The 72,089-nt window shown below is 38.1% G+C and overlaps 2 protein-coding genes across 4 annotated transcripts; one reads left to right on the top strand and one right to left on the bottom strand.

The window, feature by feature from the left end:
- Window positions 1-25,335: 25,335 nt before the first annotated feature.
- MOSPD2 (motile sperm domain containing 2) lies at window positions 25,336-57,520 on the bottom strand. Of its 2 annotated transcripts, none has more exons than XM_056488641.1 (15): window positions 57,409-57,520; window positions 57,129-57,195; window positions 48,061-48,216; window positions 47,215-47,301; window positions 45,743-45,897; window positions 43,275-43,335; window positions 42,061-42,099; window positions 40,987-41,111; window positions 36,518-36,688; window positions 34,228-34,340; window positions 30,783-30,879; window positions 29,938-30,034; window positions 29,165-29,294; window positions 27,899-28,001; window positions 25,336-27,383 (listed from the first exon to the last, which is right to left on the bottom strand). In XM_056488641.1, the coding sequence occupies exons 1-15, from the start codon at window positions 57,415-57,417 to the stop codon at window positions 27,237-27,239; spliced, it is 1,557 nt and encodes a 518-aa protein (XP_056344616.1). In that variant the 5' UTR covers window positions 57,418-57,520; the 3' UTR covers window positions 25,336-27,236. The 2 variants fall into 2 exon arrangements, with proteins under 2 accessions (XP_056344616.1, XP_056344624.1); XM_056488649.1 differs by having other exon boundaries at window positions 57,129-57,192.
- A 70-nt stretch (window positions 57,521-57,590) lies between these two features.
- On the top strand, window positions 57,591-71,609 carry FANCB (FA complementation group B). 2 transcript variants are annotated; one of them, XM_056488633.1, is made up of 9 exons: window positions 57,591-57,721; window positions 58,966-60,005; window positions 61,003-61,155; window positions 61,668-61,757; window positions 65,361-65,489; window positions 66,299-66,465; window positions 68,497-68,951; window positions 69,764-70,001; window positions 71,120-71,609. In XM_056488633.1, exons 2-9 carry the CDS (start codon window positions 59,073-59,075, stop codon window positions 71,538-71,540), a joined length of 2,586 nt encoding a protein of 861 aa, XP_056344608.1. In that variant the 5' UTR covers window positions 57,591-57,721; window positions 58,966-59,072; the 3' UTR covers window positions 71,541-71,609. The 2 variants fall into 2 exon arrangements, with proteins under 2 accessions (XP_056344608.1, XP_056344604.1); XM_056488629.1 differs by lacking the exon at window positions 57,591-57,721 and adding an exon at window positions 58,153-58,182.
- The last annotated feature ends 480 nt before the right edge of the window (window positions 71,610-72,089 follow it).

The raw sequence follows: 72,089 nt of genomic DNA, 5'->3' as shown, positions 1-72,089 counted from the left end.
GCACACACACAGAGTCATCCATCTCTCTGCCTTAGTTGATGTCCCAAGTTCAGGTGAAGTGCCCTGTGTCCCAGCAGCCCAAAGCCTGTAGACTGAACTGCTGGGTGTGGGATCTGAGCCTGCTTTGGTTAAGGATCACCTTGGTCATAGCATCACATGCCTCACAAATCCTGCAGAATCCCCACCAGGGTATTATGTGAGACATCATTGCTAATCCAGATTTGTTCTTAGGTAGTCACTTATTCCTTTTTACCTGCTCTGGACCTGGTGGCCACAGATGGTGACCTGGGCATGTGCACATACTTACATTAGGTGTGAAGGCCTTTGTTGTCACTAGGGACATGTCAGCTCTCCTAACTATGGTAGGTGTCTGCATCACCTCCAGTGAGGCTACAGCCTAAATCCTAGATACTGTACCACCTGCTGCTGCCAAGCCAGGAAACAATGAGACCTGAATTTGCATTTAGAGCACCCAGTGGTTCTTTTTACAGTCCTACAGAACTAGTAAGAACCAAAACCCTGTGCTGATGGTACTAGCACTGGCTGGGGCTCAGACAGGTGGAGGAGCCCAGCTCATTGCTGGGGTGGAATAGCTTCTGGCCTGTGAGCAGTGCAGGGACTCTGCACCACTGTTATGCCCAGAGTGAAGGCTGGGGTTAGGATGAGGATGATGGCCAGAAAAAGGTGGAAAAGTAACATTGGGGCTGGTCCCTGAATGGTCAGCAGGCCTACTACAAGATCTGCTGCCAGCAGAGTAAATGATGTGTTCAGCCTGGAGAAGGGGTTGGAGATAAGTCAGTGACACAGTGACATGTGTCAAAATTAGAGTGTAAGCTACCATGAAATGGTGACATAAATTTGTTGACCAACCATCAACAGTTTACTATGTTTGGAAGGGTTTATTTCCAGAAATATATTACTTACATTTATATGTCTGGTGAACTCATACAGTGTTCAGAGAGTGATTCAGTATGAGTTTAGATTAGTTTAGCATTAGGGGCAACACAGACAGAGAACTTATTGATAGATTTTGAAAGGCCTGCAGAGACAAGGTGATGTTGGGCAATGACAAATAAAAGTAACCTTTGGTTGATTCCAAGATGGGCTGTGGCTGAGACTGGAGCTGGGGCTGCATCACTGTCCCCATCCTGCTTTCAGGCAGTAAAAGCCTGAAGGAGGATATCATTAAATCACTCAGGTTTGTGAGAATGCCTGTCACTTGCTCTAATATTAAAGGCAGATTTGATTTGGGACCAGATTAGGCTCTAGGCTAGAGAAAATTTGAAGCTAGGTGTGCAGCTGCATTACCATGGAAAATGGAAGGTTGGTAAAGCTAGGATAAGGTGTGCTATGAGTGAATTAAATGGTGTTAACAAGAGTCACTGGAGTGTTAAAGAACAGGTCAGGAAAGGCGTTTAAGAGCACATGTAGTTATAAAAGGGCCGAGCCACCAGATTTGTCACTGGGTTTTCCAGTGACAGATGAAAAGAGCTTTGTGTTAGGTTGGTTTAATGAAAGGTCAGCCTTATATCTTTACATCTAAAGTTAGGACTAGAGGGAGAATTTTAATGGCAAAGACAGAGGATGCAGTGTTATATTTGATCTCTACATTGTCCATTAATGTGTCTAGGCTTAATAACATTTTATTGTTAAATTTTAAGTTGTTTGCCTTTTGTTTGCAAGGATTGCCAGACTCTGATGTTAGAGGAAAGGTTAGATTTAGCTTCAAAACAAAGGTTTAGACAGCAGAATTGCAGAATACAGTTTATAGCTTGCTCCCAAGAGAAGTGATCAACTGCAGTGAGATTCTTTTTGGGTGCACAACTTCACAGCCATTGCAGGATGTTGTTATGTTTTGAGAGAGCAAAGATAAAAGAGTGAGATTTGCTGCTGTTACCTGGCAAGGCAGATATTGACAAAAATGGCATCATCTTAGCACTGAAGATGGTCACTGGAATGTAATGGATAGGGCTGGTTTAGAGTGAAGACTTGCCAGAAGGTGTACTTTCAGCAGGGGAATTGTGAAATGCAAAGTTGGGTGCTAAATGTGGATGATGGTGAGATGAACAAACATCCAGGATCTGCTAGAGGCCACTGGGTCAAAATGAGAACCAGTTGCAGTAGGATCAACTGGGGTAGAAATACTTTTGAAGCTGTTGGATTCAGGATAGATAAATTTTGAAAGTTTTAATATTTGAAAAAATGTTAGGACTCAGTTTTATTGTTGTTAGGGGTTCCTAGAGCATTCACTGGGATACATTATATATAGGCTTATTACAAATGAGGTTAAAAAGCAAGGTGGTTTTGTGTCTGCTGACCCTCACACTGCACAAAGACTATAACCCCAAATAAAACCTCTCCTAAGACTAACCATGGGACCCTGTTAACTAACCTACTAAACCTCTTCCACCTCTATCCTCACTGGAGTATAAAGACTCATTATCCAGGGTGTCCAGACACCTATTGTAAGCCTTACAGTGTCAAGGATTTTGACAAGATCTCAGAGTCTGCAAGACCAGTTTGGTTTTTTTTTTTTCTGGTGGAATTCTGAAAGGTTGGTTGACCAATGATATCAGCTTTCCTCATTTTTTTCAGTACTGTTTCAAAGATTCTGAGCCTGGAGCCTTCAATGATTTATGGCTGTTTCTCACTTCAGTCCATGGAGGTTATAGCACTGCTTTTTTATGAGAACATTTGAAACTGCAATTACCAGGCCTGGGAAAAATGTCTTGACTTTTGTGGGATTTAGGTCAGTACTCAGGATAAAAGGACTTGAAGAACAATTTCCTTCATGACTCCTCACACTCTGGCAGCATAACAAATTGAATAGTGTTGGGCTTGAGGTTGCCAGCCAAACAGTAAAATTGCAAGATTTCAAAATGGAGAAAAGGGTTCAGTACAAAGGTGCTGAGCCAGATTAGGGTCTGTACCTGAAGGCTGATTAAGGGCATTCTTTGAGAAAGCAGTTCTGATTGTTCAACATTGTTCAGTCCATTTGGGCAGGCCAGGGGGTTAGCTTCCTGCAGCTCACAATAGAAACTTTATTTTAGGGTGAAACAGTTTTCAGATTCATTTTTAGAATTGGCTTTGTTTAAACAAAACACATCAATATTATTTTGTGACAAGGATGAACAGTATTTTGGTAACATGGCATGGACCATAATATTGGTTTTGCAGCTAGGTTCTGATAAAAATTGAGATATGCTACTCACCCATGATGGTGTCATGTCATACACTGCTCTGATGATCTAGGAGAACAAACTCTTGAACATTACCCCCACCCTAATTTGAGTCCAGTGGAACTGCAGGCCTGGGCTGATATAGCAATATATAAATATATATATAGCAATATACAATTTACTCTTCAGTTTTCTCTTGCCCTTATACCTTATTCCCTCCCCTTGTACAAAGTCTAAAAATGAGGCTAGGCTAATACCTCAATTTTCCTAATTTTAGTCCTAATCCCAAAGATGACTCAGTCACAAGATCCACTTATGCTGCAGAGCTGCCCATTGGCAATTCTTCCCCTCCAGCACCAAACTTCACTCTGGCTCCACAGGACCCTATACCAAATAGCTGTATGGTATAGTTGATATTAATACTAAACCCAGCCCTAAACACAAATTCAAACCTGACCCATGTCATATATATGATAGATTAATGTCTGCTGCACTGAGCACATCAGGGTTTCATGTCAAGTCTAGATTTTGACATGCACTCATTATTCCTCCTTATTCTCATTCCCCACTGGTGGTAGTATGGGATAGGCAGTCTAAACCAGATTATGTCCAAACCCTGAATATAGATGAACAGGAGTCCAGATCTGTAAAAAAAAAAAAAAAAAAAAAAAAAAGCAGCCATGGAGCTTTCCACCTTTCTTATCAATTAGAAGTCAGGTAAAGTCCTGGTCCCTGTTTAAGCTCCAATGATTTTTCAGTGGCTAATTGTCATGGAAACAGTATTTTCTTTCTGCCTTATAAAAGATTGGATACTGGACAGACACAGAGTCCAGCCTGTGAGGAGCAGCTCAGTAGCTAGCTGGATGCAAATGTGATATACAGTGTAGGAGTCCCAACATCCCATGTTAACTTTAGTGAAGGACAGGATGGGAAGAAAAAAGGTGAAGGAGAAGGAGAAACAGAAACCTTCAGAGTCCTACTGGTTCAACATTATTAGGATGTTTGAGCTCAGTTCTGTGTTTTGCTCATATCCAAAAATCATATCCAAAAATGTGAGTCGAAGCTACTGGGCATTTCCATAGTGCAGTGCTTGAACAAGGCTGGTCACATTATTTTGAAAACATTATTCTTTCTCCCAGGATGGAAAGGGGAGAACCTTTGAAAGAGAAGCTACATAGACCTTGCTGCACATCTTGCTCAGATATATTATTCCATGCACTGTTAGATAGTTGCAATTGATAACACAGCCTTTGCTGCACATGAATTAATATGAATTTTTGGAAGTGCAGAGGATGTGAAGAGAAAAAAACACATTAACTCACGTGAAGAGAAAAAAAACACATTAACTTGTGTCAAAGATGAGAGGATTTGGGGTCAGAATTGGTACAAAACCTAAGTTAGGTTTCCAAAAAAAACCTTTCCAAAAGGAATACATGAAATTTTCTATCCATCCTGTTTTGGTAGTAGCTGAGTCTTCTCTCTGTTGACTTCTTTGTGTTACACCATCCTGAAAATCCTTACTGCCTTCAGCATGTATAACCAACAGCAAAACTTCCATTTGCCCCAACATATAATTTGCATTGTAAAGTTCTATCTATAATTAACCCCTTAAGACCAAAGCAGGAATGGATTTGTGGGTCCTGTTGTAAGCATCCTGTTAGATAGTGCTGTCCTAGGCACAATATGCCCAAAAGTATGAATTCTATCCCATCTGCTGAAACAGGAGGGGCAGTGACCCTTATCTCTGTGGGAGATATCCTCTGCTAATGGGCCATCTGTTAAAACCAGATGAGGCAATGTTCTTTATCTTTCCCATGACCCATCATTCCTCCAGGATCATATCTTCTGTTAATGATGCATTCAGTCCCAGTGCATGACTGATAAAATTACATCATCCACTGTGAGATGCTCCACCCAGGGGGAGGAGCCAAGCCTTTCCTACCTAGATAAAACTGAGATTTGGAGCACCAAAGCAGCCCTTACCCACTGGTTTTCCAGAGGACAAGAGGTACCAGGATCACTGCCAGGATTTCTATAAGACCACTACTTCAACAAGACCACTTCATCTGGACTGCTGCCCCCACCCCAACTAGCAGGGTGTCAGGTTGTATTCTGACTCTGTCAATGGTTTTCTTTTGTACTATTGCATGTATTTTCTTTTTCTTTTTTTTTTCCCCCTATTAAATTGTATTTCTGACTTGGAGTCTCTCACTGGTTTTGCTTTCAAAACCATCACAAATGCCTAAGAAAGCCCTTTGCCTTTCAACAGAAGGGGAATCAGTTCAAGGATGCAGATGAAGGAAGTGCTGCTGCTCTTACCTAGCCTGGATGCTCATTTCCCAGGTGAATAAGAGGTTGAATCATTGTCCACATTGCCTGATGGCAGCTGGGTAACAGGCCTAGGGCCTGTATAATTTAGCAAATATTTCAATCTTCATCTTTTCACCCAATTTTTGCTGCACAGCTAATGTGGAGAATATTCAAGAAAAAGCTATTTAAGTACTCTCTCTTATATGCAATTTTTGAAAGCCCAGAGGGAGTCCCTGTGAATTGGAGGTACATGAATGGCTGGAGTGCATGGCAGCCTTGGGGTATTGAAAGAATATGTATGATACCAAGAGGGACTGCTTTTCTGTGTGTGTCAAATGGAACTCTCACTGCACCCTGCAAATGTAATACACAACAGAGACCTCTTCTCAATCCAGCTCACGTGCAGGAGGATTCCAGGTGGATATTTTCTTTCCCTTGAGAAGCTTTCCATTTTCTCTTTGCTTGCTAACTTTATGACATTGAAACAAAGGCTGTATTTTGTTCTGCACATCTCAGACAGGAAACAATACTGCTTGTGAGGAGTCAGAGAAAACCTCCCTGGAGGACAAAACAGGCTCCTCTCCTTTGTGGCCTTAGTGGCAGACTGTGTGCTAAGGGATGGTGAGGGGTCCTGCTGTTGTGGCTGCTGCTGCAGAGATAAGCTGTACCTGCACACAGCTCACCTGGCTCAGGGAAGGGTGTATCCTCAGGGGTACTGGGGGGCACCAGCAGTACACCCTGCCCTGCTCTGCTTCCTCAGAGAAACACAAACCATAGTGCCTTTTCCTACTGGTAATTTTAAGCTGTTGCACACCACCTCACTCCTGCATGGTGGGAAGCCAAATAATTCATTATACAGTTAATGTAAGTCTGACACTCATGGGAGAAACACTGTAATTAATTGGGAGTAATGTTTCTGTTATGCTACAGAGGAGAAATTAGGAATGTTTTGTCACTTAGTGTAAAGAATTATCAGAGGGCAGCTTATTACCATACTAACTACTGTCATTTAGTTATGAAGTCACCAACTGTCTGCAACATGATTTAGACTGTCCAGATGCCAAATACTGTTTTGAAATTTTTTAGATGAAGTTCTTCAAAAGTCCTGAGATGACATTATCATTGAGACTCTGTCAAATATAGCTTTCTCAAGATGACAAATTGTTTTAATGGCATTTTCTCCAAATAGGAGAACTGATCAGAGTTCAGTTTTATAAAAGGGATGCATACAGATATTGGGACAATTACTGTACACAAGCAGGCATTACCCACACCCTACTTTTTCTGGATTTACTGTTCCAAGGATAGTTAGGTGAAGACATGGATATTTCATCACATCCACAGAAGCTTTCACTCCCGTGTATTACTTTAGCTAGCTTTGAAATTAAGTTTATTGGTATGTACACTAATGCTGGCATTGCTGAAGGTGATGGTAACTGATGAGAAACAGCCCATCTCTGTAGTAAGTGAAGAGTAAATGTGGGGTCAACTCACCAGCTCGGCAAAATAGATAAAGGGAAAAATAAAGAGGAAGGAAAACAAGGAGCCACATGGCACTGTGCAGAGCTGAAGGTGGGAGCATTCATGTGTGCCCCCTGCTCTCCCCTGGGCCATCCCAGACTGCTTCAGCCACTGGAAAAGCTTCTATTGGTTTATAAGATTTATTTGTTGTTCTCCTGGTTATGCTGTTCCTCTCAGTCAAGGCTCTAATAATCAAACATCTTCTGATATAGGAAATATTAGAGAAGGCAGAAGCCTGTAAATGAATAAAGCCTTGCAGACAAGAGCAGTGGCACTCAGTCCTAATGTTTCCACTTAATCACCATGGTATCCTGTTGTGCCTAGTTATTGCAGTGTGTCAATAGATGTGCCAGGGAGAGCTCTAGCTGCTGCAAGCATGAGCATGCTCCTACACTTTTAAAAAACCTTTGTTCCATATGTTCTCTTTGTATTTTTAAAAGCCCATTTTTCCTCTCTCCTCACAAAATCCTGTGCAGGTAGAGACCCAGGAGGTCAGCTGCCTGTGACAAGACATAATTTCTCATGTCTGTCTTTAGCAACTTGTCCAAATTCACTACTCTGATTAGCAGTGCTTGAAATTGATATCCAGAAATACAAGGCAAAATTCAGCTGCCAAAACATGGGGGTTTCTGATTGACTCTTAATTCTTCACATGGACATGGGTGTCCCACAGGCCTTATGGCATACCCAGTAAATGGCACCAAATCCTGGATATCTTGGCTCATCTCCAAGGGCCAAATTCATCTCCATGTAGGCAATGGACTCTTACCAAGGGTTTGGTGTCCCTGGCTGGTGATACCAGAGCCATGAGCAGCAGATGCTGCTGGATCACTGCCCTTGCTGGGCAGCTTTGCCACTTGTGGAATGGCAAAAGTCCTGGTGTCCTTGGATGGCCTGTGCTTGCCTGGCTCCACAGCTGTGCCTTCCAAATGCTGCTTCCATGGCAGGCAGCTGTGCCACAGCCCCAGCTCCCTGTGCTTCCCCAGGAAGGGCACTGGAATGACAGGAGGTCTCACTGGGCTGCTCCATGGGCTGGGAGCTTTGTCATCTCTGCCCCAGTTACTCCAGAGAGCTTCAAAGACACTCCCTGCACATGTCTGTGTTGTACTTCATAGCACAATCAAAACCAAAGCATCATCACAATAATATATGTTAAAAAAACCCAAACAAACCAATTACCAATCATGTCGTTAAGAGTTGTGGTGGTTAAGAGTAAAGTTTAATATTTTTAGATCAATTCAATTAAAAGCAATGACAATATGAATACATAAATACAAAAAAAATTCTATTATCTTTCAGAGTATTAAATATGTCTTTATCCATGAATTTCCTTTCTAAAAGTTAGCTGTAATTCTTCCCAAGCCCAGTAGTTCATTTTGGCATGCATTTTCTATTGTTCTTTCCATGACTTGATGCCTGCACATTGAGGAAAATATCCAAACTTAACAAAATTTTTATGCCCCTGGTTGTGCTTATCAGATATTATTTCTGCTAGTCATGGAATATGTGTCTACCATTGCATGCTACCAAGGATCCTGTTGTCTTTGTCCAACAGGATCAAAGGGCTCACAGCACTTTTTAAAGTTAGTGCAGCATCTAATGGATCTCTCAGGAATATTAAGGAGCCAGGAATGGGTGAGACATTTGTCTCTCCATTCTCAAATTGGGCTCATGTGTGGATTTTTTAAGAGATCAGTATATAAAAATATTTTGCTTAGCATTTAGATGCATGAACATGTGATAAATAGTGCATGAGGTTTCCAATATTTGACATTAGAGAAGACATTGTTTTTTGTTATTACATATGAGTAATTGGCAAGTTAATTAATCTAGCCCAAAGTGTCACAGTTTGCTCCTTGCTCTTTCTCTGTCTCCTTTTCTTTATCCTCAGCATTCAGCAAAGTCACTTGAAGGTGTTTTCACTGAAGTCATGAAGGCTTTCCACAAGTTTTTGTGGAAAACATGGTTTTGTGATGACAAGGACCTGTAGTCAAGAAACATCAACATTATGTTGAGGAGTCATTGTTATTTATCATCTCTGCTGTAGACCTGGGGAAAGCAGCTCCTAAAAATGAGAGCAGTGTTGCTACAGAAATCAGTGACATATCCCACAGGGAGCAGCCCAGGAAAACTCTCCCTCTGATTCTGCTAATACAAATCAGCCTGACAATCAATGTCAAGGATGATTGTCAGCCATGAACTAAAGGAAAAAAAGGCTTCTTTGGAAAAAAAAAGAGATAATATCAACAATTCAGCTAAGGACAGTTATTTATAAGTCTAAGGTCAGACATTTGAGTATAAAATATTAGGAAATTCAGCTTTTATTGTTTGTATCAAATCCTTTTTTCTTTAGGGAGTAAACAAATTTTCACACATAGAGTTAAAACTGTGTTACAGCTAAAATGTGGGAAGTAGCAAAGTCTTTGTTTATATTACCCTGGGTTATTTGGTGTTCTTATTGCTAGTTATGTAATAAAATAATGAAGTGATATTGCTTTGTTTATGTTCAGTTGTCAAGGAGAAGGAACAATACTCTCTGAGCTATCCAACATGCCTCCCAGCCTTTTTGATTAAAAAAGACAATTGCTCAAAATTTGTGGAAGCACCTCACCACCTGTATTAGGAAATATATCTCTCTAAAAAATTCCATTATGAAACAATTTCCACTAAGAAACAGATTGTCTCTCTTTCCCACAGAGGCAGGGTGGCTGTAAGGAGCACAGGTTGCCACCTTGCTCTGCACCTTGTGCGCTGGTTCTGGTCCCAAAGGTTTTGACTTCCAGTGGTGATGCTGTTTATGGCTCATGAGCCAGGTCACTCCATAGCAGCAGAGATTAGCCTTTGTTATCTCCCAATAATATAAACATTAATATCTTTGTTTTGGACAACTGTTCCTGGGCTTGCAATACTGTCAATGATTTATTGTGACTTTCAGTAGAGATTCATCCAGGTGTAGGACAGCAAATCCCCAAGCAGCACATCACAAAAGGTAAAAAATTACAAAGAGGAAATTATGGCATTTTTTCACAGTGTAGCTCTAAACACAGGGAAAAGTTTTGAGCCTTGAGATTTAATTTCCATGACATTATTAGAAATCTAATGGCTGATGCTTGTATGTGTCTGCTTTTTCAGATTATGGGTTTGCCTTTTGGGCTGTCACTGCAGAAGACATTGAGCCAATTGTCTGTGTAAACCATGTGAGGCAAAGGCAGCCTGGTCTTCAGAAAAACGTGGTGACAGAGCTCTAGTCCAGGGACAATCTGCAAGTATGCATCTCCTCAAGACTGTTCCTGCCTCTCCCTTTGATCTGGGACAAGGGGTGTCATTTCTTTATTGCCAAGAGGGCAAAGCACATCCTGGGACACAGGAGCGCACCACGAACAGCCAGTTAAAAGAAGTGATCATCCCACTGTGGTCAGGGCTGGAGCAGCCTCACCTGGGTGCTGTGTGGAGCTCTGGCCCCACAATTTAAGAAGGATGTAAAGGAATTCAAATGGGTTCAGAGGAGGGCAGCAAAGATGTTTAAGAGGCTGGAAGGGATGTCCTGTGTGTCGTGGCTGAAGGCTTTGGGCATGTCTGGTTTGGAGAGAAGGATGCTGAGGGACAAACTGACTGCTCTCTACAGCTCCCCAAGAAGGGGAAGCAGAGAGGGAAGTGCTGTTCCCTTCTTCCTGGGATCCAGTGACAGGATGCATGGGAAGGGTTCAAAACTGCACCAGGAGAGGTTCAGACTGAATATTAGGAAGTGTTTCTTTACTGACAGGGTGGTCAAACACTGGGACAGGCTTCCTGGAGAGATGGTCAATGCTCCAGACCTGTCAATGCTTAAGAGGCACTTAGACAATGCCTTAAAAACATGCTTGCTGCTTTTGGATCACCCTGAAGAGGTCTTGCAGTTGGGTTAGATCATCCTTGTAGGTCCCTTCCAACTGAGTTTATTCTATTCTATTCTATTCTATTCTATTCTATTCTATTCTATTCTATTCTATTCTATTCTATTCTATTCTATTCTATTCTATTCTATTCTATTCTATTCCCCAAATTATCTGAGTTAGGTATTCGACCAAGCAGTTTGCAGCTTTTTTCACAACACAGTTTTTCTCCTACTTGATGAAAGAAAGCAGTGCTGATGTTAGAAGTGTTTAGTGTGCTTTTTTTTTTGGTGCCATCAAGTCAGTAAGCCTAGATTTCACCCAGTGTTTGAAACTGTATTATTGTACACAATACATAAGTACAAAATTTTGTACACAATATACAGAACATAATTTTGCAGAGTTCCTATATTTTAAGATTTTGTATTTATTTGGATCTTATACAATTTAGTAAGTCATAAAAATACTTTGCACAACTAACATTCTCACCTGTTTCAAGGTTAGAAAGACTTAATGCTGCTTTAGCCCCTACCACAGTCATCTGCACCTTCTCCATGCCAGCAGGACACTGAGTGGACTAGACTGGCATCCTCATAAAAGGTTGGGAGATCCACCTCAAGTAGTCACTGAAAATGGAATAAAGTTTTAAATTACCCTAGGTTTGTGAATCTAAAAATTACCAATGGCTAATATGCCTCAGCAGTTTGTAGAGCAGAGCCCAAAGCCCAGTCTTTTTCCTGGGAAAATTAGTGGAGTTGTGACAGTGCTTTTACCATCAAGCTGCTGGCAAAGACTTTGGAAATGTTTCTCCTCTTTTTTTTGTAACACACAGCTGGATATAACTACTCTTGGTATGACCAGGGAACTTTCCTTGGCATCCCAGGAATTTGGAGACCCTCCTTTGTAGATCTTGGCAACTTGAAATAAATCTTGAAATATTGACTGACTAGCCTTTACCATCTCTCCCAATATGTGTCCTAAAAGACAGGAGTTTTTACCAGGTTTCAATCAGTTAAAGTTCTGCACTTTTCAAAATGTTTCAGCACGATCTGCTGACAAAGGTGATTTCCGGGAAAAGTGGAATTCAGAGCACGGAGATGAAATGAGCTCAGTGAGGTCTCACAAGGAGTCACAGTGATAGATGCAGAGGTTTCTGATGTGCAGCCCTCTGCTCTGATCTCTTGATGACATTGCCTTCATCTTTCTTGACCCAATGTTGTTTTCAAAGTGTCCTGTGAGCTCCTTCTCTTCCAAAATTGAAAACTATTGTATCCTACAGAAATCAATAAAATCAAGACAGGAACCCAAGACAAAGCCTTACTGATATCCAGTCTCTTTTCTTTTTTTCACAAGGATGCTGTTATCTTATACCCAAGGAGTTTTCACTCAGTTTTTTTCTCAGTTATTTTAAAAATGGTGTGTAAAACCATCCTAACTATTTGTCTCAAAAATGCTGCCCCAGCCTCTAACAATGTCATTACTAGCAATATTGATTGCATGGCCTTTTTGGCAGCCCAGCCCTTATATCAATGGCAAAGGAAAACCCTGAATTTCTTTTCTCATCTTTCTCTAATCATACACATAATTATGCATGCATAAAATACCCAGGTATTTTCATTATTTCCACACATGTTGTTTGTAGGGTACCCAGAGTACTCTTTCCCCCCACATTTTGTGACCAGATGGGTTTATACACATCCATGTGATAACAAAAGTTTTTTTCTACAATCCCCTTTCTCATGCAGGCAACTGTTTTTCTCATATTATTCCTCTCTGATTTTGTATATGTTATCTGGTAATGTGCATCAAAACCAGCACTTTTAAGAGGCTGTGAGATGTCTGAAGTAGGAGTTATATGCATCAGGATATTAAATTTTTCACAGTTTTAGGGAAAAAAAAAAGAAAAAAAAAGAAAAAATAAAATTTGTGTTACATGATTTATATCAATTTGTTCCTATTTTAGCCATATTTTAGCCATATTTACTCTCTCTTTTTAGCTCTGTAATAGATTTTCTCTCTGATTTCTCTCTGAACATAGTGTGGACATTGAAGAAAGGCAATACACTATCAGATTCAGTTGTGTAATTACAAGTTACAGTTAGCCAGCCAATCCAAATACTGAAGGATCATTAAAACAATCATTTGGAGTATTTCAAACAAGCTCAAGTAAGCACCACAGTTGTGCCTTTATATTAAAAGTCACACTTTGAATATTTTTCTTATCCAAGAGAGACTTACCATATCTTTTTAATTAATTTGATTTGTCTGTCAGTGACAAATATTTCTGAACATGAATTCAAATACATTTTTCTTTCACTTGCTAACATCAGATTCTGCCACGTTGTGAGTACCAGCAAGGGAACAGCTGTCCTTGTCCCCACTGCATTTGCCACACTTGTCATTTTGCCTCTCTGTTTCCCCTTCACACACACACACACACACACACACACACACACACAGACACCCCTTTTCTATTTCTTTTCTTCTTTTCCCATCAACTCTGAGCCCAGTGGCTGCTTTTAGCACTGCTTTTAATGACTCCTTTGAAGTCTGACACTTCTATTATAAGAACCAAATCAGAACACCCCCTATTTCATTTTCACTATAAAAAATAGAGTATTAAATGCAGAGAAAATCACACTCAGATCCACATGGGACTGATTTTATTGAGGGTGGCTCTGTGGGATGTCTGTGAGTTTAGTGCTCCATCTCCTTCCCAGTCTGGGGGGCACAGGAGGCAGCTCTGGCCTTACCTGCTGCCTTCCTGAGGCTGCTGTGCTGTGTTTTGCTCACATTAATATTAAACATGTTTTCCAGTTGGACTTGTTCCATCCCAGGAGGCAGATCATTTGACTCCTTCCCCATCTCACACTTCTTCCCACATCCCAGCCTGCAGGGGAGCATCCTCCTTGGAGCAGTCAGGCTCCACACCTGGCTCATCCCTGGAGTCCAGCCTGTGGAGAGATGGCTGCACTCCAGCACCCTGTGGAGAGCAGCTCTTCAGCTGGCAGATTGTCTGTGTTCAGTTCAAATATTTGATGCTCAGAGTTTCCCAGTAAATCGTCTCTTTAGGGGGGAAATGAACAGCTGTAGTGATAATCCTGCAACTGCCTTATCCAGACAACACCAATGGGATTGCAAATGGAAAACAAAAGCAATGCAAAAAATATATTGAATGGCCACTAGTTTCACAAAAAATACTGTAAGACACAGCTTTTATTATTACTGCAAGCAAGAGGGAAACCCTTACTGAAGATTTTTAAAACATCAGCAAGTTGCTTCTGAAGCCAATCTCAGAAGCAAATCTGTCTAGAAAATATTAAAGATTGCCAGGAAGCAGAAAATATCTGACAAGGATGGCAGAGGCTATTCCCAAAGGCAACAAACTTTATGTTCCTGAAGTTCCAAGTGATAAAGAATCCACTGGAACAGTGAAATAACTTCCAAGTGTCAGAGCAAAGGTCTCTGCTGTAATTTCCAATCACTTGCCAGGCTTAGATAGAATCATTATGCTCCTATAAACACTTTTGTTTAAGAAACAGGTTTGAAGACAATCTTTAAGGGAAATTGCACAAGGAGGCAGAGGAAATCACAGCCTGTATTCAGTTTGTTTTTAGCTGGATAATGGCTCTTCTCAAAGTACCATTCTTGCCAACCAAGGGCAAAGTATTGCAGGACAATCAGGGAGAGAACAGTCATGACCCTGTTTAGGCAACAGAAGCAAGACAGACCTGAGCTGTAAATTATGGGAAATGCAGGTTGGTTTTCTTTGCTTAGTTGATTATTTCTTATATATGTTTACAGTTACTGCTTGGACCCCCCTGTGTCTGATTAGGATTGTCAAGTAACCAGAGCATCCAAATATATTCAGCTGATAGGATGTACATGACCTTGCAAAAAATTATGTCAAGTTGTCAGAGGAGAGATCATAACCCCTAGAAATGCAATATTGCCCTTTCTCAACATTTTGATTTTTTCTTTCCCTCCACACTGTACATTAAATTCATATGAACTTGAATGATATTTCAATTTGGTGAAAACTTAAATTATAAATTAGTCTGTACAGCTGGAAGAGAATTATCTCATAGAAGTGTCATGTTTGAGGTATTGAAACAAGGGAATTTGAACCTAGTCTCAAATGAGAAAAAATTATTGAGATATGTTCAGCAGTGTTTGTAGCACACACTAAAGTGAAGCAGCTCTGTGTGGCTCAGGCCTTTCCTCACAGGGTTGGATCTCCATCCTTGGATCCCATGTAAATGGTTTTGGGTCATCCTGTGGAAAGAAAGCCCCATGGCTGTGCTCACCCCTACATACCAGACTGATCCATTGACCTGAATTCACTTTCTGATCTCCAGGTATCTCAGTTTCTCGCCCTCTCAGGAGCTGTCAGTTCCAGCCTGCATCCCTGTGTCCAGAAGGAACTCTCCCTGGCTCCTGCTGTGGCTCCCTCTGCCCACTCTGCCCTCCATTTCACCCTTTGAAGGAACAGTATTCTCACTTTCATTTAACACCATCACCACCTCACCAAGGCCTTTGAACCTGCCTCATTGCTAAAGCTGTCCTGCTCAGGATGTTCTCCCCCTAGCAATTGTCCTTGATGCCTCTTGAAACAGCAGAACATGAAATAAAGGGCTCCAGCTGCAGAATCAGGAAAGGAGTGAGAATTGTGAGTGTCTCCAGAGGCCCTGGCACTGTTTGGTTCCCTGTCATCACTAGATTTAACGTGCTGAAGGGCCCTGCTCCCACCAGCCTGGCCGTGGGCTCAGCACAGGCACAGCACAAACCTGCTCAGGCTGCTGACACACATTTCTGAGCTGCCTACAAAGCTCTCCAGCTGCTTGGGGGGAGGCTGGTTTGCACTGACAAGAGCAAGAAAAGGTCATGTTTTGTGTCTGGTGCACTCTGCATATTTCTGCACCTCCTAACAGCAGCAAGGCACCGTGAGTCTCAATTATGAGTCTCTTGAAGAGGGATTTGAATGCTTTTCTCATATAATAACAGCAGAACTAGAGTAATGGCAAAAGCGTTTTCAGAGAGGCACCTATTTCACAATTTTTCTTTTTCTGCTGATAGACAATGCCAGAAATCCCTGACATTTATGCTGTAGAGACTGTTGAAATGGGTAAAAACAATTTCTACAAATTGAAGTGCACATATAAATAGAGACAGCATACAGATGTGTGCATGTGTACCTGTACAATCATGACCAGAATGGATCCAACAGCCCCAGTGTTACTCCTGATTTCTGCAGAACTGTGAGCTGATATGAGAAGAGCAAGGTTTGTTCAGGGTCTGGGGAAGAGGAGACTCCTTGGTGTCAAATGCAGGAAAGGATAAGCAGGATTACTGGGAGGTGCTGAGCATCCCCAGATGCAGCAGCAATAAAGGTGCTGAGATGTGTCAGCCTCCCTCCTGGGCCCAAAGACCTTCGTGTGCTGCTCTATGCTGGCACCAGCAGTGCTGGTCACAGGGCATGCTGTTCAGAGGGAAAATGGGAGCTCCCTCCTGCCTCCTGTCTCCACGGGGAGCACAGCAGACATCTGGCATGGGAAGAGATGTGGATCTCCTGTGAGTTTGGGCTGAGAATTTCCACGCTTTTCCCCTGCTCTCTCAGCTCCTGTTTCACAGCCCCACTCCTGCCCTGCAGAACTTCAGCTCCTGCCAGCTCTGGAAGCAGCAGGACAGGCAGTGAGCACTGAACTGTCTGTGGCATGGCAGCAAAGCCTGCAGCAGCGTGAAGAAACTCCCTCACTTTTTGTGTATATACTGGGAGTCTCCCCTCCAAGCAGATGCAGTGTCTGGGGGAGCTGCAGTCCCTCTGGAATGGAGCATGGACTTTAATCTGGAATCCACAGACTGAGGACCAGTGCCTTTGCTGGGAGGGCCAGCCTTCCATGCAGTAAAACCTGCAGATACTCCCTCCTGATGTTGTAGCCCAATTTCAGACAGGTGGTCCAGCCATCCCAGCACTCTGCATCTGTGAGCACCCATGTCTGAGGCAGTGAACAGAAACTGTTCTTTTCTGCCTCAGAATTCTCAGGCTTGGATCTGGATGAGTTTTAGAGGAAGAAGTTTCATTTCCTAAAGTTTGTGGGGGAAAAAGAAAAAGTGGTTTATATTGCTATGTGGAAGTATACATATTTTCATGAGAGAAGAAAGTATGTTATGCAGCACTGCAAAAGGCAATCTTTCCCCTGGAGTTTCATACTGAGCTCACAAAGATAAAAATCAAATATCTGTGAGGAAAGCCACTCTTCATCTTCAAGTAGCCTGCAGTCTTCAGCAGATTCACTCTCCATCACAAAATTTAGCACTGGTTTTCTTAGTTGCTAGACTTTCCAAGAGCTTTTCTCTTTGACAGCCAGCAAGGATTGCAAAGGAGCACTCATTTCCCCCAGCTTGTCATTTTTGCAAATCTCTCTGAAATGAAATGCCTTCACACAGACTTTGTTGATACTGCAGAGAGCAGTATTTAAAGTGTCCGTGAAAGTCGCTTGGCACAAAGAGTCTCCTGGTGGAAATGGCAAGAGCTCTACCCAGCTTTGAGTTTAAACATTTCCAGTAAAGCAACTGAGTAATTTTTGCCAATGACACTGGGTATTCCATCTGTGCAAATCCCATCTGTCTAATTTAGATCAATCCACTTAAAGAACATTACTGGCTGTCATGCCTCTGAGAGGTTTTCTCCCTTCCTCACACATGTCAGAGCCTGCGGTCAGAGTGCTGAGCAATGGGACACCCAGCAGCTCTTCATCATTCCAGAGTTTTCAGTCTCACACTGAAGAATAAACAGCTCTGCATTCAGCAGTGTTGTGATTGCTATAAATTATGAATAGTGTTTATCTACAGCCAAGAAATCTCTGATTTGTGCTGACAGACCACTCGACATCACTGTATCACTAGTGTATGTGCAAGTGTAATCCCTGTTGTTTACCAGGCTTGTGGGAAAGGGAGCACTAAAACTGGGAGGTTCTACTTCACTCCTTGAAAATTTAGTTATCTGCATAAGTATTTTCTCTTTTATGGCAGTAAAATCACTATTATATGCAGTGTCTATGTAGAATGTTTCAAGATAGGGTATTAATAGAGCTCAGTCCTGTCTCCTCTGGGTTTTTGTTAAGACTTAGACTTTTAGTGTTTCTTCTTCCTATACAATCAGATTGCAAAGCAGACCTGACAGGGCAGTTCAGACCTGTTTCAGTCTGGATTTTGGAAAATTGCTGCTTTTCACTGCAGCACTGCTGTGATGTAGCTCTCTGGAACTGTTCCCTTTTTCCAGCAGGCACTGGCTTTCCCAGGCAGGGTAAATCACTTCCTTGTAATGCCAGCCTTGTATTTTTAAGCTGATACATTTAATCACCTAGCAATTATAGTACAATTTACATAAGTATGATGCAGAGCTGTTAGAAAAAAAGACTGCAGGCAACTCCCTGCCTGCTGGGCTCCTTGTTCCACACAGCCTCCTGCTTTCTGAGTTTGGCAGGCCAGCAAAGATACACCCAGGGCCACTCGCCCCCATCCTCCCTGGGAGCCTTCCCTTCACTTCATCATCACCAAGTGCCCCTTGGCTGAGAGACATGGAACAGTGGGCTTATTATTTTCATTTCACCTGCTAAACAATTTGTCCTTTACATTCAGTAACCTAAAATTGCTTTCCAACCACCAGAATTCTTGGAGTATCTATCACCTTTACACAGGGCCCTTGAGGTCTAATTCCTAGCAGCATACTGCCTTTAACAGTCAAATATTTTCTATAAATCCGTAATATTTTGATTCCCTTATCCTCCAGCACTGTGTTGCAAACTATATTGGGAATTGCCTGTCAGTTTCTCCTGCAGCTTCTGGTAGAGTTGCTGTGAGTTATCAGATGTGTTCTGGAAGGAAATCCAATTGTAAATAAAAGCACAATATATCCCTAACTTCAAAGAAGACACAGATCCCTGCTTCAAAAAAGAATGTCTTTAGATCGTTGGCAACTCATTTTCCTGATGCAAAACTCTATACATTTCCTAGAGAAGAAATACACTGATTTAGAAATTTTACTCACAAAAACCCCCAAAACAGCAACAAAAACAACAACAAAAAACACACACACAAAAAAAAAAACCACCAACCCTAAAAAAATTTAAGATATTTATTTGTATGAAGTTAAGATTACTTTTTTGGTATAAAGTTCTTTACTTAAGAAGAGCATCAGTTTCAGGCATATCTCCCTTTCCAGCAATTGAGGCATTTCTGTAGTTTATTTTCCCTTGCTATAAAATTGAAAACTCCCCATTCATGTCATACCTTCATGTGAATAACATCAGTACAGGATCAAACAGCTCTGCTAGTTACTACTAAATGCTGCTATTTTCTTTTTAGCTGAGCTAGATAGAAGTGTCATACAAATTGCAGTACTTACAGTTTTTATATTATTTATTCTTTCTTCCAACTAAAATTGTAGTCCTCTACAGATAGGTTTTGGATCTAGTTATTGCCTGCACTGATATCAGGGAAATACTGAAAAAAATGGCAATTTGGTCACTAAATAGTCCACTATTTCTCCTTTTGCTTCTCTTGAGGATCAATCCACTATTCAGCCTAAAAATTGTCCAGCATTACACATATGAAGGCCATTTTTGCTGGTGTGATTGAGCTGTATTTGAAGCACCATCCCAGTCCCAGTCTGAAATTTGTTTGGGAGGAAAAACAAGAGCAGCACTTTCCCTGGTAAAGCCAGGCTGTGTTTTGGGAGCATTGTAAGCCAGGTGTCTGCCCAACTGGTCCAGACAGGCTGGCAAGAAAGATCCTTGTATTGATGAATATGGTTGTAAACCCTAACATTATTTTGCTTTGAGAGATAACAAATTTACCTGCAGGGGCATTTACATGGACACCTGCCCATCACTACACAGAGATGAGTTTGCTGGTCAAGACAACATTTTCAAAGCATGGATCAAAACAATTTTCAGTTTGGCTACAAAAGCAATTTCCAGGGTTTTTTTGTTTGTTTTGTTTGTTTGTTTGTTTGTTTGTTTGTTTTTGTTTTTTGCTTTTTGGTTTTTTTTTTTTTTGTTTTTTTTTTTTTTTGTTTTGTTTTTGTTTTTGTTTTTGTTTTTTTTTGTTGATTTGTTTTGTGTTTGGTTTTTTTTGTTTGTTTGTTTGTTTGTTTGTTTGTTTTTGTTTTTGTTTTTTTTTTGTGACTGCCTCTTCCTGGAGAGTGTTTTATTTGCTCCACAAAGGTAGCAAAGCTACTTCATGCTTGCACACAGCAAACATGAGAATGTGTCTATCTTTGTTTCACCCCCTTGGCCAAGTTTGAAAGCCTCTGCCTCACTCCTGCATGAGGCCAGCAAACACAGGGCACACTCTGCCTGTGCAGGGATTTTCATTAGCAGGACAGACTAGGACATCTGCTAGGGTCCCTTCCCAGTGGAAATTTCACACATGCTGGCAAAGCAGAGCTTGGAAAGGTTCCTGCAGGCTGTAAGGAAAGTAGGAGTCTCCCTGCACTGTGATATTGCATGTCATGACCGAATCCCAAACCTCCCAGAGCTTGATGCAAATCTGTGTATGTCTCCTCTGTATGGCCACTCTTCCAAGAACATGTTTTCACTGTTTTCAGCCTCTATTGGTGTATTATAACCTAAACAGGAGAGGAAGAGGTTTTAGGTGAGACAGGTGAAAACAAAAGTTTCAGCAATAACTCCCTGCCCCATGTCACTGGATTGCAGGTCAGGGCATTTCCTCCAGTCTGTCTCTAACTGGTGCAACTTTTTTCATGGTTTTCATCACATCAAGCAAGGGAAATTCAGCTTCCTCTCCCCAGAGACTCTAGTTCCTGCTCTGTCCCTCCATGCCTGTCCCTTTCTGCAGCCCCCTGTGGCACACACTGAAACTCTCAGGGTGGTGCCACCCCTCTGCAGGCTCCCCCCTGCCCGGCGGGCAGCAGTCAAGCAAAACACTAAAGTACATTATGTGCATCTTTCCAAATTAATTACTTCGGGTTTGATCATCATGTGATATGCTCTACTTACACTTTTGCTGTGAGATGGCATCAATGTGACTAATGAATTTCAGATATTTTTCCAAGGTAAAATGGTTAATGGAAGGTAAGTCTCACTGAGAATGGGCAAAGCATAACATCAACTTCTCAATGTGTCAGTGTGTCTTTTCAATGTGCAGCTTAGAGCAGGCAATTCCTTGCCTATTTGACCTTTTGTTTGCCATGTAATTTTTTCAGTTTTCTGGTAGATGCACTTAGACAAGTAAAATGAAATAGTTTCTCTTTCTCGGGTGCTTTTGCAATTTCTCTTCAATTTGGGAACTTGGAGTGAATGCTCTCTCTGAAGACTCTCAGAACAGAGTGGCTGTGCCAGTTTCCCATATTCCTCATCCATATACCAGTAAGGGACAGCCAGCAGAGGAATACTGGAGTCTACTTGCAGTATGGGCTAGGAACATATGATTTAACAGTTTACTTTTAACTTCAACACACATCCAGTGTGAGTGGTAAGAAGACACATCACAATGCCTGCTGGAAGAGCAATATCTGGGATTATATATACATCAACACATATTTATTCAGGATTGCAGTTAAAATTTGCAACAGATTAGCATGAGTGAGCACTGCTGTCCTGAGGGGTCCCATCAAATCCCAGACTGCACTCAGGAGCCAGAATTTAGAATGCACTTTCTTTAGAATGCACTAAAAAATCTTTTTGTGAATCATCACCATCAGCTGCAAGTTTAATTTCCAAACAAAATTGTAAGAAAAATATGATAAATGCTACTTGGGTACAGGAAAATGCACAGCAGGGCATGGAAATTATAGTAATTCAGATGCCAGGAGGTCAAGCATCAATCTGTGAGTTTTAGTTGCACCAGATTAATGAAGCATCTGTGGTGTTTGCCCAGATTCACCTTTCTGTTCAGCAATTTATCACAAAAAAAAAAAAAAAAAATTAACTATTAATGAGTCTTTTCCACACTACTGTTGTAATCTGTATTTATTTAAATGGTGTTTCTTATGTTTGTATTTTCTCTGCAGCTTGAAGAACAGGTGTTCAGATATATCTCTGAGCTGTCAAAAATAGAAATGGCAATGACTTTAACAGACACAGGGCTGAGGAAATATAAGAAAGTTGTAATTTTGAAAAATTAAATGTCACAGAGGATTTGTTACACTGCATCATGGTTACCCAGAGGATATTTTAATTTAGATTTCATCATAAACACAAAATGGGATTCTGGTTATTGTAGGACTGATTGTGGAGACTTGGACTTTGGTGTCATGTTTTGCATTTCTTTATAAACTTAAGGAAAACATGTGGATCAGAACCTGTCAAGATTGGTTTTGATCCCTTTCCTGAGGCCTAATTAGGGGGGCAGTTAGTCTAGAGAGACCCCTTAAATAGCCTGCTGGGTAAGACCATATCCTTATGTAGCACTTGGCCCTCCTGACTGTCTGGATCACATTGACCTGTGTCAATTTTCTCATTGAGCAGCAATGCAAGTTTATTGTGCAGCTACCTCTCAGTATCCTATAGACAGGTACTGGAACACTATGAGTAGATGAACCCTGTTATTTGTAGCTGGGTCTGTAACAGAAAGTACATATCTAACTATCTGTTCCTTCTGGGAAGTTCCCACAGGCCAAGTTTGTCACTCCTCAGTTGAGTAAATTTGTGTAGATTCAGGAGGAAGTTCAGGACTAAAGAAAAGAGAAGTACAGTGAGTTGTGTTGGCAAAAATGAAAGAAAAAAAAAAGTGCTTTTGTACTTTCAAAGAAATCACTGCATCTTGCCAGCTGAACCACCATTGAGTGCTGGCCTATCTTATGGAATAATCAAGAATGAAACTAATTTCACCACCATTCTAACAAGGTATTTTTAAGAGAAAGGAAAACCTTCAAAAATAATTTGTGTGAAAAAACCAAGTGACAGTAAAATAATGAGTTCATTCTATTGCTGCCTAAAGAAAATGAAAGATAAATAACCAAAAGCTACACACTCTGTTTCATATCCAGGTTTTCCAGCATTTCAAACAGCTCCAATACTGTATAGCACTGTATAACTAGTATTAAGAGAATTAGAACTAAACAAAGAATTACTAACAGATCAAGAGACCCTGAACTCTATGAGAGAGACTGTAGCAGTCCTTTTGGGTGGGCTACACTCAGGCTATGGTGAAGGCAACAACCATGGGCAACTGGTAGATGGGGTTTTTCCTTTTAAAGGGCTTTGTATAAGGACTTCATTACTAACATCAGAAAGAACTGCCTAATGCCATCTGAAAATAAACAAGTGCTATCAGCTGCAATCATAAAGCAGTAATTGAGCACACAGTGCTTTTTTGGTGTTTAGGAAAACAGAAGTGACTTAGAACTATGATAAAAAGATAGGCTGATGCACCACGCTTAGGAATAAAGAAAGCCAAGAGATGAGATACCTACCAGCAAAAATCTGTCCAGCTGCTTATTTTTGCTCATATAACTTGGGAATTTCAGTGCTTCTGCTCAGAAGTAGCAAAGCAGTAACTGCACAAATTACCAGGAAGCTGCCTAAAATCAGGCTCAGAAAAGGCCAGCAAGTGGAACTTCAGTCAGTTCCTCCATAAAGAAGGAAAACTCACCCCTGCCATGCTCCTGAAGATGGATTTCCTGTGCTTTGTTTTGTCTCTGCATTCTATGTATATTGTATTAATATGTGCAACCACTATAAAAGTGTCAAAACCAAGAACAGTGAGGTTCCAATTGAAAAGTGGCACTGAAACTATTGAGAAAACTGAACGAGGGAGGCTTTGTTTCTGGCACAGAGCCAGAAGCTGGTGATGCTGAAATGTGCCAAGGAAACAGGGATACTGAAAAGCCTAATTGGAATCATCCCTTACCATCACATACCTGTGCTAGTGCAAACATAATGGAAATGTAGCAACTGCACACCAGGCTGGTAATTCCTCAGTGAGCCATCTTCCAGGGAAAATCAGACATGCACTGCAGAAACTGACTGAAATGTCTTACTTAACCTCAGAAATGAGGACACAACCTGCTCTTCCTGGCTGATTACAAGTGATTAGCTCTTCCTCAATCAATACAGATACTGTAGACATCCTCATGTCTTGACCACAACACCCTAGGGGTCTATACCAGACCCAAACCAGTGAATTCTTACAGCCAGCTGTGATGGGCTTTGCAGAATGTTCTTATTCTGACTGAATGCCCACTTTCATAACAAAGCCATAGAACATGAGTGAACTAATCCTGTGCTCATCAACAGAACAGCATTTACATCCTCATCCTGCAATACACAGGACCACCAAGGCACTGCATAAACTTAAAATGCTCTCCCATAAAACACCACACAGCCAAAAAATCCCACATGAACTCACAGCCTCTGGAAATAGGGACAACCTGAGATTCTGAAGGCAAACAACAGAGACAAATTAGTTACAGCAGGGAATCACTGATGGAATACAAATGTAATTTAATTAAAACCCCTGCTCCTGCCCCTGCTGCCCCCATGTTTTTTTTTTGGTTTTTTTTTTTCCTCTTTTATAAAATGTCTGATCTTTTACACAGGGAAGTAGAACAATGAAGCTCAGAAGGGGGCATAAAAAATCCTTGCTAGGAAAAAGAGTATGTGCTCTTTTGGAGGACAAATTGCTAACTTTTAGGATTACAATCTTTGTTGTCTCTTATCTGTAAAAGCCAAAATTAACTGCCAATCTACAGTGAGGGAAAGGAAAACTAAATCTTAGATTTTGATAGTTCATGTAATCAAATCCTATTTTGTGAATTGTCTAAATTCTAAAATGCCTCCCTTTTATAAACTGAGTTTTCCATAGTGTGAAAAAAAAAAAGTTTCTTTTGTTTCATCTCTTGATTTTGGGTATCAAGTCATGTTACTCTGTAACTTCAGTGTGTTAAGCACACTGTGAAAACTTTCCACAGTGAGATCCGTTTCCAAGGGCTGTCAAACAACATCTGAAACCACTAACAACTGAAAGCAATGAAAATACTGGGAAAATACTCTGTGATGATGGAAGCAATGATGTTCTTGAAGAAGAAAAATACAAATTGACTGTTGTCCATTTCAAGTTTAAAACCACTACTGTCAGTTTGCCTTTTTTTTGTTGCATATACTTTTCCATTTTCTGTGTGATGTTTGAACAGTGGATCACTTTACCAAGACCCATATATATGTTAGCATTGTGTGGACTTGCATCCCTTGTGCCAGGGTACCACTGACATGGCAGTATCACATCTATGTGATCCTGTCATGCATTCTGTCCAAGAAGCCATTATCACCTATTTTACATTTGTCTGACAGGTACCACCACAACTTCTCTTCTACATCAGACTATGGGTCATCACCATATTGATCCCTCCCATATTAAGTATCTGCAGACTAACAAGAAAGCAAAAAAGGAGATGCAGCTATTTTTGAAAGACTAAACATTCAAGACTATGTATTTCCTCATATTTATTTTTTAACTGTATTTTTCTAAAACATATTAAAATAGAAAAGATGTTCATCTGATTCATACAAAGAAAATACCAATAATAAAATAAGTAATAAAATACTGAAAATATATGAAAGCACCAAAACATTAAAATATTCATATTGGCAAAGACTCTACTAATATATTTCTGGCAATTTTACAGTAAAGTGCTATTCAATCCACTCAAATTAAGGAATTGGCATTTTTAAAGCATGGTTGTTATTATCTTAAGGTTAAAAATTACTTTGTTACTTTTCTCACTAAGATAAGAACCCATTTTGTTGGAAGCAAAGCATTTGAGTTGCATGCACATAAAAATAACCCATGTAACAGCTTCATTATAAGCAGTTAACAATATAAAATGCCAAATCATTAGGAATACAAAATACTGAGAAACAAAGTAGGCAGAAATGAGATTAGTGAAAAATTAAGAAAAAGCAGATGTGGTAAACAATTGTATAAATTAAAAGAGGATAGAAGACTGTGCACCAAACATTTCTCTAGCCTTGCTTTTTACATGGCATTATTTTAGTAATAATATTGCTGGCTTTATTAGTTAATCTGTTTATTATTTTAAACTGCCTTTTTCTATTTCCTAGAAATGATCCTACATCACCAACACACTGTAAGCAAAAAGACAGAAGCAGAGTATGACCTTTATTTTTCCTTAATAATCATTTCTCATCTATTGAAGTTAGCAGACAAAACTAATAAATCTGTTACAAAGCCAATTTGTAGCAAAAATTAATTCAAGTAACATAATTATTTTAAATTTTTAAATCTCTTAAAGAGTGAAAATTTTAAATGTATGAAAGATACCATCAGTCTGCTTTTATCATTTTAATATACATATTTACAGCAATGAGTACAAAGAATCCTTGTTAGCAAAGTTCTTTCTAGCTTCATGCACCATTTACACAACAATTTCTGTGAAATGGCAGATATAATACTTTTATGTTGCCTTCAGATTTATTTAATCTTTCTGATTTGACTTGCTTTTTTCATAATTTCATATATAATTTAACCGTATTGCACAACTCAGAGTAAGTTCTTATGCTGAATATTTAATAGCCTTTTTATGAACCTATAATAGGCCATCACAGTAAAGAAGTCAGCTCCCACACTCCTTCTGTAGTTTGAATACAAGTTGCTTTAAAAAAAAGAGAGAGAACAGAACAGTTAGGAATAATGTCTTGTCTTGTGCGTATGTTACTTGGTAAGAAATGTTTACAATAACTTTTCATTTAGAAGAAGCACAAAAATAAGGAATTTAACCAATGAGAGCAATGAGTGAATTATCAAAATCAAATTACTGACAACAAATGTCTTCCTTTATGTGCATGTACATACAGAGATTATATTAAAAAATTCACCTGTACTATATAATTTCTGAAAATTTTCCTGGGTGAACAGATCAGCTTTGGAATATACTAAGTTGACTGCTTGCATCTTCTATGGGAGTGATTCAGAATGTAAGAATGAATATGATGAAAAGAAATGAAATATTGCATTTAAAGTAGTTGAATAGAGGAAAAAAAAGCACAACAGTCTTAAATAATGTTGTATTTGATTTCCTCCTTCCAGTTCAGTAGTTTTTATTGAGTTGTACAGTGAAAATAGGTCCTAGTTTTAACATCTTCCTCATGCCCTACTGTAAGGGTCAACTTAGACAATAATTTCAATAATTTTGTTTGCTGGTCATTCATTTCTTCTATCTTTTTTTTCCCAAGTAAACTGTTCCTTGTTCATTGCTGTAGGCTCACAAACCCCATTTTGGCAGTTCCAGAATCCAAGTGCAACACTGCAATCTTTTTGACTCCAATGAACCATGACAGGCAGCAGCACATCCAGGGCACAGCAATTCTTTTTAGCTTCTCTGGGCATATGCCAGGTAGAAGCAGAAGGCAGCAACAGTAACTGATAGCAGTGATAAAACAACAGACAGCTGCTGGAACCAGAGGCAGCGATTCATCTGCTCCTCAAGTCTTCTATTAATCTGCAGTAAATGAGTTAGCTGGAAATAGAACAGTTTCATTAAGTTAGAATTACTGCACTTGAAAGTACTTGGCAATTTTGAGCTATTTTGGCAGTAAGTATAACCACAGACAAGAAAAGTAAAAGCCTTTTCTCAGTGGTGTCTCAGCAATACCTTTCTATCACTACATACTTCAGGAATCTGTTCTACTACAAGAGCTTCAAATCTTGAGTTAAGGATAACCAATATGGCCTGAATCAAGCAAATAGATGACATCTTTACACTAAGAAGCAAAACATATCACTGATGCTCATTGATATGCCAGACCTGTATATTCACAAGAAAAATGAGCAAACTGCATTGAAAATTTAATGATTATTAAAGCATTAAGCAAAATAACCAAATCACTATCACTGATGTAGTTACTTTCAATTGCTGAGATGTTAAAATAGTGTAATTTACAAAATACCAAAAAGGTTCAATAAAAATTCTTTTTATCTCTTGCATATTCTATAATTTTGCTGAATATTCAGCACGAAGGAATCCACTATTACCTGTATATGTAAATCTTCATTAGTTTTTGCTGGAATATTAAATGCATTGTCTTTTAATGTCAGAGAAGAGGGCTTACTACTTTCTATGACGTGACACCTGAGCCTGTAAAAAGGAAACAAGCACACACACCAAAAATCACAAATTTAATGCAACATTGTATAATTAAGAGTAAACAATCCAGCTTAAGGGGATAAAGTCCCTGCACTTTTAAAATTTAAGAGACAATAACTATAATTACACTGCATCTAGTCTAGGTTCACCAAAAGTAAAGGCCAGGCTTGTATTTATCAGTAAATAATGTACACAGCACACCTGTAATCAAATAACCTCTTTTATTGTTTCAGGGTCTTTCTTAAAAAAACCCAAATAAATTCCACCACTTACACAAGGAAGCTTAAGGTCACTCACATGATGGAGATTTTATTCAAAAGGGAAGTAAGGGATAAGCCCTTGAAGCAAACACAGAACAAGATTTAGGCATCAAGACTCACAAAATACTTTTTCCACTGTAATTTTGGCCATGAGGGGGTAGGGTAAAAAAAAACCTAGGGGTAGGTCCAAAAAAACCAGCCCCGCCAAATCCACAGAAGAACCCCAGGAACAATCTAAGGCAAAAAAACAGTCAAAACTGCAGGGAAATTTTCCTAGACGTGTTCAGTGATACCACCCCATGTGACTGAATGAGAGAGAAGAGCAACAGGTGCATTTTAAAAAGTTTATGGGGAAATGTATTTTTCTAGTGAATTTTCTAGATGACTTTTTCACCACTAAATATTAAAAATACACATACAAACATGTGACAGGTTTTACAGAAATTTTCTACAAAATTCTGATTTTCCCTAGTATAAAAGGAACATTTTAAATACTGCCTGGAAAACAGTTTTGCATTTAATATGTCTGCTTTCCTTGATTGCTTCCTTTTAGAAAACTTAAGTGACACATTCTTATTAAAAAACCAAACCCCCTATTGTCCACATGTATTGTCACATCCATTCATACTTTTCCACTTAACTCTTAATCAGCATGAGAACAAGAAGAAGAAAAAAAAGAAAACCATGTGCAGAATACCATTTTATACATTAAACCCACATCTAATCAGTTAAAACAGCAAAAGTCTCAGTAATGTATTTTGGTCAGTAACCACACAAGTGAGTTTGGAGAATCCTCCTTTGATTATGATTACACAACTGCTATAAATCAGCTAAATAATCAATGTTAAAAAACCCCAAACCCCAGAACCTGTTACCAGAAAACCATATGCTCACCTATGTTCCATCACTTTGGTCCTAGGGACTTCTTTCCAAAACTGAGTCAGTTCTGGCACACCTGCTCCAGAAGACTGGTCCATTTCTGCTGCCATTATAAGGAAACGATCCTGCAAAGAAGCTGCAAAACCTGCCCTCAAGGAAGACAAAAAGAAAAGCAACAATGTGCTTAGATAAAATGAAAATATTACAAAGAGGATAGAAGTATTTTGGACAAAAGTGCCATAAAATGAGAAATTGTTTATTGCAGGACACCAGACACTGACTTACTAAAAGTAAACATAAGGAAATAATTTTCTAAAGCTCAACAATTCTAATTACAGTTTTCCCAAAATTATACAGGTTAATTTTAGCAGAACTAACTTCATCTGAATAACTCAATCCCAAATTTTGAAAAAAATATATTCTCCAGCAAATTCACCTGTCCTTGCAATGATTTAGGAAACTGATTTACTGCAGATAAACTCTCACTGTAATAATGAACCAGCAAGACAACTGCCACTCAGACTTTTTTTAAGACCAGAAACGAAATGGGTTGCAGACAACAGCTGCTTATGCCTGAGTGGGGCAGTAAATCAGTACAGGGAGTTACTCAAATCCTTTCTGACATCCATTTTTTTTAACAAATGGTACCATTCTCATACAAGAGTCAAGTAGTCATGGACATCAGTCAGTCCTACACACCAGCAAGCACACACAACCATCAGTGCCTACAGCATGTCTAGTAACACAGCTTGCCCAGGTTTCTTACAAACTCTGTTTCACATTCTTACCACCATGAAGAGAAACTATTATATCTAATGATGTGCCAGGTTCACAGCTGCTGTTACTGGGTTTAACCCTGTATTTTTCAGGTGCAGTTGTTCTCACCTATAAACAAGAAGTATGAAGGATACAGTAAGTGCATGCACAAACTACAATTTTTTCATAACTTCTCTCATTCTGTAGTAACTAAATCCCCAAAAGATGGACTATTAGGACAAACGTCTAAAATACATCATTTTGTAGGCATAATAGGACTCTTGCATACTCCTTTTTCCTCCCTCTCAACTGTGTTTATCCATTTTTTTCTTGCATTTGCTATTTTTCTTTTGCATACACATTTAAAACCAACCAAGAACATGTTAATATAAATATGAAAATATGAAAATTTTAAGTTTTTTTAATGTGCAGAGAATGCAAAAGCTGGAAAAAAAGCCCACAAAGATGCAAATATAAATACCAATTCCTTTAATGGTGCATTTACAGATAGATCTGCATCATTTTGGAGAATTATTAACTTGTTTCCAGACATTACTTTAAAAGAAACATTCTAAAAAAATGACTTTTCAATGCTCAAGCCTTACTTTTTCAATAAATATTACTCTTACTAAAAAAATAACCATCACTTTAGCTCTTTTTTAGTCAGTGCTCCAAATATTTGTAATACTAATTATTCCCTTTGAGGTTGTACATTGTAGGGATAAATTCAGATTCAGATTTCTTTGATCTGCCTCAAACATCATTACACAATAAAAAAAAATTGTCTGTAAAATGGATTTAATAGTATTCTTCCTCCTCACAGAAAACAAGAAAAAGTTACACAGTTAGTAAACCAGGCCACAAATGAAACACTTACTTTAAAAGCCACTACGTTTTTAGTGATGTTTGTGAGAACTATCAAACATTTTTTCTCTCCAGTTTCTTTGGATCCAAAATATAGCTCTTCTGCTGGGCTAATAGGAAATTTTAAAAGAATTAGTTTCTTCAAATTATCTCTACAATAGATCATAGTAAAAACTTGACCACACCTCCACGAAAATAAAATACTTTCTACCCTGCAGCTACAGTCAGCATAAACAGATTTTCTTAATAAAACCCTATGAAAGCAAAAAGCAGAAACTTTGTAGTGAAGTTCAGAGTTGACTCATGACAAGTGGAACTGGCTGCCTCAGCTGACCACTGCCCTTGACTTCTGCCATCTGTGACAGCAGGAACAGATACATGGAGTCAGCCTCTGCATCTTTGGGCAGTGTGTTATGGGAAAGCATGGCTGACTTTAATTTATGCTCATGTTAAGGAATATAAGGTGTTACAAACAAGGAGTAATTTCCACTTCAAACTATCCTTGTCTTGGATATAGTGCACACATAAGAGAAGGCAGATATCCACAACTGGCAATCATTTCAACCACAGCAGCTGAATTCACTTGTACTTATGAGTCAGTCTTCACATACTTGTGGTACCACATGCATAAATAAAGTTATTGCTTGTTTTTAATATTCTTGTGCAATTAAGAGAGTCATGCATGAGATGTTTTAAACCACATCAAACTAACACAACTCATTTTGGATAAGCATTCAAATGAACAGTGGTAGGTAAAAGGTAGGGAGGGCATGCTCATATAATACAAGTTGAAAGGAAACCTGAGTAGCAAGTGAAGAACTTTTCTTTCATTATGTCACATGAGGAGCACGCAAAGAACTGCTGTCCTACTCTGTTCTACTGAAGTGCATATTCTTTTTCAAGACATGTGATTTTTTTTTCCCCATGTCCTCTTTTTGGAACGCCAATTTCATGTTAATTTGACCTCCTCCTCAACAGACTTCCTTTTATGGTAGCAGTACTTCCTTCTTCCCCCTTAAACCAGCGCATGAGCTGAGAACAAAACCCATTGGTGCTGTAGGGCAGTGTGAACGCCCATGCCGGAAGCAGATTCCGGAGGTGACGGTGATGTTGGGCTGCTGATGTTTTACACTGCCTTAGTCAGGCCACATGACAAGACTACTCCTGTGGAGGGGATAAGGAAGTGTGCCAAATAAGGTAAAAACCAAAAAACTGATGTGTTTAAGACAGCTTCATTGGGTAATCCTCTCCTCCTCTCAGTATTCTTTCATTTCCAAATTGTCAATTTAACCAGTGCTAGGGAAGGGAAGGACTGTAGCTACAATATAGTTTAGCTGTCTTAATATGGCACTACTGTAGCTGTGTTTAACAGCAACTGCAAGATGAACCATAAATGAAACAAGATAACATTAATCAGCCTCAAAACAAGCCACAGATATGATCAAGGTAAGGAACATTCTGCCAGAGCCTGATCTTTCTTGTTCTACCACCTATGGCCATTGAGCAAAGAGGGGAAAAAAAAAAAAAAAAAAAAAAAGCTTGAGGACCACAGCTGTATGGCTCTTGTCAGTGAAATCAAGTTCCACAGGACTGGGAGTAGGTGGTGTGTAGCTACGAGGAGGGTGGATTGTTTAAACCAACACCCAAGCTTTTTAATTTTTACAGATGCAGGAATTTTTTTACCCTGATGTGTGTGATATAACCAGCTTGTACTAGAAATTCTCGTACCACAACAGATCACGAGTTGCTCTTCCACCAGACAGCGCAAGGAAACTGCTGCTTTTTATCTAACCAAATAAATTCATTTATTGAGGAGGAATGTCAGAGGCAGCCTTTCATTGTAAGGTATACAAGACAAATACAATTGTAGTCTAAATGAGGGAGACAGCTGACTCATAAGCATGACTAAAAATACAAGAAACAAAAGAGCACAAGGAGCCAGCTTTGGTCCATGATTTTATGGTGCCTCATCTGTGTGCTCAGGCTCCAGGCTGCTCCATTCACAGGGCAATGCTGGGAGATGAGCAAGGATGCAAGTTAACATAGTGGCAGAGCTTATGGTCTTCTGTGATAGGTGCCTACAACTGGTTATGAATGGCACTATAGAGTATTGGTTCAATCACCTTCAGTTCAGTGGTCTGAGAATCAGTGGAAGAAAATGAAAACTAGTTCTAGCTTCTCCAGAGAAAGAGCATTAATGAAGAGCAACAGCTGCACTCAGGATTGATTTTTCTTTAAAAACAAAACAAACAGCAAGGACAATGGAGACACCAGTATTTTATTTTCCATGACAGCAAGACTACAAGTATTAACACCTCTATACTTGACTAAGTTTACTCTTCCATGTGTTGCAGTCCATGTAAGTTACTCCTATTCAACAAAAGCTTGAAGTATTTTAAGAGAAAAAAAAAAAAAAAAAAGATATTTCTGGGGGTGCCAGGGGTGTTTCTGTTTGTTTGGATTTTTTTGTTGTTGTCTGCTTGTGATTTGTGCCCCTTTTTAATTAAAAAGTAGTTAGAAAGACACATCTAGCACTTGTGATTGTCACAGAAAATGTTTAACATTCTTTTGTAATCACAATTCTGCAGTCTACGCCTTTGTCTTGACATACAAGAAACTAAGGCTATACAGAGGAGGTTCTTAATTTCAAAATTAGGAAAAATTTACACATACAAAATAAATTTATGCTAATGAGCATGTCATTATTCAAATTCATTCCAGCACTTAAAAAGTTAGCTAAGAAATTACCTAAAAATTAGATATTTTCTTCATTCATCTAATAGCAAACTGAAAGTGAAAATAAAAGTTAACATCTAAATCAAATTCTAAACAAGCATCTTAACCTAAAAGGCAGTGATAAGAAAAGGTGACATTGGCTAACTGATTTCTTTATTCTAGTTCAGTGATAAAAATAACCGTGAGATGTAGCATGTTGGATGACAAAACCTTCTGAGTAGATATGTCACTATAGAGCCTTTTCCACACAAAATAAATTGGATCCATTCATTAAGTTTAACTGGTGGAAACTGTTAGTGTTGACATTTATACCATCATAAGCCAAAAGAATTCAAGAAAGATTTAACAGTGAAAACTGTATTGAAAAAACGTTTTTTCTTGAGACAATGAAATCAAAGTGTCAAAGCACTGCTCTCATTACAGATAAGGACAGATTTAATTTAGGTGGTTTCTCAATACAAACAAAACCCTTCTACAGTCCTATGGAATATACATCTAGTAGTAGAAAAAGTATGTCAAATTTTGGTGACACCAGAAGATTCACTGAAAACTTTCAAAACCAGAAAAACTCTTTGAGCTTTGTAAAAATCCTTCTTTAAAAGTTGCTTATAATTTGTTTTCCTCTAACAGTCTGAAAAAAGTTTATTTTGAAAACCAAATAGTTCAGTACTCAAGTGTCCAAGGCACACTGGAAAAAGAAAATTAAAGAAAATTTTTATTACCTGATATGTAATAAAGGTCCTTTAAAAGTGGTTAATGCTTTCTTTGTATTTTTTGGTTTGACCTCTGTTTTGTCAGTTTCCTCTGATTTGGAAATTTGTTCTATAGAATTCATCTGAGTAAAAATGATAGTTATAATGAATAACTAGAAACCTGGATTACATGTTACATAATCATGCAGGTTATTTCAAAGAATATGATGAGGCTTATTTCAACAGTTTACATATTACATACCAAGCTCTATAAATATTCATTCCCTGAAGGTGCTTGAAGTCCACTGAATAAAATTATTTACTAGAAAAGTTACATAACACATTAAACATGTACGAAACAAAATTTAGGGTTTGTTTTTTTTTCCACGTATTTTCCTGCTGTTCAGGTTGGTTTTTGAAAACTCCAGACATACTAAGTTGTAGCCCTTCAAATATCTAAGAGTATAAAGCACTGGTATTATTCATCCACTGCAAATTAAAATTAAAACAGATGCACCAATACAACCACTGTACCACTGTAACAGAAAACACAGTACCAATTCCACACTTCATTGCATTGCAGGGTAGCTAAACATATCTTCATTGCTCTTAGATGAAACTCTGAAGTATTTCAGAATATAAATAATGCTGATTGAATTGGTGCTTTCAAAACTGCAGGTACATCTTAGGTTCAGAGGGTTTTCTTCTATTACATTAAGAAAATACATGCAAAACAGGGCAGGTGCTGGGGGGGTACAGAAGACTGAAAGAATTAGTGAGTGACATCATGATTCCAGATCAGCTGACTGAAGAGTTGGCTTAGCCTCCCTTTTTATTCCACTTTTAATACACAGAAAACACATGAAGAGAATTCAGTTCATGCAAATTCGAAGAATAGGAATGAAAGGAATACAAAACTTTATATTAAATAGTCTGTATAAAAAGAACCCACATAGCAACTTTTTTTTCATAATTATATAAAAGTGGTAGAAAAAGGTTAGTGTATAAATACACTGCACTAGTTATATATTAGGCTTTGTTCTACATAAACTGCCAGAAAAAAATATTACTTATGGAACACAAGAGTGGAAGCACCTACAGGACAGGCACTTACTAACCAAGTTTATTCATGATTCCCTGTACTGAAAAAAAATTGAGTAGCACTTTGGTTACACTGAATAAAAGTGAAAACAGTTATATGCTTTATGGTATTCCAAGAGTAAAAAAAGTAAAAAAATTAAAATACCTTGAGTAGAAAGCTAAGTCACCCAAGAAAATTAAAAGCCAACAAACACTGAGGCTTATTAAGCACCAAAGGCAACTCACACATTGAGCAAAAATTCTCCATGTTTCTGTATAGAAAAATAATGGCTTGCAAAATGTGCCCAAAGCAAAAGAAGCTACTGAGTCTAACCATGGTTATGTAATGCTTTCTTCTGACCTTAAGGTCAGTGAAATTATCTTTCTTTCTTTTTGTTTTGAAAAGCTGGCTAAGTTGCAAATAACAGCTGGACTACTTAGTGAGATGCACATTTCAAATTATTCTGACAAACCTGGAACAGTAAATAAAACTGTATTCTACTCCATTAAACAAAAGATTTGCAAGTAATATTCCAAGTTTTATTACGGCAATAAATTAGTGAAATTTCAATTTTTTTTCTACTATTTTCAAGAGCAATATGCCCCGTTACTATCACTGCATATTCCTAAATATCACTTCATAGGAACTTCTGTAAAATGATGCCTTTATTTCTGGATAAACAACACTGCAAGAAGATTATGTTGCAAAACATGATTGATGGAGTAGGAATACAATTTCTCCTGAGAACAAATGAAAACATTTATATGTTGAGATTTTATCAATAATTTAAGAAAACAAATTAACATCCAGTAGTGCATAAATATTTAACCTAATATTTTTTCCATGTACATACTGATTTAAGCATTGGAGAAAACTAGATCTATTTTTAAATGGTCACCAGTAGATATACCAAGATTAAAAAGAAACCAACTAGAAAGAAAACCTTTGAAAACAAAATACCTCCTTCCTTTTAATGTATAATTCACTATATTCCAAGAGATAGACTAAATACCTGCTGAACATTTTATGCATTCTGAAGCATGAAACTTGAGTTAACAGACCAAGAATCAAGGTTGAAACTGCAACTATAATTTTTCAGTTTTCCTGTATTCCTTTGCTAAATTAGAAGACAGAAAAACTGTTAAAAATACAACACAAAGACAAGTAATCAGAATTATTTGCCTTTTGTCCCCCTTTGTAACCATCTAGCTGGTCTTGCCTAAATCTTCACTTAGATACCTTTTTCTGATTAAGGTTTTGTGCTTCATTCATGTCCCCAGCCTCCTTGGTGTCTGCATCTATCTCTTCTTTACTTTCATGCTCATCTTCACTTGTAATGGGCCCATTTTCACATAAAGGAGTTTGAAAATCATCATCAACCAATGGAGGATAACTGTACTTGAAAGAATCCTGAAAAATAAGGAGATTTATAAAAGATGAGTTATCTGAGTGGATTAGAAGTACCTTCTCTAGGGTTTTTAAAATGGAAATATTGCCATTGTTCCTTGTTTCACACTACTTTTACGTTTCATTTATCCATTTCAAGTTGCACCCCTGCACAGAAAGCTGACCAAAGAGTTTCTATTTTATCATCAGTAGGCAAAGAAAGAGTCATCCAATGAAGCCAGTAAAGAGTAACTTTTCTTTATAGTCACAGCAGAACTGCAGAAGCTGGTCTATCAAGGATCAGCATTCAGACTCTTATTGTTGAAGATCTCTTCTTAGCTCTCAAAAATGTGGTTTAAAACTTATGACAGCTGTTTCTAAAAATATTTCAAAAGTGATGAAAAACATCAGTTGTTCCTTGTATGTTAGTTTCATAATGGCCAGTTTAAAAAAAGGAAATAAACCCCAAAACCATAAAACAGCCCCAAATAATCCCTTAAGTTTAAGATAATGTGTGGACCTTTAGCATATTTAGCAATTCAGCCCTCTAGTATTTGGAAGGCCAAATCAATTTAAAGACCTTATTTAAGACATCTGAGTAATGCAGCAGCAGAATACTTAAGTTCTCAAAGACTCTACAATAAAGGTAACTTCTCCATTGGAAGACCAGTATAAACCAATTTTTGCTAACTAGAAATTCTCTTACCATTCTCCAAATCCTTTTATTACATGCAATGTTAGAGGCAGTGTTTGAATGGGGATCTCTGCTCCTACCACATTTTCAAGCGGTTTTAAGCACCAAGTAAACTGAATTAGTCTGTTAGCTTTTTCAATGGAGAAAAATTACATAGCTTTGACTCCTGTGAGGCAGAATGGAGCAATGTCCCTGCCTCACAAATGATGCCTCCCTCAGCAGGGAGCTACAAAAAGGTGTTTCAAGAGAGTTCTCCATAAGCAAGTACATTTTCTCAAAACAAGGAACAATGTCACGTTAATGTCATGTTAAGAAAGATTAAAAGGGAAAAGTCTTAGATGGAATCACTTAAAGAAAACACAAATAAAACAGCATACTTCCTGCTCATCTATAATCAAGGTCCAAATCTCATCTACTCTTCAGGCTGTAGCAACACTCAAAGACCTCTAGATTAATGAAATGGGTATTCCCTGGCTCAAACAATATCCTATTAAGGGCCTTAAAAACAAGCTTTAAGTATCAGTTATAAACAAAATCACTATTAGAAGAGAAGACTACAGCCTGCTAGAAATAATACAGTAATCTTACAGAATACTGACATCCCACATTGGACAGAAACATCCAGCTTGTCCTTATCCAGACCAACAAAGTTTTGTCACTCCCTTCCAGCACAGGATGAAGGGCATATAACGAAGTCACCTTAATAGAGGGAAATTAATTTCGCTGCACATCTTACTCGTTAATCCATGACGCTGGATAGCTTCAAGAGCTGAACAGAATCTCATCAGTAGACACAGTGCCTAAGTTTCAGTGGCATGGGTATATCTACTAACAGGGTGAAAAACTCAGCCAGGTAAACAAGACAGATTTATTCAATACCTGATAGAGCCATTCTATAGACTTATGGCTCTTCTTTATAGCAGATCTAGAGAATTCATACTACTATTTTTGGCAGTTTTTGTAGAGGTGTCTTCATCACAGCAGTAGTATTTTCTAAGATCACACGTGCAGTGGCCAAGAAGCCATATGCAAGCTTAGCCATGTCTTAACTTCAGGCCACTGACCTACATAAGGCACTTCCAAGAAAACCTGTGGGCTATCAATCTAGATACCCAGGTGAAAAGAACAGCAGTTGCACACATTGTTCAATATTGGCACCAGTTGAGAGAATCTTGCTCAATTCATCCTTGTTAAATCCATCTTCTGACAAAGAAAGACTGGGCAAAACAACAAATCAAAACCCTACTGTGTGTACATGTCTTGCATCAAAGTGTATACTGTACACTGTATGCACATCAGTCTTGCAGAAAGTATTACTGAAGAGACAACAAATCTCCCTGCCCAGTCAGAAATGTGTATGCTTTAAGAACTGGACTGTTCCAACAGCTGGAAATGGCAAAATGTGTGATAGAAAAGATAGGAAAGCCAGAAAACACTGAGTTAGTATACATTTATTACTAAATGAAAACTTTTACCAAGTGGGTCTTGAGCACCTAACCCTGATTTTCCCGGCTGGCTAGCATTAGCTTGCTCCTAGATCTGCCCTGGGTAATTTTGACAAACTCTCCAAAATAAACCTGCTATAAAGAAAATTACTTCTGTGCACAATGGACAAGAACAACTTAAAGCCACATCCATGGTATGTATCATGTATGGATTAGCAATATGGTAACTGCCACAGCCAACAGACTGATGAGGACTTAGGTGGAATTCAGACCAAATCATATCCCCAAGTCCTGCAAAGCTCAAGTTTCTGTTTTCCATAACTAGTTTTAATGCTTACAGTACTCTGGAGAAACCTTTGCCCACTAGTTGTCTAAAATCAAGCATGTAATATTCCTCCTTTTGCAGCTGGCTGACAATCAATCAAAGGATTTTAAAGCTATGGAAAATTTCTGATTCACCTTTTGAGTGACCTTGAGACAGACTTAAAACATGCTTAAAAATAACTTCACTGAGACACTGAAGCTTAGAGGCTTCCAACAGAGACAGAGAACAGTACCCTTAGTTAAGCAAAGTAATCACTGACTCCAAGTTCAACATCATTAATTCTATGGATCTTTTTTGGTACTTCCAGAACTAGTCTCTAATATTCTTCTGGAATACAAAGAAGCTAAGTGCAGAGGAATCTAGGTATCTCCCCAAATTAACCTGCCAAATGATCTGCTATACTAGTTGATTACATCTGGCAAGACCTGGCTCCTCAAAGTTGGATCCTAGTAGGGGACACAGCAAAGGATTCACAGACAGGCTGTGCTCTTCAGTAGCATTATGCTTGTTGCAAATATGAAGATCTGTAACTAAACATGTGGAAGTCAAAGATGACAGAGAGAGAATCGGAAGGAGGGGAAAAAAAAAAATCTCCCACAAACAAAACCAAACACTTGAGAGAAATCAATTTGTGCAGATTACACAAATAAGATACTGCAGTTATTGACAGGCCTGACAATACTAATAATGGTGAATTGCACTCTAGCTAGCTGCCTCAAGAGAAGTCAGTGTTAATCACATCAAGGAAAGTTAAATTCTGAGAAAGGGCATTAAGTTATGTCTTGTCTAGTAAGTGAAAAACACCCTGCTATCAGAGATGCAAAGGTTCTAATTTACTGTGTACACTGTAAAAGTCTTGGGAAGAAAGATTCAGAGCACAATTTTAGACTCTTGGTATTTGCTAACAATTCTTCCAAATTATGACAGTTTTGAGGTTAAAAACTCAAAACACCCACCAAGTGAAACTCAGCAGTTGGACAAAGCCTGTGCTGGTTCAAAATGAAAGGCTCTTAATATGCAGAGATAAAGCTGTTTTTCTGAAATTGTCAAAACCTCATATCCAAAGGAACATGGCCTTCCTACAATTGCTGAAAGACAACCCTCCTTTTCTCCACATTGTTGGAGATATACTCCAAAAATGCTACCATAAATGGCCTATTAACATTTTAAAGCATAATTTTTCTGCAAATTTCTTTTAAAGATTATGCAATACTGATGTACTAGCCTTGTGAAAAGTGAAACCTGTTGTGCAAGATGCTTGTGCTGTTTCACTCTTTAGATTGCACTAGAACTGGATTCTGGTTCTGTTCAACTGACGCTGCTTGTGCTTGGAACTCCACTATACTCTTTGAAAAAAAATCTTCTACAGCCATGTCTTAAAATGCAGCCCTGGAGATGGCAAAGGAAAAACAGCCACAATCTTTAGTGTCTTTAGTGAATCATAGTTTTGGAGCAGAACTAGAACTCTCAGAGGACAATGAAACCTACTTTCTGTTCATAGGACTTGTTTCATAAGCAAACACCATCTCTAATTCATCAAGGAGGAAAAAAAGTACAGGCAACAATGATACTTAAATAATTTTTCTTGAAGGTCTGAAAAACTAAGTGGTTTTCAGTGACTTATAAGGGGATGAATGATTCAGAAAAAATAGTTCCGTAGTTAAGAACGTACTTAAGAATGCAGATAACAAATTCTCGTGAATTAACCTATTTTATAATATTGGGATTTTGAAATCATCATTGGCAACACAATTTCAATAAGTCTCCCACCTGTGAAGAGCCAACCCTCAACCCCACATATGGAATTTATATGTGTGTCACAATCTATCACAACAGGAACGTGAAATTTCATACTTACAGTTCCACCCATGTGAGGTGGCAGATACTCTGCACTGATGTATTCCTGCACGTCACTCTTGTTTGTGAACTTTAACATGCTTATTGCATCTGGGCCAAGCCAACCCTTCACAATTTTAAAAGCAGCTTTAAAAAATGAATCAAAACAAAGGTATACATGAGTTAACAGGAAAGAAGTTTTGTAATTTTGTTTTTGAAGGTTTTTTTCAGTGAATTGGTAGATCTTACATAACACAAGCGAATAACATCCCTCAAGATATTGCAGAACCTGCTCTGAAAGTATCTATCATTGGAATGAGCAATGCAAGGGAAAAAAGGTGTTATTTACAGAGACAATGGAAAGAGTATCTTTGATTTAATAACTGACAACTCTGTTGTCTTGGAATTTAGTCCTTGAAGTACTGAGGGGGTAAAACCAATTGTTTCCAAATCTCAGTGAGGGAGGTTGAGAAAGATAAGTATACACTCTTACTTGCTGAAATGTTTAAAGGGTATTTGTTTGTATCTATGAAGCATTTACAAAAGACCATTGTTAATTCAGTGAGAGTAAAACATGAATATGCAGGAAAATATAAAGCCAACATAAAAATATATATTCATATGGCAACAACAGAGGAATAGAGTATTTACCCTGTACATTATAGTTACAGATAATTATTGGAGTACCCATATCAGAACAAATGTAACCACATCTGCATCCAGTGTAAAGCATCTATCTTAAACTGTGTATTCTAGTTTTGAGCTGGTTCTAAGTCACCATCACCATCACTGCTAATGATAGGATTCCTGTTAAAAGCATTCAAGGAATGGACTATTTATCAAGGACTCCTAATCTTTGAAAACAACAGGATGAATACAGACATACTTCATGTAAAGTATGATCCAAAATATAATGATAAAAGGAAAAATAAAAAGTATGCAACCTTTAAACTGACAGATTTAAATATGCCTGTTTAACAAATTCCATTATTCAGCTACTCTGTATCTACACAGAGCAGAAAAATGCTTCTTATTTATGCTGCTAAATTTTAAGTTATCACAATTTGAAAACAGAAAAAAAAAATCAAAAACTTACCATTCATTATCCATGGCATTTCAAATATTACTATCTTTGCTGAAAAGAAGAAAAAAAATCTGAATATCGAGTGCTAGGTATTTCTCTATTTAAGAGAAAGCACAGCAATAACATTCATGTAAAAAGTAAATATTCACTTTTACAAACCTCCATGTTCACCTCCCTGTAAAAGCAATTTTGTACAAGCTTATTGCCATTTAGAAACATTAACTGATTGCTTGGAAAACAGGGAATAAAATTCCAAGTTATACATTGCTTATGTACTTCCTGGGTTATTTCTTATCTGACATTTGGTTACTAATAACTCATCTCACAAATAAGGCAAAGAAAGGAAGGATCTCAACCTGACCTAGAAAAGCAGCTACTGAACAGAAGAAAGTTTAAAAAGTATATTCAGCACCCCCCTACTTCAAAAAGAAACAACTAATCATAAGTCTTGTATATCTATTTTTTCCAAATAGTCTTAATTTAACCGTAGAATTTTGAAAACACTTAAGTCTCCCAATTTTTTTTCCTCTTGAATGTCAAAGTACAAAAAACAATGCTGCACTTGCCTTTAAGTTTGATATTTGATCAAAGCTTTGAACTTTGATCAGCAAGCCAAATTCTAATATTCAGAGTTTAAGCAGTTGTTGTATGGAACTTCAACATTCACATACATTTTCACCTAAAATTTACAACACATTTAAGATGAGCTAGCATAAACTATTCAGTGTTTGCCTATGTATAAAAAATAGCAGGCAACTATGCAAGGTTTTGTAAGTGTGCACAAAAATGCCTTTTCAGATTAAACCATTGCTTCCCATAAATTTCTAGAGCCATTTATTCTCTGACCCCCGAAGACTCCTAAAGGATACAAGTTTGTAAAGCTTCTACCCATCCAACAAGTAGCAAAGGAAAACAAGTCAATTCCTTTCTATTATATGCTTACAATAGTTCTTACCATGTATAAACATAGTAAGAACTATTACTTAGTAATAGTAATAAACATTACTTCACAAAACGACAGATCATTTTTGATGAAAGTCAAGTTTATTCACAAAACAAAGGTGTACTAAGGACAAGACTATCCTAACACTATAACACTCACGTTTCATGGTTACCACAGAAAACACATGAAAAAAACACCTTTATCTTCCCCATCTTCTGTCATATTATGAAATGCTCTTGTTACACAAGTCTACAATGCTTAACATTTAATATACAATACTTACTGAGGAAGTTTGGGTAATAATCTGTAAAACAGTTGACAATAAACCTGACAAAATCCAAGTCCTAAATAAAAAAAAAACAAAAAAAAACCACAGCATAAATGCAAAGCAAGCCAAAACATTAAAAAATACAGGCCTAGTTAAAGCACTTAATGAAAAGCACAAGATAGATATATTGCAGTCAACTATGTTCAAATTTTACATACACTATCAATATCCTCAAGACACAATGCAAGGCTTTTTCCTCCATTAAACTGCTGCAGGACTGTTGTCACACTTTCCCTTATAATCTCAGAAAGAAGCCAATAGACCTCTGATCAGAGCAATAACTAAAATACCTAAAGTACTTCAGAGTACCAACAGGACTTAAGATGTGCAGGAAAGACAGAGGAAAAATAAACCTTTAGCACTAGAGAAGCTTGACAGATGGAAGTGCACTCAATATATTGAAATTTTCCTTCAGTAATTATCCTACATACTGTCCAATACACTACTGCACTCAGTATTATATTTCCAAAGGAAAAAAAATAGGTTTTCCTTTGAAGAGAATTGTTAGGTTGAGTATTAGTTGGTGGCATGCAGAGAAACTGTGGGCAGAGACAGGACTCAAAGAGCTGCTTCTACATCACCCATTTTCAGGATGCCTCTATCCAATGAGCAACTGTAGAAAAATAGTACAGTCAGTCTCCTTTGCAAAATTCAGGTAAAATGGAACTGACTACACAGTAAAGGGCAAAGAAGGCCTTTTATGAAACTTTATTTTAGAAATAAAGTAAGAGATACCTTACCACAATAAGGTACTCAAGTGGGAAGCCTGCCATGAGTCCTTTTAGCAGAAGTGACCACCACTAGTGACCACCACTACCACTACTTTTAGAAATAGTACAGAGCGTTTCTGGCTGAGGATCCAAAGCCTGTCATAACAGTAAGAAAGGGGAAGGAGGTCCTAGGGTGATGCAAACACACTACCAAAACATTTCTGGACAGAGTGAAAAAAGCCCCCCAAAAAATAACACTCTGTAAGAGGACTACCCACAACCTGAAAGCTTTTTAAGTGGCTTCAGCAACTAGAAACTAACTGAAAGCTTGACATCTTTACTGGCAGAAGGTGGCCTCTAACAGAAGCATTTATCTCAACTGTCTATTGCTTGTACCAAACACAATATTTTTCATTTAACAGCACAAACACAATGATAGATTCAAATGATTAGAATCTCCATTAATCAGGATGCTCCTCTCCATTCTGCTGCCTGTCCAAAAGCAGCGCTATCAAATAGCAGAAGAATAGAACCATTATTTTGATGAAAGTCTGGAATTAAAAGTGAAGATTTCACAGACCATTCAATAACTGCATCTATTCTAGTTACCTGACCTGGTGTGACACGCCCTGAGCTATCAGAATTATCTCCTGCATAACAGTGATAAAAGTGATATAGTAGATGTCTATAGCAACAGAACAAACAAATGAGGCATGCTCCTCATGAGATCCAACTCCCTTTTCTTTTAGGACAGATTTATCAATTACTCCACATGGCTACAAACAGCCATCAAAAAATATTCCTGCTCTGTGATAAACATACTAACTACAAAGCAAGACTGTACAATGGGACAGTTACAGACAGCACTTGCTGAGATTTGGTTTCTGGGAGTCTCAAAGACACAGGGGAAAAAAGCTGCTTCAAGACATAATCCATAAAATTCAAATCAAACTAGTCTTTCACATCAAGGAAATTATTACAATCCTTTACTCCTGTTATATAAAACTGTGGTTCCAGTAGTATCTTTAGGAACATGAACAGACAGCTCTCACTGTACAGATAGGAGCACCAACCTTGCAAAACAGAATCACACCATATTTATTTGTCAAATTACCTTCTTATAAACTACTGGCCCTGTACTGCACAGCTGCAAGGTCCCAATGCAGCATTAACAATCTTGCCTACACTAGATATAAAGAAGCTTTTGGAGATGGGTTTGGGAGTGGTGTTTTTTTGCTTACGTTAATTCTTGCCATACAACCACCACCACCACAAAAAAAAGACAAAGATACAAGTTTCAGCCATTCTTGTAATAACAGGATAGCATGGCACTCTTTAAGAAAAATTTAATTATTCTATAGAAATTCATTTTATTTTTTAACTTACAGACAATCTGTGAGATTTTTAGTTATTAGATTAAACCAATATGTAAATATTGGTAAGTAAATATGTACTGATAAGCAAGATCTCAACCTTGCAATCTAAACCAGGTCAGCCACCAAACTAAAAGCAAATTTTCAGCAGTTGCAGAAGACAAAGTTTAATATGAAACAAAAGATTTTGGAAACTGCTCATATCATGTGAAAAAGCTCTACCATATCACTGGTCTCAGAGACTGTTATTTATGTGCCAAGGACTATACAGTGACTTCGTTTTTTCTGGAAACAAAGGTTAAATAATTCCAAAAGCAATCAAGACAGTAAAAATACTTACTATGTGACTGATTCCAGTTTCAGCCATGTCAAATACCACTGTCAAGGGCTTTCCATGATCTCTCTTGGCATAATGTTCTAACCAAAAAGCAACCAGTTTCTTTTTTTCAAGTTGTTGTTTAGGATCTCTTGTATGATGTTTCACTTTGAACCAAACTTGGACAAAAACACACACAGAAGTTGAAAGGAATGATCCAAGCAAACAGAAAACATCATGCAAATAATTATAGAGGATGCACTGAAATGTATTAAGACCTCTGAACTTGTATTTTACATTTGTCCTGATTTGTCCTGACCACTGAACAGCCAAGAAAAACAACAGCACAACTCGTCACAAACCCCACATTTCTCACATTTTTTTACTATAACTTTTTAGAAATTGAAAATACAAATAATTACATCCCAGAAAAAACAATAAAGGGGGAAACCATTTTTTGTATATTTAAAGACTATTTACCTAGACTAGCATTTCATAATTTAAAATTAAATCACATGGTCTTCAGCCAATATTATGTTCAGCACATAGTCTAAGTATTGCTGTAAAATTAATGCTTCCTTTTCTGCTTAGGTTTCCTACAGCAGTTGATGTGTTTTGAAAATCTATTTATACACACATTAAGAATCATATAAAAAGCAACAGATCTTTCTAAAATAAAATATTCCAGGAGGTGAGCAACACTATAAATGAAAGCTTAGTATATATTCTTCTGGAATGAAAAAAAAAAAAAAAAAAAAAAAAAGCCATAGAGAGACTTGCTTTTCCATGGGGAAAAAACAAAACAAAACAAAACACAAGAACAAACCCACAAGCATTATTCAAAGTAAAAGACTTTATAAAATGTCTGAAACCAAGTACTGATTATGCAATAAGTGAGAAAAGAAATATTCAGGATAGTAATGTGAAGGGTAGCTTTCATTTTTACTACCATCTTTACAATATCAAAGTTAGACAAGCCTGAAAATAACTTTAAATATGCTCAATATTCTTCTCCCTGGAACTTGTAAAGTTCTAGTAAAAACCAGATTTCTTCTCCATGTCTTTTACTTCCAATTGCAAAACGGAAGTAAAAAGTATTGTTTCATGTAAAGAAACAAATGTTTTTAAATATAGCATATTAGCTAGACTGTGTATTTCAAGATTAAATTCAAACACAGAAAATACATTAAACTATTACATTCTTGTTTAAGACAGTGACCACATCACTAAGCCTGTCAAAGTCAGGCCCATGGTGTGATTCTGAGGCTGCCCTGTGCAGGGTCAGGAGTTGGACTCCATCATCCTGCTGGGTCCCTTCCAACTCAGTGGATTCTACAATAAATAAAAAATTTATTACCCAGTTAGCTTTTAAAGTAAAAATAGTAGCCAATAGATACCTATGTCTGTTCTTAAAATGCTTATTTTACAAGATGATAAAATGGAAGAAACAAAATAATGACCAAAAGACTGAAAATGGTCTATTCTGTGTAACTTACATAACTTATAGCCCTCTTTATCGTATCCATGCAGAAAGAGAGCACCAATTTCAAATAACCATTTTGGAAGGACAGATTCTGACAAGTCTGAAAAACCAAGTGAAATATTACTTCAGTAATCATATTAATAATCACATTTTAACTTAATAGAAGTCACTAAAAAAACCACAAAAGTTTAGCAAAAAAAACCCCAAAAACATCTTTATAAGCCACTTTCCAAGGCGTTTATTAAACTAATGCAAATATTGAGATAACTTCAAATCTTTACTATCTTCTTCTCATGCCATAGAGTAGGGTGTATTCATGAACTAAGAATAATTGAAAAAAACCTACATAAGAAAATGCTGCAAATATTTATTTTTTTCATATTTGAAGGCTCCCTCACCATCCTCTATTATTTAATTCAGTGTCAAGACCTGTAGATAGAGTTCACCTTCAAAATATTTTCACAGCACAAAAATGAGATCTCCTTTATTTGATGTACAAGACCAGTGCTATTATAATGAACAAGAGAGCTTTGTTTGTTGTGGGTTTTTTTTGTTATTTGCCTTTTCTTTCAGATTCTAGGATGCAAAGAGACAAAACAAGAGATAGCTGCCTGACTGCCTGCCTTCCTTCCTCTTAAACACCCTTTCAATAGACATGGAACCACAACAAAACAGACACTACTGGTCAACATGAAAAGCAATACTTTTCTCTTTTTTCCTTTTTTGAAAGTTCTTGCTCAGCTCTCTGTGGTACTTGCAAACCTTCAAGAGGTTCTTAATGAAGCAATATATAGAGGTCAGTGGTAGTTCAATAGGAAAGCAACACACACCTTCAAAATCACTGTATAACACAGCTTACCATTAACTGTATATTCTTTCCTCCACTGGAAGCTTTCATCAATCATCTTTAAAGTATCGTCCACAACATCGTGACGCCAAATCAAGTAGCTTTCAACCCATTTATCATCTTGCTGAAGTCTTTCCACATCTCTAGAATCATATTTATCTGATTTATCTAGAAAATAAGTAAGTTAGTGTCTATAGCATTTGCTACAAAAACGTGAAGAGATTTGTCAAGTGTATGTCTAGAAGCATCTACTTGGTACATAAGATTTCTCTTGCAGTTTCAAATTTAAGCAAACAAAGCACAGCATGATAAATTAATGAAAACCATCTATCTGCTGCAATGATATTCAGAGACACTACGAGATTACTCTCACCAGAAAAATATTTTCTGTGATCCTTACACAAAGAAAAAAAAAGGTTCATTAGGGACAGGTGTAATTTTCCTAAAACCAATTTTCTGTAATTAACATGATTTAGTATACAGGCTTATAGTCTGTGTACTGATGAATGTATATATTAAACCTCAAAAGTAGATGCTTGAGTTCTCGAACTTATAGGTATCAGCAACTTAGACCATAAAATGTCTGACAACAAATACAAAAGTCATGGTTTTGAGCACGCACTACACATAATTGCATTAAACAAAATTTCTTTCTTAAAAAAAAATAAAATCATAGTTTATACTCGTAAATTGTTACTTTACCCAATAAAAACTTCATGTAACTCCAGAGTAGCACAAAAGCCCCCAAGGCTTCTTGCATCACATTAAGAACATAGTAACAGGCTTACATGCTTCTGGAAGTACTTCAGTACTTCAGCTTCAGGAAGTACTTGCGGCTTCCCTGGGGTTTTTTATTTTTAAACAGGAAAGTAAAACACAAATGCTAAGTGGACCTATTTCTACTGTAGATATGCTCAAACAAAAGCTCAGTTTTTAGATCAATGCTATTCTGTCTGAGAAATTGGTAAAAATAGAATGTAAATCAAGAGCCCATAATAGAAACAGACTTCTGAAAGCAACAGACATTGATGCACATATCTGCTAACTACTAAAACAAACATAATTTTTTAAGCTATTCACTAAATTCATGATTACCATCATTACCATTAGAACTGTTAATAAAAGAGATTTAATTTTCACATACTGGAAAGACTATTTCTCTATCAACAGCAATAAACTGCTTACAGAGCCATATACAAATATCTAGAACTGTGACAGGATAGCTTGGGAATGTGTATTCCAGACAGAAAACTCTGAGGAAGGAGTTAAGAAAAAGACACCATTAAACTCTGCTAATATTTTTTGTTTTACTGGCCTACATACAAAAAATATGATCTATTTTACTTGACTTTCAATTTATACCCTGTTATAAATTAGTTAGTGTAACTGTAAGAATATATCAATTTAAACGTGTCCATTCACTAAATTATAGTTCCACTCCCCAACGCATCTCTTCACATCTGCTTCTCACATCATCTACCATGTTCCCTTCTTCATTAGGCTTCAAATTTCTCCTTCCCTTGATCCTACTCCACTACTTTACTTTGTTCCTTAGATAATCCTAGAATCTAATCCCATTTTTCTTAATCTTAGTCCCCTACTTTCTTCTCTGCCCAAAAGCCTTAATCCACTAAAATCTTTTTAACTGTTGAAGTCCCTTTTCTCACCATTTTGATACTTGCACTGGACAGCTGATTTCCTATATTCTGACTAAGCCCAGTGAAGTGATCACTCAGCATCAGACTGAAATGTTTAACTTCTCTGTGGCTCTAGAGGAACTACAGATGAATTGGAAAAATCCAGGGCATGAAATTTAGTAGTCTCAACTGCTCATCTGAAATTTGTAGTTCCCCCCAATGATTTAGGAAGTTTTGTTTGATAAAAGCCAACAGCACTTAGTTTCAAAGTTAACTGCTTCACCTTGGCTTAATAATTTCTAACACACACTGGCTTCCAGCTATGACTGCAGTTAATCAATCAAGTACTTTGCTGAGATCAGTCCCACATGTATCTCATATAAAAAAGGGATTAGGGTACTGTGTAATTAAAGAGAAAACCCACCACCAGGTAAAAACTAACAGGATAACATTTCACACCTTTCTGAGGCTCTCTCCTCTCAGTATCTGTTTAAGAGCACAACTGCCAAAATGAAAGAATTGTGCATCTTGTATCAAACTGTAATTTAAACCCATTTACATACCATTAAATGGAACAATCCTCAGAACGCAATTCTCAGCCACTAACAAGTTTTCCCAAACACTGAACTTAGTGAATATTTTTAAAAACATAGACATTTAACTTTGTGAGTATTTTAAGAAAATGAAAGTGAAAGAGAAACAGAGAAAATGTTTAATCCAAACTTTCAACATCAATGGAAAGCAAGCTGCATTCAGAGATAAGGATAGTTGAAAAAGTATCTTTCCCCCTTTTCTGCAACTAAATTCTCAAAAAGGCACATGTAACCTGAATTTACATGTATGTTACAATACACCCTAAACCCAGGGGAAACAACTAGTCAAGTTCTGCATCCACAAGCACTTGCAGAATGCTAGTATTTTAATCAGGTTAGCTCAAGACTGACAGAACAGTACTTTATACTGTATGACTTTTACCCAATTGATCCAATTCTTCCTACAAAATAAGTAAAATTTAGAATGAGAATGTGAATCCAAAAGAAAGGTGTTTTATGTCACACACAAAAAGCAGAGTGATAGAAAATTGATGGAGCCCTCCCAAGAACCCAGTGTGATTGAAAATGTGTCAGTTCAGAGGAGGAATTCCTCTTCAAATCTGTACATGCCGCATATTTCTACAGATATCCGGAAACTTGTTTTCAAAATATGCTGTGAAATAATCAGAATGTTTCTAATTTTATAACACTTATGGAACACTTGAGTGTAGTCACTGTATTATTAGAAACTTATGGAATTAAATGAGAATTAGTTGAAAGAAAATAAGACCTTTGGGACTCTCAATGCAATTTAAATAAATCCTGAAAAAGAACAAACAGGCCAAAAGAGAAACAGTATTTGAGGGGCATCCATATGGAACTTCAGGTGGAACTATAAACGGAAGTAACTTACCTCTGATAATTTCTAAACCTACCCATTTAGATACCTATAACCATATACTAATTCTATACTAATTCCTTTTCTCAATGGAAAATTAGGTGCTTGCTTCTTCACACTTGTGACTGTCACTGAGACACTAAGTTTAGTGACACCCTCAGCTCAGGAAGAGAGACATCTCTGTAATTAAGTCCATAATAAACAGAATTTCATAAGGTATTTGGAACACACATCACTCACCCCAAAGGTAAGACAAGGACCAGCACTACCAGCTATTTCTGTTCAAAAAGAGCTACTGAAAGCCACGTGGGTAGCAGCAGTGCCAGACTTATGTACAACATTTCATAGTCCAGAGGCTTGGAAACCTGGTTGCTTCCCCAGTCCAAGACACTCAAACCTTTCTGCATCATAGAATAGTTCCATGGAAGAGGCAAAACTGGGATGCTGAAATACTTTGTCATTGACCCAGGAAACTGTAGAAACTAACCAAGACTCAGATCCAAAAAAGCAAGAAAAAGCATAATCTGACAAATTATAAATTACACATAAGGGGATGACAGTAGCAAGGAGATGTGGCCATTATTAACCCTCTTTATTCTTTTAGCTGGAAGTTCTTCAGGAAAATTTGAGCATGCAAAACTGACTGTTTATTCAACCTTATTTTGAAAACAGTTGGTTAAAGTCACTTTTATTTTCTCATTGAGCATTTGAGGTTAAGAGAAAAGGCTAGAAGAAGACAAAGTTCTGTTTGAACAGCAACTTCTTATATTACTTGCCTTCCTTTTTTTTCTTTTGCTTTAGTGAGGACTTCCATGTTCCTGTTCTTTCCACGAGCATATTCTACCCTTTTATTAGTTCTTCAAGCTGAGAAGCTTCCAGTGAAACTATATCACTTAATTACTGTTTCAACATAAAGGATCTTCTATAACATCAGACTGAAAACAGCTGCAGAGTTACTCAAAACCAAATGCACAGAGATTTCACTACAATACTTTCACTAGAAGATTTCATTAAGTTCTCCAAGGTACAAATTGTAAAATCCCTTCTCTTTACGTCACTCTTTTTTTTAATGTCATCTAATTACCATGCCAGGAGGCCCTGGAGCAGGACCAGTGCAAAGATGATTAAGGGACTGGAGCACCTCTCTTATGAGAACAGGCTGAGGGAGCTGGGCCTGCTCAGCCTTGAGAAGAGATGACTGAGAGGAGACCCCATCAATGTCTGTCAGTATGTGCAGGGAGGTGCAGGCTCTGCTCAGTTAGTGCCCAGCAACAGCACAAGAGGTAGTGGCAAAGACTGATGCACAGGAAGTTCCTCCTGAGTATGAGGAAGAACTTCTTCACTGTGTGTGACTGAGCCCTGCAACAGATGGCCCAGAGAGGGAGTGGAGTCACCCAAGGACTGTCTGCATGCAAACCTGTGCCCTGTGCTCCAGGATGACCCTGCTTGAACAGGCTGGACCAGACAAGCCACTATGGTCCCTTCCAACCTGACCCATCCCATGATTACCAGGAGAACAGTGCTGTGCTTTCTCCTAGTGTTCAAGTTTTAGGAAAAATAATACAAATTTAAGACTATTCAGCAGGAATATAGAAAAATAACTACAGGACTCAAAATCAGGCAGCACAGCTAAGTCACACACTAAATCCAGAGAAGTCCAAAATTAAAAACCTGAATGATCCCTCCCTTCAGAAAAAACTCTTCTCTAGAAAAGTAGTGTTACAGAACAAGCCATACATAAAGCTATGCAGGGACAGCAACTGCATGTCTTTTAATAGAGGAAAAACCCAAAAACTTCATTATACAAAGTAGACAAAAAAAAAACAATTTAGAAGAGTATGTCAAGTGTTACATTACATTAAGAGACTCAATTTACTGTTTTAAAGCTATTCCAGCCAAGAATTCTTGATCTAAAATGGTCACAATCATTTCTCTGACTTTGGCTACTAAGAGAAACCCTTTTTAATTAGCTGTTGATGCCAAACATTAAGCTAAGTACTGTAACATTTCAGGTATGTGCCTTCAGCAGCTGGATGAGCAAGACTAGAAACAAATTAAGGTCAGTAGCCATAAAGGGACAGGGATGAAGAAAAAATCCAACATTATTTTCATCCAATAAAGAATTATTTCAATAATCTCAAGCAGCAATAGACAAAATATCTACTGCCACAAACTGAGAGAAACAAACTTTTAGCAAAGCTGAACAGTCAGTGACAAACAGACTAATTTCAATAAAAAACTCAATTATTAATGTTACAGAGATTTTTATGAAAGTATGTTTCCCATCTTATCCTTTCACCAGTCTCATCCTGAAAGTCAAGAACCAGGAAAACAGACTTTTCAGAACATAAGACATATGTTTTGTTTGAAGGTATATAGAACATTACTTTATGAATCTCCTACTGCAGTCTTATCACTGATTTTTAAGGTGTCCCATATGTTTAATAATTTATTTGAAATCAGCCCATATGATTAACAAAGCACCTTTGCTATTGGCTTAAAGAAGCTCATGGTGAAATTTAATCCTTTACACTGGAAGGATGAGAAACATCTCTTGCAAAATCTTTTTTGAAAATTAAGATTTGCCTAAAGAGAAAGGAAAAGGATGTAAATGGAGAAGGCCAGGAAATAACAGGCAATTAGAAACAGTTAATATAGAAAAGGAAATGTGAAGAAAACTAGTTTACTGGAAAAGTCAAACAAGACATGATTGTAAATAATTTCCACTGTAACATTAAAATAGAAAGTAATAGCCCAGAAATAAAAGCTAATTTTAGAAATCCTCTAAGGAATGGAAATTCACTATAGAAAAAGACATGCTTGTTTGCCAGAAATCATTGTTAGTGCCAGTCAGTGCTAGAAAAAAAAAAAAAAAAAAAAAACAACCCTTTTGTTTTCATTGTTCCTTTCACCAGTAAAATCATTTACATCACCAACATTCACAAAGAATCCAAACAGGCAAAACAAAAATTAGGCCCAAAACCAGTGAAGACAAAGTGCTGTCTGCCTACCACATCTGACTAGTCTACTGGATTAACAGGACCCCTACTGGAAATAAACCTTTTAAATACAAGGGTTTCATTATTGGGACATACATTCCTCACAAGAGCTGAAGTTGTCTTTAGAACCTGGCTAGAAAGTTAACTGAAGAGAAAAAATACCACCACAAGATTTCAGTTAATAATAAATACTGCTTTGCAGAGAAATCCAACAGTGGCCAAGCTTTCCTTCTAGAACACTTCAATGGCCAAATTAGCTGAACAACTTCAGCAAGAAAGTTCTCTTGCAAACTTTGGGAAAATGAACCAGTAAGGTTCTCTGACACTTTCACACTGTATCTGACAATCTAAAGCATTTTCTGATTTGGTTGCATAAATGAAACAAGTGTATAATTCAAAAAAACAGATTTATGGTGCTTTCATTTGCTGAACAGAACTCTTCCAACCCAACCTTGGAAAATTATCAAGGCCACAGCATATTATTATAATAATAATTATAATACATGTTGGAATATTAGACATTTCTGAATCAGCTATATAGTTTTGTGATTCTACTTTAATCTAAAAAACTGCCAATAAATAATTTCAATGAAAAAGTAGTAGGATTTCAAAGACACTCTAAGTTTTCATTTCATAACGAAAGTAAACATTACTGAAAGGCCATCACAGCATGTTTGATCATTACCAATTCTTCCAGCATGACGGGGGTAGGAGGGAAACTAGTAACTATGAGTTGCAGAATATGGAAGAACCACTTCATCCCTGATGATCAGAATCACTGTGTTTCTAGAATAACCAGTTACATTGTTTTCCTCAGAGGGAAAGCAAAATAGTGGCAGCTGCAACCTCCAGGAAAAAAAAAAAAAAAAAAAAACAAAACAAAAACAAACCAAAACCCAAAAACCAAAACAAAACACACTGCCTGAAAACTTTTCTCCAACTTTAACACCTGTAGCTCACCCAAAAATGGAATAAAGTTTGCTCTGGAGAGGCCCACAATTCTGTTTACTTCTGTTTAGTTTACTAAACTTTAGTTCAGTTTAGGATCAGTGTTTGGGTGTAGCCTGACAGCATCCCTAGTTTTGAAAGCAGACTAAAATTCCTGGGTATGAAGCAATCATTTGCACCTTTACACCCCAAAGTCACAGGTTTGAGGGTGTCTGCATACATGCAACCCCACATTCCTTTGATTACGAAGCATAAAAGAATACATTTTAGAATAAACACAGTAAATGCTGATAGACCAGTATGAAATTAAAATCCTGTGGTTTTCACTCTTGATTGTGGTCATGAAAACATTAATTTGCTTGTGGCATTCCTAAATTTGTGGCAGAGTCTTAGGAACACAAACTCAGAAAAGTCTTAATCCTATTTTCTTGAAAGGGCCATGACCCAAAAATGGGCTTACTGAGAAAGTGTTCAAAATACTGCAAACAGGATTACAGTTTACCTTGCAACAGTATTCAGTTATTTTAATGGCTGTATCAACCAGCCCAACAGAAACATCATCACAACTAGAGAAACTCGTGCAATTTCAAGATTTTAAGCAGCAGATCAACTGAAAGGGCAACACCCATTTTCCACAGCCATTGTCCCAGAGCAGTTCTAGGCATTCCAAAATAATTATTTATGAGTGTGACTCTGGGATAATAAAACACAAAGTAAGTTGAATCACCTACCATATGAAAACACACACTAATTGAAAAAAATTAAGGGGTAGAAAAATTTAGAATTTAAGATGAGCCTCCACTCATTCAAGCCTGAGCTTTACAAAGATATCTTTCTTCACTTCGAAATATCAAATGGTAAAATAAGCTCTCTCTACTTCAAGACTTGCTAATAAATTTTGTCATCAGGAATCTGATGATCTCTAACCAAGGCCAAAGTAGTCTCCTTTATGAAAGCTAGCAGAGTAAACATGAGACAAAGTTGTACCACCCTCAAGGCCTTCAAAGTTTTCCAAAAGCATGTTCCAGCTCACTACAGTGAAGCCAATGAAGAAGCATGTAACCCTTCCATAAAAGTGATAGATAGCAAGTTACTGATCAGAAACATCAAACTGAGGCATTTATTTGCAGAACTGAGGCTGATATTAAAGGAGATGCAGGCAACACAACTACTAGACTTTTACTGTATTTTCTTTAAAATTGCATAGAAGTATATTTTAGTAGGAAGTCTCTAGATAGTCACAATGAAATATACTGCTTACTGCAATTGTTAGCATACTCTACATTCTTGCAACACAAGCAATGCAAATCAACCATGAAATAAAAGGAAACCACTCTAGGCTTACCCTAGTCTTCCCTCTCCCCTGGGCATCCCCAGCATCTCCCAGCCTTTATTTACAAGTTTAAATGTAGCTGCACTTAAGAACGAGTTGGACATGCAGCATGATCTTAATTATGGCCTGCATGAATTTCAAGTGCAAGTTACTCCAGAAAAACAACTCTTTGATAAACTCACGAGGTCAGAATGCCACCCTTCCACCTTCCCTGCCCACCTGCCCAAAGCACAGCAATGTCCCAGTCCACCTCTCCAGCCAACCAAACACACCTGCAGAGAAAAGGACCGACCGAGAGCTCTGCCCCAACACATCCTGCAGCCCAGGACAGAGACCCAGCAGACCGAGAGCCAGCACAGAAACCTGCTGTGCATTGCAGCCTTCCGTGGCTTCAGACACCCCACGAGCACCAGGGAAAGCTCAGGTTGGACAGAAGGAAGAAATTCTTTACACTAAGAGATTAGATATTTGAAGGGGCTGCCCAGGGAGGTGGCAGAGTCGCCGTCCCTGGAGGTGTTTAAGGAGAGACTGGATGTGGCACTCAGTGCCGAGGGCAGGCTGACAGGTTCAGCCACAGGTTGGCCTCGATGATCTCGGAGGCCTTTTCCGACCCAGCCGATTCTGCGAACAGGCACAGACGCTCCCAGGCTCAGGAAAGCGGGATACCCGGCCCCCGGGAGGAAAAGCGACACGGACAAGTCCCAGAGCCGGCACCCACCGCTCCCAGCTCACCTGGCAGGAACTCCGCCTCGAAACGCCGCCGGGTCTCGCTGATCAGCGCCGCCTTGTCCTGCCGCTGCTGAAGGGAAACAAGGAACAGGAGGCCCGTGAAAGGAAGGGAAAGGCCGGAGCCCCAGACCCTCACCTGTACGGCAGGGCCCGGCCACCCGTCCCGCCAGACCGCCAACCCCGAGGGCTGCGGGCGGCGGCTGGGGAGAGGACACCCGGCAGGCGGGCGGGCAGGAAGGTGTTAGGAAGGCGGCAGTGAGGGGACAGGGGCACAGGGACTCACCTCAGCCATGATCCAGCGGGTCCGCCCGCGCCGCCCGCACTGAGGCGGCTCCGGCAGCGCGAGGAGCGGCGGGAAAGGGGATGGAGCGGCGCGCGGGGGGCGGGGCCGCAGCGAGACCGGCGGCCGAAAGCCCCGCCCCCGGCCCCGCCCCCGCCGCGCTCCCGTCATGCTCCCCGCGGCGGGAGCTTCGGAGCGGCCCGGCCGGCCGGGAACGGCGGCGCGGCCCTGCCGGGGACTGAGGGGAGAGACCTGGCTGGGGACTGCGCTACGGCACTGCTGGGGACTGAGGGGAGAGACCTGGCCGGGGACTGAGGTACGGCACTGCCGGGGACTGAGGGGGAAGACCTGGCCGGGGACTGCGGTACGGCACTGCCGGGGACTGCGGGGAGAGACCTGGCCGGGGACTGAGGTACGGCACTGCTGGGGACTGCGGGGAGAGACCTGGCCGGGGACTGAGGTACGGCACTGCCGGGGACCGCGGGGAGAGACCTGGCCGGGGACTGAGGTACGGCACGGCCGGGGACCGAGTGGAGAGACCTGGCCGGGGACTGCGGTACGGCACTGCCGGGGACTGCGGGGAGAGACCTGGCCGGGGACTGCGGGGAGAGACCTGGCCGGGGACTGCGGGGAGAGACCTGGCCGGGGACTGCGGGGAGAGACCTGGCCGGGGACTGCGGGGAGAGACCTGGCCGGGGACTGAGGGGAGAGACCTGGCCGGGGACTGCGGTACGGCACTGATGGGGACTGCGGGGAGAGACCTGGCCGGGGACTGAGGTACGGCACTGCCGGGGACTGAGCGGGGAGACCTGGCCGGTGCACGGCGGTACGGCATGGGGACTGAGGGGAGAGCCCGGCCGGGAGCAGCGGGGAGAGGCCCCGGCGGGAAGCGCGGCACGGCCCCGCCGGCCGCTGCCCGTGCCCGCAGCCGCTCCCTGTGCGGGAGCCCGCGGGGCCCGGCCGTACCGCGGCCTGAGCCGGGACAGGGCCGTCGCTGCGGGACCCGCAAGTTGGGTGAAGCTTGGTGAGACGGCTGCGGTTCCCTCGGGGTCCCCGGGGCCTTCTCTGGGCAGAGAGGGAGTCTGCTTGGCCGCAGAATCCCTGGATGCTTCTTCAGAGAAATTTCTCCTTCGAGGCCTTATAATTTTAACAAAATAGCTGCTAATAAGTACTATGTCCGAGAGAAGGCTCTTTAATTTGAGAATTCAAAGCATTGCTCCTTTTCAGTCTGCTCAGTATATTTATGGTGCTGACATCTTCAATGCAATCACACGAATTATGACTGTGTGCTTTGGTTTCTATCAGTTTATATTATGCCGTGCAGCTGTTGATAACCTGATAATTCATACTTTGGTAAATAAACGTTTCTGAAATGTTTCTGTTACTTAAATCTCTCAGTACAAAGTTGTTTAACTTCATTATTAATCTATGTGGTTAAAGCACTTACTGGCCTCATTCTCAAATTTTTCTGTATTATTGCTTTGCAGCGCATAGTTATTAAGTTATTCAGTTCAGCTAGTCCCAAAACAATTTAATTTTTTTTCTTACTTGCTTTTGTAGATGGAAAATGCCTGAAAAGGTTAAAGTTTCCACAAAGAAATAAGCCTGACAGAAGTACAGACACATATGATTTTCTTATAGAGGAATACACATGAAGATAAATCAAGATGTTTCTGAGTGAGCAAGATCAGTTCTTGTCCTACAATGGTGAAGTCCTTGTATTTCAGTTGTCAAAACCAAAGCATTCAGAGGAAGCAGACAGTAAAACAATAAATTTATGTGTCAGAAGGATGGCATTCAACAGAGACACTAAAGTGTTTGTTCAGAAGTCTTCTGGAATATTCAGCATGGGAGCCAGTCACTCAAAAATTGAAATGATTTGTTGTAGCTGCACGACGGATTCCAGAACAGGAATTGTTCTTCCCTGCATTTTGATGAAGCAGAAAAAACGGAACAATATCAAATACTTTTTATTGCTGCTTCACAGCTCAAACCAATTTGAGCCATCCTTTTATTTTAGATTGGATTACGAGCTGAAAGAAGACATCAGGTTGTTTGCTGGCCCATCATTGTTGTGGAGACATGCCAACAAGCTGTTCTACATCTCTTCCAACACATGCGTGGTTCAAAGTGCTCCTGTTCAGCTCTCTTCTGTAGTGTGGACAGGTGAAATTGTGGGTGAAGGCACTGTTGTCTTAGGGGTGAGAACTGCTTGCCTGCCAGAGACTGAAGATCCAGATGGGTTTTCTGTTTCAGACAGAACCATCTGGGGCAGTGAGTTCTTTGGATACACAATTCAAACACAGAGAACGTTGTCTGGCACATGCTTCATGCCTCATGCTTACAGCAGGGTGGTATCTTCTGTCTACGTCTGCAAGAGTGAGAGATTGAAACAACAGCTCCAAATATCACTTGTTGCCATAACCCACAAGAACCAGCTTGTTTGGTTCCAAAATGGTGCCCCTAAAGGTGTTTGTGAGCTTCCTTACGAAAAGCCATGTTCAGTACAACCAGCTCTAACCCGTAGCAACGATTTGCTATTTGTTGTGTCTTTTGCCTCTGGAAACAGCTGTGTTGTACAGAGGAGAGACAGCTTACAGGTACTGGTGGCTTTAAACTATTTGGCTCTATTTCACTGTAGTCTTTTTTGTATATATTATTGGAAGTCCTCTAACTGAAAACCTGCATGTTTAAGTTCTTTAGACTTCTTGTTTGTTTATTATTGTTGCTGCTGGTAAAATAACCTGTCTAAAGTATGACATTGTTTTGCTTCTGTTGCTTGCTTATATAGCTGAAAATGAATCTGGGTTTTCTCTCATTTAGTAATACGTTTATGAATCTGACCAAAGCTTCTGTTGCTAATTGAAAACTGCTGTAGTGTGAAAACTTGAAATTGTAGTGCAGTTTTGAAGTTGTAATGCAGTTATGAGTGTGCCTGGAGGATTTGTGTTAGAAGTAACCTCATAATATTGCAATGTACAGGCTATTCATTGGAACATCAAACCTTTTTGGACCTTAATTCCTAATAACAAAAGTTGTTTCTGAAAAATGCTGTTTTATGAAAATGACAAGAAAAGGCATTGCTATTGCTTCCTAAAATTAGGAGAGACCAAGTTTCTGCTAGGGTTTTGTCTTTCCTGACATGAAGACATGTATAAGTCAGGAAATAAAAACTTGTACTGTTTAGTTGCTGGCATTATTATAAAAAATTGTCTTTAACTTTCAAACATGTTTAAGTCTGTTGTGAAACAAAGATATTTCTCAATGTCAAAGGTATAATACCTTTAACTGGTCTTCAAGTAGTACTGCTTCTAAATAAATGTTACAATGTTTAGCTGTTTGAATACTGAAAAGTTGTCATCTTCTCTGTGACCTGTAATCTGGAAAGTGATCTTTAAATAGAAATGGCTAATTTTTATCAGAGTTTCATAGGCTCTAAATAATGGGGTGAGAGTTAGAGCTTAAAAATTCTAAATGTTACTGTATTTCACACAAATGAATAGGTTCCCTCTTAATGGAGAGCAAGCTTCACCAAAATGGGATCTCAAATGCAAAATTTATTCTAATAAATGTATTTTAAAATCTCTTCTACTGTAGGTGGCTTCCAAATGGCAAAAAGTAAAGTGTGTTCTGGTGGATGATTTTATTAGCTCTGGAAGTGAGCAGCTGTTACTGCTTTTTGAGGATGACTCCAGTACAGAGGTGTTAAGTACATTCAAAATAACAGATCTTGGGGAGGTCAACTATGCAGTAAGTTGAGCTTGCCTTTTCTCAGCTACTCAGTCTGTGCTTACTAAATTAAGAAAACCTCAACAAATCATTAAAGTATTGATGCAAAGTAAAATTGGATGTGTGCTATGAAATGCCCTGAAGTTTGAATATAATATTTCTTACTCTAATCTTAAATTATCTGAAGACATTATTTTGGTTCTGTGATTGTATCAATGTTCTGTTGGGAAATTAATGCAGTTGAAAATGCTTCTCATAGTTTTGTTTCAATGCTTACCTTTTGGCTAAGAACACTTAATTTAATTCAGGCCATAGTGCTCGTTAATTATCTTCTCATAATTGGATCTTTCCATTATGTACTATCAAATTCTAATTGCTTTCAGATAATAGGATTTTTCTTTTAAAAGACATACTGTGATTCTCCTGGCTTGCTATATTTCCCCCCAGATTTTTATAATGCTATGTAGTAGCCTGTACCTTACTTTCAGCTCTTTAATTCATTCAGGGTTTTGGTTTTGTTTTTTTCCTTTCAGAGTGGTATCAATTATAAACATGCTCCTGCTGCAGAAGGATTGCAAGAGAATGGTTTGCTTACTGTCCGAGCCCTTGAAACAAGATTACAGGTTTGTACTCAATAGTTCTGCCTCCATGTTTTCTATAAATTACTGTTCTGTGTCATTGCATTATCTAAAGGATGAGGTTAATGATATTGTTATTATTGAAAAAGTGGTTCAGGGAAAAGAGCAATATGGTTAAGTATTTATTCTTGGATCAGTGGTAGTGTTTCAGTTCTCTGTCATTATAAGTGCATTTAGGTAATTGTAGAGGTCTAATTTAATTTTAATTAAAAGTTTGAGATAATGTTGAAGCTATCTTATCAGAGCTCCTTTGCAATCATTTTACTCATGTTTAAATACCAGCTTAAAAGAATTAGAATGTTCACTTCTTTTGCTCCCCATTACATATGTAACTTTCAGTTGATGCAGTGGCAGGTTCCCAGTGAGTGTATTTGCTCAAATTGGTGGTGATGGTTATTTCACCACCTTCTGGTGTTCGTGCTTCTGTTACTAGTGGTTTTATAAGGATAATTTTGAAAAGTGCTGTAGGTAAAGCTAAAATGTATCCTTCTTTTAACTGGCATCATTTATAAAACAAACTGGTGGAAACTTGCTGGAGTTTCCCACCCAGCATGCTCACCAATGTGAGTGTTTTGGCAGTGTATGTATTAGCTTACACCAAATGGGTAATAATTAACAAATAGGGGGATTACTTAAGAAAAAAAAAGCTTTAGGGGAGAACATGAATCTAATACTAAGTCAATGACGTGGGGCTATTGTTAGTTTGCTAAGGGCGCTTTAAAGACGAGATCTGAGGTAATTATTCCTGTCATTTTCACTTAGTGAAAAATAAGTAGGGTATTGTGACAGTTTTATTTCCAGCCTTTAAAAATGAAGCAAATTAATTGGCAATGGTTTATGAGCTAATAAATAAATAAAAGGACTTATTATGAAAAGACTGAAAAATAAGACTATTCGTGTTCTAATGACAATCAAGATATCTAAAGAGATATTGTGCATCATCCAAAAAATAAAACCTTTTTGGAGAACAATGGACAAAATATTTTTTCCCCTCATAGAAAGCTAAGAAAATAGAAGGTGGATTAGTTTTAAGGACCTCTTGAGGTCCCTTCCAATCCTACCTTTTTTAAAGTTTGCATGTTAGGCTTTAAAATGCAGAAATGTAATCTTCCTTCCAAAGGCATCTTTCTGTTTCTGCATTTTTTTTTCTTCTTGGACAGTCATATTTTAAAACTGACTTCAGTGCTGCATTCTTGCCCTACTCATTACATTACTCTTCTACAAAACAGAAATTAGTTTCTGTCTCTTATTGGCTGCTCCTTTCACTCTTGTAATGAAGGTTGTGCACCCTGCCATTGACAGCTGTATGTTCTTTGTTCTATAACTTTGTTCTTTTAATACACCAACTGGCTTCCAGCTGTACAGCTCTGTGAATCTGTGTCAGGATCAAATGAATAATCTGGTTTGCACTTTCTACTGGTTCTGCTGGAAACAAGCCACTGTCTGGATGTTCTATCATATGCTGGTACAGTTCTTACAGACACAGAATCTTTCCTAAGACCTTATATTTCTGTGCTTTTAGATATTTTTAATCTCTGATTTTCAAAGCCACATACTAGTAGCACAAGCACTGTAAGCAGTTGGAAATTTACTGTGCTTTAATCCTGTAGATTTTTGAAATTGTCAATCTGATGAATTTGGAAGTAGGTGCAGATATTTCTTTTTGACCTCACTTTTGCTTCCTTGTTGAAATCCCCATTGTTCTGTATTATATTTGCTGAACAGTGAAGTACTCTTGCTGGCTTTTGTAATCTGATGTATAATTGAATTTCAAGGATGCTTGTTTTGAAGCAATAGTGCATGAGTTCTGCTTAGCTTGGGAATTTTCAAAGGTTATTTAGTCTTGAAGTGATGCCTCTTGATATTTATCATCAAAATTCAGGTATTCTAGAAATTTGCAATCAAATCAAGTTTTCACAGTCTCCATGGAATCTTATGTTTTGGAGCATAATGAAATAGCAGATGCAGCCCTTTTTCATGCTTGCTGCTTAACCCTTGTTTCACATCTGCACAGCTGTTTTCTTAACCACGTGAGATCTTTGGCAAGAATGAATTATAGCCTACTGTATAAGTAAGTTCCTTTTAAGTTATACACAGTAATGTATATAAACTGCATTTTGGAGGCAGTGAAATTGAAAAATAGATCAGCTTGAGCAATTTTGAATTGTTCTATGTTTATATTTTATACACTATTTTGAGCCTGAATCCAGTTTTTTTCTCCTTTGAAGTTTTTTTTTTCACTTCAACATGTGTTTTGGTGTCTTCTGAAGATGACATCCTTTGGCAGAATACTGCAGGTACATTGCAACAGCTGAGGTTACAGGGCTTCTCTTGGTTTTAGTTGATTGTTTTGGCAGAGATAAAGAAGTGTCTTTATGTCCACTGGTCTATTCTCCCCTCTGTTACTTGACAGTTTTGTAAAGGCTATAATTCTGGATTTACTCACAGCTCTATTGTCTTTGGCTTTGCACTGCCTTATTTTTATGTTCAGGTTTATTTTGTCTTCTAAGGTGATCTGGTTTTATTTTCTTAGTTTCACAGCACCAAACTTGTAACTCCTACTGATGCTTGTAGTGCAGTACATCTTGGCATATAGCAGAAAGGATGTGCCTGTCACTTGTGACAGAGGGTTGATGGGGGGACACAACCCAGTCTTGGGTTTGCTATATGGTAGAATTCAGGTCTTTTTCTTGTGTGGCTTTAGAAGGAAAAAGGGCTTGCAAAACCAGATTGGTCAGCAAGCACACAACAGTGAGTGTTGGGCCATTTTGACTGCTTCCCCATCTGTGCTTCCCCATTTGTTTTCTGGTTCTCAATTGTTTATTCAGGAGTTGGCTCCATTGGGAGTAAATGATGGCTTAGAGTTCTGTTGGTCTAAATGCCCTTTGCCATTGCAGCTGGAGCAGAGGACATCACAAGAACTGCTTTTTTTTCCACGCTTATAATGGATTTATGTGTTTGGGGGGATTTTCTAAGGGAATGGGGAAGAGGAAAGTTTGGTTTTGCATTCCAGGGTTGAGTTTGTTCTCTCCTTGACACCATTTGACTTCCGAGGATCTTGCTTTCCAGATAATAGCTTTTGAGGAGCTTTCTTAAAACCTGAGAAGGTGGCATGCTTTTTTTTTTTTTTTTTTTTCTTTATTGCTTGGTTTGTGGATTTTTTTTGGTTGGTTTGCCTTGGATTTTTTCATTGTGTTTTGTTTAACAGAGACACAGCCAATATGTGTCTGCTTGCATATTTGTCAACTCTTCAATATATTTACTTGACCAATAATCAATACAAATCTTAAGAAGAAAATGAAACTGCTATCCATGAAAAAGTGAAGCAGGATTAATAATGAAAGTTATCTACAGAAATATATCTGAATATCTATGTAATTTGGTTAAGTTTACCTTAATATTTATCTTAAACTCTACCAAGATTCTGAGATTCATATTTTAAAAATAGAGTAGCCTGACTTGAACATTTTTTGAAAATCACAAAGTTATTTGTGATTCTCGCATAAAAATGGAAAGGTGAATAGATATTTGATACCTTTAATAAATATCCTTTCTTATGTGCAGTAGTCTAATGATTATTTTTTACAGGCTGGTTGGACTTCTGTTCGAGAGCTACAGCAGCATTTAGGACTCCAAAAGAGGGTTATTCTTGAGTCTTGCAGAGCATTGATAGATCTTGTTGAAGAAAGAACCCATATTCTACCAAACTCAAAAGAGGTAAAATGCAGGAGATGGGCCAGATCACTTCTGAATTCTGCCAAGCTATTTGTGGAGGGTGCTGCTCTTAATCACTTACCACTTTCACCTGTAGGGGTTGCCACTATCAAAAGTTGTTAATCTGCTTTTTAAGTCTGGTTAATTTTCTTAACTTGCCAATCTATGTAGTTAGGAGTAAATTTAGTTGTTTCTGCTTGAAATTGATGTGCACAATACCTCCTGACAACTGAGTGGTATGGAGGAGTAACCTCTAACAGAGTTAGTGACAAACACAAAGGGAGTGTACAGCTCTAATTGGCACAGTTGCCGAGATGATATTGAATATCTGTCTGTAATCTCACATATTACAAAAAGGGAGTTGTCATAGAACTATGTGAGCAAAATTGATTTTATAATGGGGGCAGAGTGAACTGTGGGCTGAGAAGGTGATGGAGTTATCTCCCTTTCAGTTACTGTTGTGATATCTTTCAAGTTTTCTAGGTTTGGACAACAAAATATTGAGCAATTAAATGCAATAATATGAATTCTAGCATCTTAAATCTTTGGACAATTAATTGTATGACAGGTCAGGATTTTGACGTGTGATTTTTACAAGGAGAGAATAGGGTGTACTTTATATGATGATATAATGTGTTTTAAGAAAATTCAGTTCTATTTATTGTAAAGAATAAACTAGTTATATATATCTTTCATTTAATGTATCTTAAAAGCTCCTCCAGCAGTCTCTTGTAGCAAAACACAAAGTAATGCAGTATAAAAAAAACCAGTATCTCTACTTAATTTATCTAAAAACTGTATTTTTCTGTAAGGAAGGCCTTGTCTCTCTCTGGGATGATGTAGAAAATCCTCCTGATTCTCTTACTAAAGTGGCATCATTGGTGTCTGAAGTCCCAGAGCACATCACAGAAGAATTGTGGCAGCGTGTAGTGGGTGACAGCCTGGTAGTTGGAGTGAAACTAACAGAATCATTTTATTCGTGAGTATATACACTTATCTAATAATTTCATTGATAGTTTTATAGAAAATAAATATGTTGGTTAAGCTCTGCAGAAAATTTGCACTTCCTCATTTTGATCATCTGTATATAAAATGTTTAAAATGTGCCTTTGGCAGTATTCTTGCTACTGCTTCCTTGCTCTCTAGCACTGCACTGAAAAATGCATTATACAGCCAGAAATCAGTTGTGTGAGGATAATTGCAATATTACTGGAGGCTTTTTACAAAAGTTTTCTTTGACAAAAATTATGGCTCTTTATAGTCCATATTGACATAGCAATGCTAATATCAGTATGTGTTGTAAATAAAGCTCTGTCTTAGTTTAGTTCCTGATGCTTTACTGTTAGCTACTTGCCATTCATAATTGATTTGCTTCAAGAAGCACAAAAGAAAATATATTAAATTCTTTTACTAACTAATTAATACTTAGCTTTTGAATTGAGCTCTTCTAGTCAAGTATCTAATCAAAGCTTGTATTTTGTGAAAATTTTGTGGAACAATCAGCCATACAATACTTAAACCTTCAAAATAATTTCTTTTTAATCATCTTTAAAATTATTTGTTCTATTTATTTTAGTTACTTAGTTCTAGTTGTAAATACTACTTATGTCATTTTCCCTTACAGAGCAGGAACTAAGTTGAAACAGTGTGAAAAAAGGGGATTACATAAAATATAAAATTGCAACGTGAATTATGTAAACTTTGGTGGAGTCAGAACTTATCTTTTGACCCATGTTCCCACAGGCAGTTTAGCTGAGTCTGTGTTAGGCTGAGCTCAAAGACTGAAGCCACTGAAAACCATTCAGGGGGTTGTGAGGGAGCTGACCTGTTAGGCCCTCTGGCCATTCTGCTGTAGCTGTGGCTAAACTCTTTCTCAACTGCCAGATTGCAGTAACTTTACAAGAAAGTTGACCTCATCCTCTTGACATCCTCTCTTAAGAGCCACTGAGGCAAAAGGTTGTTTTTTGCCTTTTTAGTGTTTGTTCTTTAAGCTTTGATGATGCCTTTGCTTTTTTTTTTTTTTTTTGTTAAAGTGAAATGCTTAATTCCTGTGTAACTTCAGAGATCTTCAGCAGATTTTAAAAGCCAGCAGCAATCTAGCCCTCTCCCATTTTTGCAGTTGAGAAAATATCTGTGGAGAAGCCATTTGTCCAAGGTTTCCTGGCAGGCCAGCAGCAGAACTTGGGTCTTCTGAGCTCCAGTTCAGTACTTTGTTCAGCAGCCTGTGTTTTTGGGGAAAAGGACTTGCTTTATCTCCAACCCCAACACTGGAATTCTTTCTGATTATTTTTGTGCTTCCTACTAAAGCAAGATTGCAGTGGTAACATCAATTGCATTATGAAGTGGTAATACTTCTCTGTAAAGAAAATTAGACATTCATAAGACAGTGACATCTTGAGATTGAATTGATTGACAGAGTTATATATTCACTGAGAGAGGATCTGGAACAGTAATAATAGGATTTCATTGAAAGAGCCCTGTGTTGAATAAATAAAGTACTTCATACCTTTCAGGTAATTGCTGCATATTCAAAGTAATAGTATCTTAAACCTTTTATTTTATTCTTCATTCAATTTTGTTTGAATATCTATAAAAATGTAGACTATCAGAAGAGCTTCTGGTCCTCAAAAGGGCAGAATTTTTATTTTCCGCAGTTCTTTATTAAAAAAAAGTAAAATCTTTAAAAAATAATCCATAAATGTCATAGAGTATCTTTATAGGTTACATAGAATTTTCAGCTTTTTCTAGCTGAGTTAAACATCTAAATACTTTTGGTTGAAATGAGGCATCTAACTCCTAGAAGCTCTTTGAAAATTCAATCTGCATTTTGAGAAATATGAGTACTCAGTTTATATGAAACAGTCATGTGAAGGACTTAGCCTCTTTGCAAAGTCTATGACTTAATCTGAAATAGTCTTAAATGTCTGTACACATCTGCAGGGTTGTGTTTATTTGTCAGAAGGCTAAAATGTGAACTGGGAGTGCAGTCACATTGTATGGATTTTCACAGGTCACTGAGTGATGTCAGTTTATCTTTAGTGATGGATCAAGATTTCTCTTCGATTTCTCCAATTATCAAGTGTCAAAGTAAAATCATTAAGCTGAACAAAGCCTTCTCAGCATTGGCAGTCTCCTCAAGTCAAATTGAACCTCCTCCAAAAAAGATGAAATTGGACTTGCATAGCAAGAGTGATCTGAAAGGAGAGTTTCCTACGAGATCCTCAAGGATTCAGCTGGATGGAGCAAAGACAGTCACTGCTGTCACCAGCCTTTCACCACTCTTGGCATTTCATCGTGTGTGCTGTGTAGTTCTTCTGCATGCCAGCAAGCAAAACCATCAGAATGACAGTTTACAGCAGAGCAAAAAGATTGCTGTTCTCTGTGGGAAAATTTTGTTAAATCTGGAAGATATTTCAAATGGCAGATACTCAGTGAAGATGCTAAGGGAAAATAGTTACTGTACAGGTAAATGGATTTATATACCTTGGATTTATTAATGTATATATTTGATTCTTCCATTTAGTCTAGATGATGCCAGGCTAAGTTTCTCTGAACACAAACTTCACAGACCTTTTGGGAATTAAAGCTGAGTGAAATAGGAGATGGAACAGTTTTCAAAATGGAAAAAATAGTTTAGTTGATTGCTGTAAGGTTTGGCTGGCATTGGTGCTGAAGGGTATCTGGAAAGGATAATTTTGAAGATAAGTTTGAGTACAGAATGCTGAAGCCTATGTTTTTTCTATAAATAAGATACTGTAATTAGATCCAAAAGGTTTTTTTGGACATACTACTACCTCTTAAATAATACCAAAATAATTGAAGCTCTTCCTCATCTACATGTATATTAAGGTAACTTAATTTCATTTATTTTAATATTCCTGATTGATTTTGAACTGGGCTTTTGCTCAAGCAATGAAATATCCTTTTTATTGTTTGCAATAAATTAAAATTTTTCTTCCTTTAATTCTGTGTCACTGTTAAAGCCAACATGTCATCTTCCTATTACAGGAGGCTATTAATAGCCTTCTTTTGGCAAGGTGATGTTTATCTGAAGAGCTTTCATTAAATTGGTGGTGCTCTATTAATCAGCTGTTTCGCTTGACAGAAGCAGGGATAAGAATTTAGGTGAGAAGAAAATTGCCAAAAAATGCCTGAAGTCGGGTGCAAATCCTTCACAAAAAACTGGGAGTATGAGCCAAGAATTAAAGCTCATTTAATGCATGCAGCATGATCAACGTATTGAGTTCAACTACCTTTTTTTACTGTATTTTTTGCAGGTTCCATTCAAGATATACTTGCTGTCCTTGCAGTGTCTGTCAGATTCTCCTTTCAGATTGTGTCTTGTGACTGCACATTGACTCCAGTCAGATCATGGTTACTGGGAGAAATGGAGTGCACCCCATTTAAGGAATGCCAGGACAACATATTCTGTCATAAAGCAGGAAATGTCCATGGTACAATTTTTAATTGGGCCCTGAAAAATCCATTTGAAGGAGTTCTAACAATATTTTGCAGGTAAAATCACTTGAAAAGCATAGCTTATATTGATCTTCTATACACCCCTTTTTTATCTTATTTTGCTGTTTCTTACTGGTACCATAAGCAGCAGCTGAAAAACCAGTAGGCTGCAAGTGTGTTATGATAGCAATCACCAATAACAGACCTGTTTTCAGATCAGAACTATGGCAGAACCTGAACTGAGTTGTTTAATTTTGTACAGACTGGAACATTGAATTGGAAATAAGTCTAGTCTCCATTAATATCGGCTTGGTTCTACTCCTTCTCTTCATTTTGCTGCATCATAACTTTATATTATTTTTTCTTACGTTATTCTTAGTATAATGTGTAATTTTTTTTCTTCAATGGGTGCTAATTTAAAAAAACAAACTTTAAATATTAAATATTTCTATATTAATATTAAAACAAAAAAACAATCAAACCACAAGCCCCAAGTTAAATTTAATTTAAGTTTATTGCTAGGTCATTTTTTAGTTTATTATTGCAATATAAATGTAGTCTCATTTTGTAAATGTTTCTGCTATAGTTATTTTCTATCTACCATGATTATGTAATGGAAATGATCTGAAGCATCTCACTGATCTCCTTTCTTATGCAGATTCTTTGACAAATATTTCCTAAACCAGGTTAAGTAATAGTAATACTGCCATAATTTATAACTTAGCTGGATAAGGCTTATAACATAAAAAGTACTTCTGGAATATTAACAAATATTGCTGTTTTGAAGAGTTCAAGCTAAAAGAAAAAAAGGTGTAACTGTTAAGAGTGTATTTTTTGATGAGGTTCAGTCTTTTCCTCAAATTAGGAGTTGATTTCTTTTATATAAGACGAAAGGCTGAAATGTTTAAGCAATCAACCAATAAATTCTTAAAATTTTAAATTTTAATCTCAAGACTTTTGTTTCCTTTTGAAAAGTGATTTTACTTGGTACTATGCACTTTTGATCACATTTTCTAAATAGTTACTGAGCCCCATGTTTGTGGGCTGTGATTCTATTTTCTGTACCTTTTATTCTTGTGTTTGGATTAATCTTTTATCTGGCTAGGATATTTCTGTGATAGGTGGAAACTACAGAGTATACTTTTTTTTGACACCATCATCATTTTATTTTACAGAAATCTGACTGTCTTGTTCCAGTGCCTTCACAGCCTTACTAGAGCTCTCCCTCCAAGCTGCAGTGTAAAACTCCTGAGATCTGGGAGCAAAGAAGTACTTACTGAGCAGTTAGCACTGGCTCTGGAAAAGGAAATGCTCACCTTGAAGAATTCTCTTTTCTTAAAAGAAACTAAAGCTGAAAACAGCTTGACATGGGAGAATGAGTCTGGCAAGAAAATCAATAATGCTCCTGTGACTTCTTTACTGGACACTGAGGAGGGAGTCCAGCAATTCAGAAAGAAGTTTCAGAACGAGCGGGAAGAGAGTGTCAGAAGTATGAACCAAACCATGAATGGTGCCCTGTACCAGAAAATTGCTTTGAAAATAGCAGAAGCTCAGCTCAGTTCAGATATGACTGTGTGGAGACTGGCCAAGTCCTAGAAACTATTGACTAAATTTATTTTGAAAAAAAATTTATTAAAGTTATACCATTAAATATTTATATCTTCATGGGTGCTTATAGTGCTTTGTATTCTATAGCACTTCTGTGTTGTTTCCACTGGTAAATAGTGGTATTTTAACTGATGATTATTGGAAGAATTTAATATTAAAGATTTTGAAAATGTATTTTAAGGTATTTTCTAAAAATTCCTACTCCAAAATCATAACTTTTGGACTATAAAAAAACTATTTTTGAAAAAATGTGTGTACTCTTCAAAAGAGTTCTATTGAACTTGAAAGATTACTCTCTACACATGTAAAATGTAAGCTTTTTTTAGAAATCTTAAAGGAGGTTTAGAAGGGATCCAAGTTAAAAAACCAATTGTAATTCATAATTTGAGTATGGAGTTGGACAAATTCAAAGAAGAGGCAGTTTATCTTCATGATATGTCAAACCTTTTAAATAATTTCTAGTGCTACCACTTGAGGAATAAAACTATACCTTTCAGCCCTGTCTTCTGGAGTCCACCCTCAGATTTATGGAGTATT

The sequence above is a fragment of the Oenanthe melanoleuca genome, chromosome 1 (genome assembly GCF_029582105.1).
Source record: "Oenanthe melanoleuca isolate GR-GAL-2019-014 chromosome 1, OMel1.0, whole genome shotgun sequence".
NCBI lineage: Eukaryota > Metazoa > Chordata > Aves > Passeriformes > Muscicapidae > Oenanthe > Oenanthe melanoleuca.
This window is presented reverse-complemented; position numbering and strand designations above follow the sequence as displayed.

Excerpts from the sequence above, each read along its gene's own strand:
- FANCB (XM_056488633.1), top strand. The coding sequence starts at position 59,073 with ATGTTTCTGAGTGAGCAAGATCAGTTCTTGTCCTACAATGGTGAAGTC. Across the intron at positions 61,758-65,360 it reads CCCTTGAAACAAGATTACAG|GCTGGTTGGACTTCTGTTCG; the intron begins GTTTGTACTCAA and ends TATTTTTTACAG. Across the intron at positions 66,466-68,496 it reads CTAACAGAATCATTTTATTC|GTCACTGAGTGATGTCAGTT; the intron begins GTGAGTATATAC and ends GGATTTTCACAG.
- MOSPD2 (XM_056488641.1), bottom strand. Across the intron at positions 45,898-47,214 it reads TAAAGAGGGCTATAAGTTAT|TTTGGTTCAAAGTGAAACAT; the intron begins GTAAGTTACACA and ends TTTTTGTCCAAG. Across the intron at positions 28,002-29,164 it reads ACCAAAGTGATGGAACATAG|GCTCAGGTGTCACGTCATAG; the intron begins GTGAGCATATGG and ends TCCTTTTTACAG.